This window comes from Vipera ursinii (assembly GCF_947247035.1).
Source record: "Vipera ursinii genome assembly, chromosome: 1".
NCBI lineage: Eukaryota > Metazoa > Chordata > Lepidosauria > Squamata > Viperidae > Vipera > Vipera ursinii.
This window is the reverse complement of record NC_139512.1, coordinates 267178559-267250647: the sequence shown is the minus strand read 5'-3', so window position 1 is coordinate 267250647 and position 72089 is coordinate 267178559. Positions and strand designations below refer to the sequence as shown.

At 39.7% G+C, this 72089-nt stretch overlaps 1 protein-coding gene across 1 annotated transcript; it reads left to right on the top strand.

Annotated features, from left to right (window-relative positions):
- Positions 1 to 52626: 52626 nt before the first annotated feature.
- On the top strand, positions 52627 to 69435 carry IFNGR1 (interferon gamma receptor 1). Its single transcript, XM_083348697.1, has 7 exons — positions 52627 to 52854; positions 60922 to 61036; positions 61221 to 61387; positions 61931 to 62076; positions 62503 to 62677; positions 64647 to 64759; positions 67835 to 69435. Exons 1-7 carry the CDS (start codon positions 52767 to 52769, stop codon positions 68276 to 68278), a joined length of 1248 nt encoding a protein of 415 aa, XP_083204823.1. The 5' UTR covers positions 52627 to 52766; the 3' UTR covers positions 68279 to 69435.
- Positions 69436 to 72089: the final 2654 nt, after the last annotated feature.

Genomic DNA, 72089 nt, shown 5'->3' with positions numbered 1-72089 from the left:
TAATATAACATCATTAAACAAAGTGTTTAGAGCACTTTTTAGCCGAGCCAGAACATGAACAACAAAACCTGCCAATTACACTGTCATTTTTTGGTAGTTGTTAAGGTTCTGAATGTCTCCAACTTTCTGTGGCAGGCCATATTGAGCATGTCAGAGTGAACATCTGAGAGAACGATTTGCTAGGCAATGGGCTCTTCTCCCCCTCCCACCCTGCTCTTTTTTTTTTAATATCAGAGAAGAAAGAGTTCTTTATAATAATTTGGCTCAAATGTCTACACACATTGCTCCAGCGTCTGTAGCAGCATGTGTTTCTAGGATTGTTCTGGAAGAGAAAATGCAGAAACAGCAGGGAGCAGAAGATAAACAGGCAATTCGTGACTCATTAAAACCAGCATTGGTAGCCAACATTGTGGAGTGTGTGAAGGCCCCAGATCCAGCTCGCCTATAAACTTTTCTTTACCAGCTGGACTTAGCATCTGTCAGAGATTGGAAGGAGAGATAATCTGGTACAAATGATTTCAGTGTGTCGCATTTATTAACCTGCCACCTTACATAACACTGCCACTGATTGGGAACTCAGGGAACTGTTTGAACAATGACACAGCTTGTTGTTGAAATGTTACGACTTTGCTGTTAAAGATGCCTTTCTTTTCTTTCTTTTCTTTAAAAATTGCAACAAAGACAATTGAAAAATTGTAATGGTGCTGACTTGAAGCATAGCACCACTAAGAAACATATGTGCCAAAGGATTCTTCCAAGCTGATATATTAAATTTCCTGTTTTTTACTTTGGGTCAAAGAAAATTCTCAAAGTGATGTTTCATTACTTAGGAGAAATGACTGAATAGATCCAAAAGCTCACAGAGCTTTAGAACCAAATTCTCTCCCACCTTTTCTTTTCTCCATATTTAATACAACTAAGACATACTAAAAGAGCTGGAATCCCACACAAACTCACTTGGAAGGCAAACTAAATGTAATTTAGAATTATTTGGGGGCACTCACTGCAATCTTCTGAGCTGCACAAATGGCTACCAGATATTTGCCTCAATACTACATAAAATATTTTGCAACAGAACTGGAGGTTACAATTCCAGTAGGACATTTCAAATAAATCCACAAATTTCACTTTTTTGTTTTATTTTTATTAGCTTATCAAAATATAAAATACAGAAGTACAAATAAAAATAAAAATAATTTTGCCAGATGCAAACCACATCAATCACCAGGACCAGAGGTTTAGTCTTCCGAGCTTTTGGATAGATGCTGGAGCCCATTCTTTCGGGAACTCAGTGATACACTCCAGCAGAGAGAAGTTCCCTGAGAAAGGGCTCCAGCATGTGTCCAGAATCTATAAACTAAACCTCTGGTCCCAGTGACCGATCTGGATTGGATCCTGGGACACATATATTTGCCTTCATTCATGAAAATAACTTCTCCACAAAGAGGATGGAAAGAACATAAAACCAAAAGCAGGGTAGAGGGTCTGAATGTGGGGGGGGGGAAATGACACTGGTGTAACCATTTATTCTGGCAATGAAAAGCAAATATTTTCAACAGTATTGATGGTGCTGAGTGAGAATGGCCACCTCTGTTTTAAAAAAAGTCTCTTTATCTTTAATATTACACAGCTACCAAGAAATAAGATACAAACAATTTGTTAAATCTACTAAGCGTGGCCACCCGAAGAAGGACAAAATGGAAAAATATATTTAGTACAATTCATATACTTCTGAGATGTCCTGCCTTTTTCTTCACTGAAATGTACACACACACACACACACACACACACACACACACACACACACACAGACACACACACTATACCAGGCATGTCAAACTTGCAACATCATGTGATGTCACACGATGTATTGGGATTTTTTCCCCCATTGCCGGCAATGAGCTGGGCGCAGTTTGACATGCCTGCACTATACCATATACAAAGATTATAAAGCAGGGGTGTCAAACTCAATTTCATTGAGGGCCGCATCAGCATTGCGGTTGCCCTCAGGGGGCCGGGTGGGTATGGCCAGGGTGGGCGTGGCCTACTGGGTGGGTGTGGCTAGAGTGCGTATGGCCTACTGGGTGGGCATGGCCAGCTCTACATCGTTCGCATCAAGGGTGCCTATGGGGGCCTGGGCAGGAGTGGGACAGATCTGAGGGTCTCTGGAAGAAGGAGGGTCTCTGGGCCAGGGCCAGGGCAGTGGGGGCCGTTCCCTCACTGTTTCCAGGATGGCTTCGCGGGCCGCATGAAACCACTTCGCGAGCCGGATCCGGCCCCCGGGCCTTGTGTTTGACATGTCTGTTATAAAGTGTATTACATACTTTCTCACATCATTACTGCATTCATCAAAACAAGTTTCCTTTTTTAAAAGGGTAAATCCTATGTTAAATTAACCCTGGAAACTGAAATGGCACTTTATCTTAAAGGGCTGTTTGAACATCATGCACTTATATTTGCAGATTTTATTTATTTATTTATTCAGTTTGTATAACCATTCATCTCATGGGTGGCGAACAAAGCTACCAAAGAAAGAATTTTAAAGCTTCATTGTTTTTGTAGTTGGGCTTAGCTTTGGGGGCTGGTTGCTGAAGTGTGGAACAAACAATTATATAGACATCTGCACTGATGTTGCCACCTAAACACACACTTTTTAGAGGTTGCTGAACGGAGCAAATTTGCAAAGCAAAGCAAATTTGTCTCTGTTCCAGATCAGTTGCCAGCAATTTCAAATTAATGGGGATGTTTATTCTTTATTACAAAGCCTGCACATATTAACTTATAAAATATGGATAAGCTGCTTTCCTGAAGCAAAAAATGCAGGCTTGCCATTTAAAAACAAAGAAACACTGCAGAGGCTTTGGGAAGTGAGGGGCAAGGAGGGGGGAAAGACAGGCAAAGAATACCTCACATTTCATAACGGTTAGCCTATTATTTGTAGTTTTGAAAGTTTATTGGTCCCCGATCTAATCTTTTCTGAGTATAAAAACATTAACATATGGTTTAACGCAGCACAGGGCTGGAAAGTCCATATCCCAAATGCGCATTGTATGCAGGGTGACATTCACACTAAATATCATCCCACAGGGTCTGTACTCCATTTTACCTGGGATCGGAGAGCCATGAAATCTCTGAAAAAGTTGTTCATGAGTCTGAACCAAATGGTGCGCGGTGTACCGAGATAGTAACAGTGTATGCTTCTGCCAAAGGTTGTGGCTCAAATGTCTCTCTAAGTAACATTAAAAATCTGCTGCTTCATGCCTATGAATTTCGATATTTATAGTGTTCAATAAAATGGTCCACTGTCAGAGAGAGATGCGCCACTGTGCACTCTCTGAGCAGATGGGCTGCAATATGGCACATTTACATGGACCAGCTGTGGAGTGCAGAAATGAATGCTGGTCATAGGCAAGGTACAGGCACCACATCTGGAATGCTAACAGACTGGCCTCAGTACCCACTGTAAAGTTTCCTATAGCAGGATGCGTTCTGATTTAAAACCACTCACTAGTGTACCTTAAAGTGCATCAAGAGTCCTCATTAACACGAGAGACTACAGTCAGGGTTAGGGCCTGGAAATTCTCTGCTGAGCATCTGTTAGAACACAAGAATGGTACTCTGTAGCCTATTGGAGAACACTCCGGGGAGAAATTCTTTCATAGATGGGATTCCGCTGCGTTCTAAATTTATCTCCGCTTTTCCTTTCTCCCAGATTGGATGAGAGTTTAGCAGAACCGGAAAACAGCAAACGTTTTCACAGCTTCACTGAACTGCTTGGGGTGTGTGTGTGTGTGTGTGTGTGTGTGTGTGCATATTTCTATTCAGGTAACATTTAACATGCCTGACATGTATTTCCCACTTTAAAAAAAAGGTTACTACCTAATACTCTTTAGACCACTGTCTATATATCACAATTCAGCTTTACCAGCACTCAGTACAAGTTGCACCACCCCCTAGAAGAATTCTTCAATTATATTTCTGTGTACTGTATTTCATTTGATTCATAATTTCCTCATTTACTTTTGCATTTAAAACATCCACCTAGTATTCAAACAGATGGGGAAATTACAATGTCTCATTGAGTTCAAGGAGGCTTAACTGAAAATAAGTGGATTTAAAAGGGCTGCCTCAATTTTTCTATCCTGCTATTCCCGCTGAACTCAGTGAATTTACTTCATAGTGGGTAAGTTATCTGTGTATATAGGTAGTCCTCGACTTACGATTGCAGTTGAGCCTAAAATTTATGTTGCTAAGTGAGACATTTGTTAAGTGAATTTTGCCCCATTTTAAGACCTTTCTTGCCACATTTGTTAAGTGAACCATGGCAGTTGATTAGTTATGAACATGGATGTTAAGTGAATCTGACTTCCCAATTGAATTTGCTTGTCAGAAGGTCACAAAAGATGGTCACATGACCCCAGGACACCGCACCCATCATAAATATGAGTCAGTTGTCAAGCATCCAGATTTTGACCCTGTGACCATGGGGATGTGGCAACAGTCTTAAGTGTGAAAAATGGTCATAAGTCACTTTTTCCAATGCTGTTGTAATTGTTGAACTGCTGTAAGTCAAGGACTACCTGTACTTTTAAGAAAGCACTACCAAAATGGCACCATTTAAAGCATTCTATTCTTTCATTTAAAATTTAGTGTAAATATATCTTACCAAATATATCTTACCAAGCTGCCTCTCTTAACTTAACTTCTAATAGGTATCAGCCTTCCCAGGTACTCCAGATAGGAAGTACGATCTGATGAGCTAATCCTACATTAACAAAATCTTGCAAATCTGAAAGCACAAATTCTCCCCACAACTCTTTTGACAGCCTGATAAGTTAGGGAGAATCCTTTCTGAGTTTCTTTCTCTGCCCATTATGCAGCTGTAGGTTTCCCCTCTCTTCTCTGATTATTCCCTAGACCAGGGGTAGGCAACCTTGGCTCTTTTATGACTCGTGGACTTCAGCTCCCAGAATTCCTGAGCCAGCTGGCTCAGGAATTCTGGGAGTTGAAGACCACGAGTCATAAAAGAGCCAAGGTTGCCTACCCCTGCCCTAGACTGTGCCTTTCCCCCACACTGATATACACAAGGCCAGTATAAGTTATGACACAAGTGAAAGCTCTGGATTCCAGAAGACAAAAGTAGAACCAATTAATGGAAATAACAGGGAAGTAAAATTGGCTTAGCATTGGAAGAAACGTCATAATTATTTATCAGTGGAGAAGATTGTCTCTGGACACCTTGGGTTCCTCATGTACTGGAGATACCTAAGCAGCTGTGAATGCCTATCTCTCCGCATTATTCTAGCTGCGGGCTACATTCTACATCCTGAACTAAGCAGCAGATTGGAACAGATGATCTTGAGATCTATTCTGAATCTATGCTCCTGCGATTGTTCTATTTTTGCAAATATATAAAGTACATTATCTGGATTCCATCACTATTTGTACTATAAGCTTGAATGAGGAGGAAAAGCTCAACTCTTATTTTTGAAGCTGTGTTCAAATGGACCTAGGTAGAACAACTGACAAAAAAAAATGACAGTGACAATCCAACATCATTGGGGTTAGTTACAGAATACCTGGCTACCACGTTATGTCTTTGGGTCCAAATTAGCTGTATTCAAGAATCTTAAAAAAGTCAATAAAGTCCATCTCCGAGCCCCTGAAAAAAAGAGTCAGGCAATTACTGTGTAGACATCTCAGCTGAAATCAATGCAACTTGGAAAATCAATTTTCTTTTCAAATCTGAACAAAATAGCCCCCCCCCTGGAATATTCAGACCACTCGAACATGGCTTGTGGGACAGAACAAAAGTTCTCAAAACAGTTGATGGTTAGACGAGTTCTATAGAAACAGATGCTCCTTATGGGAGCCCTTTGACAGTCCGTTCCAGGGAAGGCTAATTGAAAGGAATTCCATTCAGTTATACAGGGGTCTCCAACCTTGGCAACTTTACGACTTGTGAACTTCAAATCCCAGAATTCTGGGAGTTGAGGTCCACAAGTCATAATGTTGCCAAGGTTGGAGACACCTGATCTACAAGGCAAGTTTTTTTTTTATAGTCAGTCAGATATAAAATCTTAGTTAAAAGAAATGCACTGAGTTTCTTTCCATTTTTTAAAAAAATAATATTTCTTCCCTCTTTTATTATCGGTTGGGTAGCAGGTGTCAGTGAAGAAACTCCTAACTTCTAAGAAACTGTCTGGGTACTTGAATGTCCATTCACTGATGGAACTAGAAGAACATTAGTCTTTCACAGATTGTAAGCCACCCAGAGTTATGCCACAGTAAGATGGGAGGCCAATAATCTTTTGCAAATAAATAAATTAGTCAAAGGGAAGAAGGAAAGATTTCTGTGTATACTTTGGCTATATGACAGAAGACTAACATTCAGCAACTGCCAACAAGCAAAACTAACAACAGCAAATGCCGCATGGACTGCATTATTGCATTAATGTGCATGATAAGCATGCACAACCGCTGAAGTTCAACAAATCAACCAAAACTAGCTCAGAGTATTTGCATTTTAAATGCACTCCCAAGGTTCAGGGTCAAAGAGAATGCATGAAATGCAATGAACAAACCCATGGTCCACCAAAGCAACATACATTCTCTGCATTTTTCAGCGCACTCTTAATAGTAGGCTTAGATACCCTGAGGAAAATCCCATGGAAGAACTGAGCCCTGATTGCTGCTAAGATAAAGTGCCAATTGAAAACTACAACTTTTGTTTTCCTTCTGGATCTGGCAAATTCTTCAAGCAAGCACCCCCAGATGGTAGCCTGTGGATTCAAGCTTCTTGAGGATATAAGGAAAGGAATGACTATTAAGAGCGGGTTGTCAGATCTCTTGGGTCTGAGGCACCACGGTGGCTACCTCCTCTGCCTATTTTGATGCTACTGTGCAGACACTGTCGTGCAGTAGCAGACAAAGCAAACACGACCACATCCTATATTAAATTAAGTTGTTAGTTGGCACATTTGTTCATTCGCATGTATCCGGATCATGTTTTTCTTAAACTGTACCTTTGAGTATTGCAATGAGGGGTCTTCTATTCTTCACAGGATTTCTCTGCATGGACAGTTTTGATCTCATAGGTCCGTGGTCGCAAACCCATGGCACCCATGCCACTGATGGCATGCAGAGCCCTCTCTGTGGGCATGCGCGCCATTGCCCCAGTCCTAGGCTTTCAGCTGGGTTTTATAAAATGTTTTCGTTTTAAGCCTTCGCTTCCATGTGCAAAAATAAAAAGAATCAATCAATCAATTTCAACTTCTCTTGGGGAAAAAAAGATCTTGCAAAGTTGGAATTGATTGATTGAACTTTTTAGTCCCACCCAGTCTGCTGTTACCACTGCAGCCATGCCCACCTAATGGGCCATGCCCACCTAATGGGCCACTACAACTTTTGTAATTCTGTCTTTTTATTCTTGCCCTGTTCACCGCCCTGAGTCCTTCGGGAGAAGGGCGGTATAGAAATATTAATAAATTATAAAACTAAAATTATAAATTATTTGACTACTGTGGAAAATGGCAAAAGTAGATAAGGGGAAGGGACTTCCCAGGCTAATTAAATGAGTCTCTGGGTTAAGAGAAAAAGAGAACTTCTCTTATCCTTTTCCCTTCTCAACATAGTTTATTGATTTATTATAGCAATGTATATAGCAGGGCTTTTCAACCAGTGGTACGGGTACCACCTGCGGTACATTGGCACTTGGCAGGTGCTACGCGACCATCCTAGAAAAGTGGTAGCAGGGGAAAGGAATGAGCTGAACCGGTGGCAGCAGCGCACAGGCCTGAGCGAGAGATGGCTGGAAGTGCAGGGCTGTCAGGGCTCAGTGGAAGCGCCAGGATCAGCACCAGGCTCCAGCTGGAGTTTGGTGCTGATCCTGGCGCTTCTGCTGAGCCCAGAAGAAGCGCCAGTCAGCTGGAATGTTGCAGCATCTCCAGGGTCTTGTGATTTACATTCAGATGCTTGGCAACTGATTCATATTTATGACGGTCACAGTGTCCCAAGGTCATGTGAAGTGACCAAAACCTGATGCAACCATGCAGCAGACAGTGGGAAATAAAAACCAAACACCCCCCCACCCCACCCCCCCTTGCCAATCCTCAACAGAAATGCTCACAACAATGAAAACCTCGGACAGGAGGAAGAGTGCAGCCGGGCGGCCAGGCAGGTGTCTTGCTCGGCTGTGGCTTGGGGGCCACTTTTTTCAGTGCCATTGTAACTTTGAACAGTCACTAAGCAAACTGTTGTAAGTCGAGGAGTACCTGTACTTCATCATTTTTTCCCTTTTTTTTTTTTTGGTCATCAAGTTTTTGACACCTTGCAAGGTGACTGGTGGTACTCGGATGTTGCCATATCCTAAAAGTGGTACAATGGGTGAAAAGGTTGAAAAGCCCTGGTATATAGCACTTATCTCAGTAAATGACTGTGGTGGCTCACAACTTTAAAACAATACAAATATACAAATAAAACCAAATATAAAGCACCGCAGCCAGAAAAATCATTCAAAAGTCCTCAGCAGAGCCAAGAAATAAGCTAGTGTCCCAGACTCAAGGCCAGAACCTCAGACTCAAGTCCAAAAGCCAATGCTCCTTGGTCAATGGTACCTGTAGGATGCCCCTCACACCAGATCTGATAGAATAGGTAGAAACAACTGGGAAGAGACTGTCCCATAGATAACCTGGCCTGAGCCACGTCAGCAGCTTAAACTGTACCCAGAAGCAAACAGCCAGCCAGTGCAACTTGCTGAGCAGTGATGTCACATGTGCCAAATAACTGGCACCACTGACTACTGCATTTTACACCAGCTGGAGCTTCCAAGTGGTCCTCAAAGGCAGCCCCATGTAGAGAGTGTTGCTGTCCTTTGCTAAAAAAGAAGGGTTCATATCCTCATATATTTCTGTGCTTCAAACACAATAAATGCCTGTTAACATTTATTGATAGCTGGGCTAAGCCCATAAATTGCACTCGTGACAATTATGTAGTAATTCTTCCTTCAATGGGACATTCTGCTATTTACTTGTTCATCTTTCACGGAGGTGGCCCTCCATTTATATTCAGGAGTAGATCTTCTCAAAAGGACTCCTTCAACACAAATCCCTTCAAAATTGCTAAAGGGATGTATGAGGCAAAACTGTGGTTATTTGCATTAATGTTGATCTCAAAGCCCTGAGAAGACTTTAACCAATGGATTCTTCTTCCTAGCTGGAATGTAGGTAAAGTAAGGTCCTGTTAATAGGAAAACAGTCACAAGTCCTACAGAGCTTTGGGCTGTAAATTTTATACATTGTAAAAGGAAATATGTCCTTTTGGCCAGTTCTACATATTGTAGTTGAGCCAGAATTAAATTGGCTCAGCTGCTGAAGACAGATAACAGCATGAGAACATCCAAGCGTGAAACTGTTTCTGGAGTGGTGCAAAGAGCTCAGGTGGAAGTGCCTTTAGTCCCAGATAATAAATGCACATTTGTATTCTACACTAGCTGAACCTGCAGATAGTTTTCAGGAACTTCTTCTCATATGATGAGATATTTAACAGTGGTCTAGATCAGGGGTCCTCAACCTTGGCAACTTGAAGACTTGTGATATTTAACAGTGGTCTAGATCAGGGGTCCTCAACCTTGGCAACTTGAAGACTTGTGGACTTCAATTCCAGAATTGCTTTGCTGGCTGAGGAATTCTGGGAGCTGAAGTCCACAGGTCTTCAGGTTACCAAGGCTGAGGACCCCTGGTCTAGATCAGAGTTAACTGAGGCAAGGATGGCTCTAGTAAGGCCATAAGAAGACAGTGATTAAAAAACATTACTATCTACTATCGCTTGCCTTTTTAAAGGTAGTGACAAATTTCATACTTTACATCTTTCCTTCAGGATAGCATAAGCCCATCCAGTACTGTATTTATTGGAAGCTGCTTCCCAATTGACCTGGTGCTATCCGAAAGAAAAGTTGAGCAGAGTTGTGTCATTTACAGCATGCTGATGACTATTAAGTTCAGTAGTGATGTATAAATTGAGAACGGGAAATAAGACACATCATAAAACCCAGCAATGGCACAACAGAAATGGTTTTGTAACTTCTCAAAGACAAAGTTCTGATAAACCTGTAGGAAATCCTAGAACATCTGCAATACAATTTGGGGGCAGGGGGCGGGAACCAACTAATAATTTTCTATGTAAGAATGGAAGTGTGGTGGATTTAGCCATAGAGGTGTCTGGTTTGAGTTAAGAGACTGAGTAGCTTGGAATCCCTGCAGGGGAGAAAACAACGGAGAACTGACATTCCCCGCACCCACCCATCCCACATTCTTGATGTCCTTAGCTGGTTGTTCTCAAGAGAGTGCAGTTATTCTCGTGAGATTCTCGTAAACAGGCAAGAAGCAATACACTTCTCTGATCAGTTCAAAATGTTGTTCTGGCTCCTGGCACCTGACAGGAAGGGAATATTAATACTACAGCTCCACTGCTAGTTTAGTTTTGCTTATGCTGTATTGTCAAAGGATAATGATACTGAAAACTTCCAAGTGCCCAGCAAATGGTAAAATCCATTTTTAAAAAACATGTAACAGATGTCAGAAGTGTGTACCTGCATTACAAGATGGCATTAGGATTGGATTTAATTTAATTAAATAATTTAATTAATTAATTAAACCTTCTCTCTGGATATTCTTGTCTTCTCTTCTTTTAGAAGTACAGCTCCCAGCATGTCACTCAAAGTCAAAGAGTGACGACCAAATTTAAAACATTGCATATCTATGCACGTTACCTTGATTCTTAGCTGGCATGCTGTGTTCTGAATTGATTGTTTAATGAATCTGTAAGCCACCTGTCTATGGATGCATGATGCTCATAACAACCATAGATACTTTATGCTATATAGTCCTTTTGTTTTACATACTTTATTTTCTTTTTTCACTATCCTCTTCTTTTCCAGTCCACTGACAAATATCAAACTCCTGACAGAAAACAAGATTCTCACAAAGGCTGCACTAATTAGATTTTTTTTAAAGATAACGTAGAATTTGGTGACCGAAATTGCAAAAGTTTTATTTTTATTTTTAGAAGCCAGCTTATCCTAGAAGAACAGAAGGGCTAATTATTCAGTTTCTGACAATGGAAGAATGAATGTGCAGATGTTTTCAAGTGCAATTTTTTCCAGACTACTTTCCTTCCTTCCCTACGCATTGAGAAGACCAAACCTCAAAGGTATGTAGCGTATTATTGCATCTGAATAATTCCAATGTTTTTCCATCCATCCTTGCCCTATAGGCCAAAACCCCTCTAGAATTATAAACCATGACATTTTAAAAATGTTTTTATATAATGTTCACATCTTTTGATCTTCTTGTTGGACCTAGACAACTAGACTAATAAAAGAAAGTACTTTACACAAAACAGAGATTAAACTGCAGAATTTGTAGCCGTGATGACCACTAATACAGAAGTCTTTGGGGCGGGGGGGGGGCTGTCCCCATGAACAATCAAGCCAGTAATGTCTCATTGGCTGGCTGTTAGTTCCACTGGATCATACAGTAAGTGGCATGTTTTGAATATCTGCTCCTATGGACTCACGGTAGCAATGTGTATGTGTTATGGGGCTCCTGAATATGTTTATGACATTTCTGAATGCAGCTGGCTGACCATTATGTAGTACAGATTGTTATATGTGCCTCTGCGTGATCCAGTAGAGCTTTTTCTTATATAATGTGGTAATTTTCAAAGGAGGCAGCTGTCATATTACTTGAAAGTCATCATATACTGAACAAGTAAGAGATAAAAAATCAAGGAATGTCTATAGTTGTTTATGTTATCGCTCGCATATTTTAAATTAGATTTTTGTCTACTGCCTAAGGTTGAATACTTTTGAGGCTCTCTTGAGACATTTCCACATGCAGCTCAACCCGCTTTTGTGTAAAGAGAGCCTAGATGTCAGTGCTGAAGTCTCCAAAAGACAAGCAGCATAGTCTCATAAATTCCTGCGGGTGCTTGGATTTATCTTGGAAATATAAATAAACAACAAATATGCTGTGATAAAACACTCAAGGGGGGGAAATGAGGGAGGCTAGCTGCCATGCTATTAAATTCTTGCTAATATCTATCAAGCTATCTTCTGACTAAGCTGGGACAGCTGGTAAAGCAGTACAACTGTCAAGTATCAGTAATATGAGAAACAAGAGTGTGCAGGAGATCATGGGTGATGGATACATTTGCATCAAAGTTTGCCCTGTAAAGACCAAGCATTAAAATGCTATTTGGTAACTTAGTAATAGGGAAGAATGGCAAGGCCATCTTCTCCATCTTTCAAAAGTCCAGCTCTTTTAAGGATCTCCTTAAGAGAGCGCAGTAGGATGTGTCAATATTGCTCCCCATGGTAATCATATGGTTTGCCTATGCAGACACCGAATTGTTTTGTGGCTGTGAAATATTGTGTGTTACCCTGTGAGCAGTGGAGCCAGTGAATCTGGACGCCGTTGCCGAGAGTGACGGTTCCATTGTGCCTCTGAATAGCGCAAAGGCAGAATCAAAACCTCAAGTGGACCCGACAGAAAGTCCTGACCTTTAAGAAAAAGGCTGATTGGTTATGGTATATAAGCCCTCTTCATCTATCAACATCATCCATTACACCTTTCTTAGTTAACGCTAGTAATTTATGAGAAGGCATAGATACGTTTCCCATAGATTCTGTACACATTCATCAAGGAAACAAATCCATGCCTCATATAATATTTCATGTACAATAATGTTAAACGTTTGGCGCTCACATTCTTTCTTGCCTGAAGTTTCAGCATCTTAACACTGATGTACTTTCACAGTAACATTCTAAAATAAATCAGCAAACTCTGCATATGACGACCTTGATAAATAATTAGTTCAGTGGAACATTTCTGCACCCCAAAGCCAGCAAGCAAGAAATATTCAAAACTACCACTCTAAGCACAGTTAAAAAAACAAAGCAAAACCAAGTCAAGTCAGCAAAACAGTTGCAAGTTGCTTTTACATTATAAATATAATTATTGTCCAAAGAGGAAGAGTTAGGCATACAGGAAATCTATTTACAAGTTATCTTGATATTCCATAACTGTAAACACTAGATATATGATTTGTGGGCCTGTGCTAATTCATATTGGGTATGTCTAGTCTAATGAAGAGAAGGACAAGGGGTGACACAATAGCAGTGTTCCAATATCTCAGGGGTTGCCACAAAGAAGAGGGAGTCAAACTATTCTCCAAAGCACCTGGAGGCAGGACAAGAAGCAATGGATGAAAACTAATCAAGGAGAGAAGCAACTTAGAACTCAGGAGAAATTTCCTGACAGTTAGAACAATTAATCAGTGGAACAACCTGCCTCCAGAAGTTGTGAATGTTCCAACACTGGACGTTTTTAAGAAGAGACTGGACAACCATTTGTCTGAAATGGTGTAGGGTTTCCTGCCTGAGCAGAGGGTTGGACTAGAAGACCTCCAAGGTCCCTTCCAACTCTATTATTATTGTTGTTGTTGTTGTTATTGTTGTTGTTGTTATATCTCTGTAAAAGCTGATGGTATAGAGAGCAAAGGGAAGGAAACTATGAATCACTTAATATGCCCTTCGCTTCTTCTTGTGCCTTGCCATACTTGTGTTCTAGAATATGAGGGAATCTTGCAAGAATTGAGCATTTTGGTTGTTCCTAACCTGCAAGTTAGGCAGTGCAAGTGGCAGCTACTTTGACTATGTTACACAAATAATCCCAATAGATATTCATCATTGGCTGCATCTAAGCAAGGAAAGACTTAACAGGGGTGTCAAACTGCCAGCTGCCGCCGGATGTGTCACGTGGAAGCCACGCCCACCCCATTGCCGGCAATGGCAAAACCAACCCAATACATTGCACGAGGTCATGTGACGTCGCGGGTTTGACATGTCTGCCAGGATGTCATTGATAATGGATTTAGCTTATTAAGATACATTTTTTAAAAAATTAGAACAGATGAGATTAGCAATGATGGTGGTGACACTTCTCTACTCTGCAAACAATTCTCCAGAAAGATATCCTATATCCCCTAGGCCTAGGAGCTGCAAAAGGGCTTCTGAAAGAATGATTTCCTGAAAGACTGAATTGTCAAATGATCTGTCAAAAAATGGAAACTAACAAAATTCTGTCAACATTCTGTGGAGTTCCTATGAACAGGAGTAATGGCTTGTGGTTTTGTAATGTAGGAAAGACTAAAGGTATACAGGGACCCCTCTAAAACTAATTATAAAAGTCAGCCCGATGTAGTAGTAGTGTAGTAGTAGTGTACTAGGGTAATGAGAACCAGATTCAGATCCAGCATTACTTGTGGAAACTTTCTGAACTACTTTGGACCAGTCATTCCCTCTTTGTCCAATTTACATAACAGGACTGTTACTGGGATAAAATGGAGAGAAATCTTTGGAGAAGTAAGATGCCTTGAATTCCTAAAGTAAAGGCAGGATACACTTCTAATAAATACATTTTCCTTTATAATTAGTCTTCAAAATGTAGCAGGATAATGCCAATAAACAAAAAATGATGTTTAGTTTGAGGAGTCTATATGAAGACAGCTTAAACAAAACAATTTATTTAATCAAAATTGTAATATTCAGTCATGGAACATACTGTAGGTTGAGTTTGAATTAAATTCAAATTGTGCTACATTTCCAAAGTATTATTTACTTCTTTTATAGATGTTGATGTCTAAATAAACAGTGATCTCTTCAGTATTTTTTAAATTGTATTTTAAGGCATGGCTTTGTTATCCCTTGGGTAGAAGAGAATCTACCGCATAAGTTAATTACCTTGATTTCTGGAATGTTTGAATATGAAAGCTTAAGAAACAAGCCATCTGGTGAATTTATACAATAGTATTTTCCCACATAAACCTAAATTTACATTATCCTGGATGTTGCACTTATCCAGTCCCACCAGTTATTCCTTGATTATGGCAATAGTAAATTTGCATCCTTGCTGTCTGATAAGCCTATTTTAAAAATCCAACTCAATTAACATTCTGAAGAATAGTTCCAAGTTTCTGTTCCATTAAAGTCATTGAAATTGATGCCCTGCGTGTCTTTATTTCAGAAATGAAGCTGAACAATTAAAGCCCATGTCTCTTTGCTCGGCTTTTGATTCTTAACAAAGCTTTCCCACTTGCTGCCTTTGGATGTAAATGTTAACAAAGTCAGTTACCATCAAGAGCCGTGATAACAAGCATGGCAAAATTCCTTGTTTTTGCTCAATCAGTCTGTGTTCAAACTATCCAATTGATTTATTTGTCCTGGCTGACCTTTATTCATCACTTAATTATCCTTGCATAATGTTCCAAGAGTCTGCTGACATCAGGAGAAAGACAATTGCTGATGTTCTGGGAAGCAACTGTTGACCTGATGGCCAAAATAATGTTTACAGGTCGAAGGTTGGTCTCATTTTGGAAAGCATGCTCTATTTCTGATGAGGTGTGATTGGAGATACCTTTTGAGGTGCTATTCCAACATAGTTAAGCTGTCAATCAGGTCCTAAATACATTACTCCAGGTACACTAAATGAAGTGTTACCATAGGAAGAAAATCATCCAACCGGTTTGAACTAATATAGCTTTTTATTGTACTTTTTTTTTAGTAAACCCATGGATTTAGTATTTACTGTTGTCTGCTTTTAAGTACTAGGTCTACTGTGATCTCATATATTAGAGAGAAGGTTCAGGAAATTAAGAGAAGATACTAATAGATAGGTCTACCCCTTACTATTCTGCTGAAACTCCTCTAAGATAAAATCCACTGGTTCAGAATATGGTCTTCTATTAAAAAGTGCAATTAGCACTGAAGTCTCTTCTCCTAAAATTTCAGTATGTGAGTGCTTGTATGTTAGCTCAGGCCATAGGAACAAGCTGAGTATCCTACTTGTGTACTAGCAACCCTGCTACCTGATGGCATCTGTATTTGGGCTTCAAGTTGTCATCTCATGCCTTGTGGTTACAGTACCTTTGTTTCTTAATGTGACTCAGTCTTAACACTGAGCTCCACACACAAGCAAGGTCTTGTCTCAAATTTTAATTTGTCTTGGAACAATTGCTAAATGACCTGGATGTGAGGGCATCTCTTGGAGCCCTTTGCTGTGATCAGGTCATTTCATGGTTTATGTGAGATCTCTGGATTCCAGTAAGCACTTGAGAGAATTCTGGCAAACTGGTAGGCATTTCCATTAAGAGCCGGATGAACAGCTGGCAACAGGAGACAATCTAGCTTTTTATATGATTGCTTCCAAGTGATGTTTCACTGTATGCATGTCTTGGCTGGCTCTCTTTAGACACCAGATTAACCCCAACTTTGGTGGCCTTCTAGAAAATAATAAAGATTCAGCTGTTTCAGAGGGCCTTTAAGAGCAGAATAACATCTTGCATCTAACTGTCAAGATGCTGCTATTAATATTAATGAAGGATTGTGAAGTCCTTGGATTCTCTGAGCTTGGTTGTTTTCTTGCAGATGTTTCATTAGCCAACTAGGTAACATCTGCAAGAAAACCGAGCTCAGACAGCACCAATCCTGAGATACAAATATTTTCCTCTATTGGTAGCAAGGATTATTTACAGAGTAATAATATTGTTAGATAATAATTATACAGTAATGCTACTGTACATATTAATTGTCAGTATTTGCTTTTTAAATGTGTGTTGCTTATTGCAGATATTTTGTTTATGCCTGCTGTATCACAGATTTGTACTGTTTTTTTATTTTTAGTTGTGCTGTGCACAACATTCACAATATAACATTTTATGTTATATTGTGAATGTTTTAATTGTGATTCAGTAAGCTATTGTGAATCAAATTTACATTCAAATCAATAGAAGAATAAATCAAACAATAAATAAATAAATAAATAATAAAAAAGAAATTACAGCAGAATTATATGCTAAAGTTGACAGAGTCTGCAAAAATGCTTACAATACGAGCAGCAGCATTCTTCTTTTAAAAAAAAGTTATTAGTTTTTATAGGGTTAAAAGGGAAGGTAGGGAAATGGGGATTTGGGATAGGGTAGAGGAAGGGTTAAGGGTAAGGGTTGGGGTTTTCCCCCAATAACATTCGATATTTGGCAAACAGCATGTTGTCTGGGTAAGTATATATAAATAAAGATAATGAGGCTAACAATAACACTGATAGATATAATAAATTATCCAAAACATACTAAAATTTCAATGTATCTTAACATTCTTATTCAAATAAATTCAAAGTTGCATATCACATTCCTTTCTCTCTAACTCGTTTATCTAGCCATTGATAAAATTTATTCCAGGTTCTGTAATAAACTGAGTGCTCTTTCTCTTTAATCTCTAAGGTTAATCTATCCATTTTGGTAGAATCCAATATTTTCTTAATTAATACTTCTTCAGTCGGTGACATTTCATTTTTCCAATATTGGGCATACATCTTTGTATAAGCAAAGACCAGGTACTTATTATCATATCTGGTGGACATGTCCTAAAGCAAAAAGGTTTTAGCTTAAGATACATTTATGGTTAGAGAAGATGATTAAAAAACAAATAGAATTTAAACCAGAATTGTTTCTCTTAGGAATGATAGGCCCTAACTATGATAAGGAGAGCGGATACTTAATGTTACATGTATTGACAGCAGCGAGAATTATGTTTATGCTTCATCTTTGGCAATAACACATACCTACAAATCAATGACAGAGTTATAGGTATGTACGAGACGCCACTATATGTTAACATCTTGTGAAATCTTGGCTGATGTGGGATGCTTTCACAAGTCTTACTTCCTGAAACCCCACCTTTACCTAAGATTCATTGATGACATTGATGACAAGAATCTCTTATCAACTTTTCTCAACAACTTCCATCCTACTATTAGCCTGACCTGTTTACAGAACAAGGCTACTTCCTTGATATCACAGTGAAACTTACACCATGTACCTTATGGGTCGCCATGCGTATCAACTTGTTATCAGCTTCCATCCAGAACATACCATCAAATCTATCCTCTATTTCTTTACATTACAACCACATCTGTTCTGACTCAAATGACAGTGGTGGTTAACTGATGGGATTAAGCCAGACATTCAGGATGCTGACCTATCTACCCAACAAAATTAATAAACAATTCAATCAAGTGGTAGACTGATGCCAGAAGGCACTTATTAAAAAACAGACCACAAAAACAGAACAACAAAACATTGCTGGCTATAACCTACAGCTCACAGCTCAAGCCACTCAAAGGCATTATTAATAAGCTACAACCCATATTTGACAATGACACTGCATTTTTGAGGTACTGCAAGGCAGGCCCATATTTACATGCAGACAACCTGAAATAGAGAATAAGGAAAACAAGAAAAAAAAAACCACAGATGTTTATTTTGTTCCCACATTTATACTGAAGTTGCCATGACATGCCATAACAAATTCATGGACAATATTAGAGGCTTCTTCACATGGCCTTCTGTAATGTGAAACATGCCATCATCATCTGTTAGAAATTGCCTCTGGATTCTGCATAGAATGAACAGGACACATTAATTGATTAGTGGACACAAGTTTGACATCAGGACTGCAAATGAGGACAAAGTAACTTGAGAGCATTTAAATGTTTGAGGACACTCCTTTACAGCCCTCAGAATAGCAGTCTTGGGGAAAAAGAAACTTCACTAGCACAAGAGATTATTGAATTCTTATACAATAAAGGGCTTCATGCTATCTCTGAAAGTTTGAACAAATAAAATGGTTTTTTTTAATGTTGGGGAAGTAAAATACAGAACTAGCATTTGGAAATATTAAATTTTAACCATCTGGATTGACAGTAATTTCAAACAAGTATTCAGATAAGCTCTTCAACGCAGACCTCCCTATGAAATCCACAGAGTTCCAGAGCTGCTTTTGACCCAGAGAGTCTGCTTCAGTAGGGTAATCGATAGCTCAGAGAACTGAGCTCATATTCAGACAAAATAAATATTGATTTAAGCTCCCAGATTAATGTGGAAAGATTGGGAAGAGGAAGGATCAGAGTTGTAAGGAGAAAACATCTAGATGTAGGGCATGAACTGGCATATGAGCCCCATCCTCTGTCTTTGTCAAAATCTTTGGTATTCAAAAAACGTAAACAGAAATTAGGAAGTCCCTGCTTCATCTTTCACCACAAAGTAACTAGGTTTCAGCAAATTACTAGGGCATGTGGGATACATAGCACCTTTCAAAGGTATTCAACGCATGGCAAAATTTCTCAGTAATATTCTTTCCTTATTTTATTTAGCACCAACAGACTGTTTACTTGGACTCTGATGATCAGAGCAAATGTGTCCAAATGTCCATTGTTCTTATCTTCCCAGTAATCAAAATGTGTGAATTATTGGACCCACATTTCATTTATTTCAAAGTAGTCCCCAAAAGCCAGGAATTTCCTTAAAATGGCTATGGTTTATTTAATTTGTCTGATGCTGATCTGATTTGATTTTAGAAAAATGCATCAAATCTTTCTAAAGGCAAGCTGAACAAAGTTTTGAATGAATAATAATAATAAAAAAAATTCCCAAGCACCCTTGTCGGAGGGATGGAAAATTTATGACTGCAAAGGGCAATGTTCTATCAAAGAGTTTGGCCAAGGCCAATCCACCTACTGGGTGATTCGAGGACCCAGCAAGATGAAAGCAAAGTTAGTCCAGCTCTTCCCATCACAACAAAAAGGTTGATGAAGAATATACTTGATGTCCTGCTGTCCTCAGTTACCTGGGAGTCCGGAGCCTGCCGTTTGAATAATGTTTCCCTGTACAATAGAAATGACAGCAGAAGTGTGGAGAGACTGATGGGACTTCCTACAGACTCAGCTTTTATAGTTCAAACTCATTCTTTACCATCAGAATAGAACAGATAATAAATGTGTAAATAAATAGTTAGCAATCTTTGGATACAGCAGAGTTAGTCCTTTTTATTTTTTTTGAAAACTACTCATGGAAACTATAGCAACTTCTCCTAAAGCTTTATCTTTTAATTTTTGAGTTTGGTTATAACAAAATTGTATAATGTACTCTTTGTGGTGGATTATGAATAATGCAATATTAAACCTTAATGAATTATTAAGCAGGGCTTACATTTAAATGACAAGTCTTGATCTTTGTATGAAGATTTCGAAGGCAGGCAACAATTTCATATATGTGTAGAAAGCCTGTGGGCACATAGGAATGCAGACATGTACTAGAGCTGCCAAAGAACGTCAACACTGGCAGATGTTTCCCTCCTGCATTGACACTGTATAGCAGGAAATACCCACCGCTGAAGTGAAACCAACTCATGTTATCTCAAATCAACAAACATATACATCTGAATTCCCCAGAGCTTGGTATCACAAACAAGATACAACACATTTTCTAATTTGAAATATACAGCACTATGTTCATATGGTCCAATAAAAATTAGTGCTGAATGTTCAACCGTGGATTTAGTCATACCAATTTCCATGGAACCTTAAATACAAATTATAAATTACATAAAGTGACAAGTTCTGAGCTTTGATACTCTCCAAACTCACATACTGTAAGAAATAATTCCTGAAGAGATGTAACAATGGTTTCCAGCTTTCTCTTCATAATGCTAATCTGAATATGATACATATTATTTAGCTACTTTCACAACCTGTTTCCAAGAAGTGGCACCTGTAAATGTAAGACTGTTGTGTTCCCATGCAAATAAACTTGCAGTAAAGCAGTTCACTCACAGATTCCAAGTAATTCAACATAAAGAAGGGCATAGATCAAACCATCTCAAGATTCTACATATCTGACCTACGTATTATTTATATTTATATTTATAAATTAAGAATTATTTTATGCCACCCATCTCCCATACAAGGGGACTCTGGGCAGCTTACAGGCAAAAAAAATAGGGCTTACAAGTAAAAATTTAAAATTAAATTAAATTAAATTTAAAGATTAAAACAATGCAGAGTTAAAATATTAAGAACTACACTAAAACCGAACTAAGAGCACTAAAAGCCAGATGGAACAGGGATGAGGTCTTCTTCTATATAGTTCCTAATTGACCTTGGTTGATCTCAAAAAAGCTAAAAATGGTCAGGTTGGCCAGTATTCATATGGGAGCCCATAGGAAATCCCAGAAGTTGAAAAAAACCATCCTGGAAAAGAAGGCTGCCTTCTTAAATGAGCAGTGCAAAGAAATAGAAGAAAACAATAGAATAGGGAGGGGCAGAGGTCTCTTCAAGAAAATTGGAGAAATGAAGGGAACGTTTCATGCAGAGACATCACCCTGCCAACAAAAGTGCGTATAGTCAAGGCTATGGTCTTCCCAGTTGCAATGTATGGCTGTGAAAGTTGGATCATAAGAAAGGCTGAGAACCCAAGAATTGAGGCCTTTGAACTATGGTGCTGGAGAAGACTCCTGTGAGTCCCTTGGACTGCAAGGCGATCAAACCGGTCAGTCCTAGAGGAGATCAACCCTGATTGCTCTTTAGAAGGCCAGATCCTGAAGTTGAAACTCAAATACTTTGGCCACCTAATGAGAAGGAAGGACTCAATGGAGAAGAGCCTAATGCTGGGGAAGATTGAGGACAATAGAAGAAGGGGACGACAGAGAATGAGGTGGCTGGATGGAGTCACTGAAGCAGTAGCTGTGGGCTTAAATGGACTCCAGAAGATGGTAGAGGACAGGAAGGCCTAATGTTGTCCATGGAGTCGTGATGGGTCGGACATGACTTCGCAACTAACAACAACTAAGAGTTGAGTTCAACTTGAAGAAGGCAATATATTTGGGACTGACATATATTTCAAATCTACACACCTTCTTCTGTACAGTATGAGTTCCTTCATCAAGGGGGCATTTGAAGAAATGCTTGTCTTTCTTTAGGTATTAGGCCTGTGTCCAATTCAATGTAATCTCAGACCCAGAATAGGAATGATTTGGCATGATTTTCAATTAACAACTTTTCCCAATTTTCTATTCCTGTCCTATATATATGCAATATATTCTTTTTTTTAAAAAAAGGTTTTTATTGGTTTTTTCATACAATTCAACAGTACTTGTTCAACGTGTTGTCTGAGTTTATTACTCACTAATACAGATTTAATTCCTAATCCCAATTCTTTTCTTCAGCCATTGATAAAATAAGTCCCAAGTTTGAAAGTATTCTATTTCTTTTTCTTTCAACCTCAGAGTAAGTCTGCCCATTTCCATACAATCTAGTATTTTTTAAATTATTTCTTCCTCTGGTGGTATTTCTTCATTTTTCCAATTTTGTGCAAATATGATTCTTGCCACTGTTATCAAATGTAAAATCAAGTATATACTTTATCAATCTTTTCTGGAATTATACCTAATAAAAAAAAGTTCAGGTTTAAAATCTACATGTTTTCCCAACATCTTTTCTAGACAAGTATGTATTTTTGTCCAATATCTCTTTGCTTTAACACATGTCCACCATACATGATAATAATACCTGAATTGTGTTTACATTTCCAACATCTATCTGACATATTTTTAAACATTTTTGCTAATCTTGCTGATGGCAAATGCCATCTATGAAATATTTTATATAGGTTTTCTTTGTAAGAGCTTGACATTGTCAATTTATAATTTCTTTCCCACACGTTTTGCCACTTCTCTAAATCTATATTATATCCAAAATTCTTTGCCCATGTTATCATTGTTTCTTTTACTTGTTCATTTTCCATTTTCAAATTCAATAAAGTTATACATTTTCTTAATTAATTTTTCATCAGAGGTTAATAATGTCTGATCAAACAAGGTCTGCTCTTTATAAAATCTGTACAATTTGACATCTTTATCGTATCTCACTTGCATTTATAAATATGCCAACCATGATAGATCAATATCCTGATTTTCCATTTCTTGTTTAAATTTTAAATTCCCTTCAGAATTTAGAATATTTTTATGTGTCCATATTTTCTCGAAACTGACTAAATTTGGATGTACAAATGCTTCTATTGTTGAAAGCCATCCTGGAATTTTCAAGTATATTTTACATTTTGTTTTTTTCCCATGTTAGTAATAATGCATTTCTAATATAGTGGTTTTGAAAATATTTATGAATTTTATTTTTCCCATGCCAACCAAGTTGTAAATCATGTCCCTTTGAATACAACAACCTTTTATTTCTAAGCGTTATCCATTCTTTTACCCATGTTAGTATAGATGCTTGATAATATAAAACCCACTCTGGTAGGCCAAAACCTCCATTTTCCTTAGCTTCTTGTAACATATTCAATTTAATTTTAGCTTTCTTTCCTTGCCAAATAAATTTCAAGTCTTAAAAAAAAATTTATCTAGTTTTATAGGTATCATTTGGAATAAAAACAATATTTTTGGTAATATATTCATTTTCACACTAGCAATTCTTCCTAATATTGACAGTTGCAAGTTTTTCCATTTTTCCAATTCAAGTTTTATTTGATTCAGTAATTCTATATAGTTATCTTCTTTTATCATGGAACATCTTGCTGTTAGATATATTCCCAAGTATTTAACCTTTTTGACTATTTGCAATTCTACTTTTTCTGAGTGTTTTTGTTTATCTGTAAGATTTTTAACTATCATTTTAGTTTTTTCTCTTTTATCTTCAGTCCTGCTATCTCTCCAAACTGTTCCATCTTTTCCAATAATTTAGGAATCATCTCTAAAGGTTCCTCTAGGTCTAGGATGAATACCAGATCATCTGCAAATGCTTACAATTTATAAGTTTCACCTTTTATTTCTAGTCCTTTAATTTCTGGGTCTTGTCTAATATTTCTATTTAAAACTTCCAAAATTAAGATAAATAACAATGAAGATAATGGACATCCTTGTCTTGTGTCTTTTCTTATGTTGAAGTTTTCTGTATAATCTCCATTTACAATCACTTTTGCTGTTTGTTTGTGATATATTGTTTCAATCATATTTATAAAATTTTGTCCAAAGTCCATTGTTTTTAGTTGTTGAGTCATAAATTGCCAGGAAACATTATCAAATGCCTTTTGAGCATCTAGAAATACTAATGCCAATTGTTTCCCTGGATGCATTTCATAATATTCCAATATGTCCTTTCCATCAATACTTGTACATCCTAAAATTTAAATGAACATTCTGACAAGGTACAAATATTCACCTCCTTTCTTTAGTTTTCCATTATTATATATGATAATTTTTCAGCTCAATTTCCCCATGAATTGCAGCTATAAACTATGGTTTTAATATATTAGTTTTAAGATCCATATTCATTATTGCATCATACAGTTCTAATACTTGCTGAAAATTTCTCAAACAATGCCAACATGTCTATCATGCATGTATTTACATTCCCATCTAGCACATACAGTATATAAAATGTCATCACAAGCATTCCTCCCAGATTTATTTAAGGTTTAGATTTACATTAATCAAGTATGGATACATCTCACATCCTTTTATCATATTTAAACTTTTAACTCCACATTAATGTAAAACATCCAAAATTCAAGCCCAATCCACTTTATTAGATGCTTTTTCCAAATAAACAAATAGGCAGAAATCTTTCTTCATACATATTTTAGTGATTTGCTGAAGTGGAAAAATCTGGTCTGCACATCCCTTGCCTAGTGTAAAGCCACACTGCACTTCCCAAATTTCAACTGTAGTTCCTCCAAACAGTTTCACAAACATACTTAACAAATTGCCCTATACTTTTTCTAATCACACTTCTTACCTTTTCTTTGTACGAGGAAACAGTGTGAATTCTTTTAACTGATTTTTTTTCCCTTTGGGCATTAATGTCATAGCATTTGTTTCAATCCCACTCTTTGAAATATTCTAGAATTCCCATACTAATCCATAATTCTAACACTGCCCCACCTCAATTTCATCCTAAGACCTTTCTTCATTTTCAGTGCATTACTAGGGGCTCCTTTCACTTTTTTTTCACTTGTGTTACATTAATGGAATGAGAAGAACGGCTCGAATCAGTACAGTGCACATTTGCTACTCAATCCATTCAAAATGTTCCAGGGTGCAGTTGAAGTACAAAGTTGGTGCACATACTGAGAGCCCCATTAAGACTTTGCTTTTCTCTGGTTTTCTAGATGAAAAACATGGAAAGAACTCTCTTTACTCCACGGAGTTACCTTTTTCTTCAGCACTAAATTAATTTCATCCTTTTTATGTTCCACAGCTTCTGTCTCTAAACAACCACCCTCTTCTTGGGCCATGCAACCTCTGCTCAGCTGCACAACCAAGATACTAGCCCACAGCTTTAGGGCCGGTCCTCGAACTCACAACAGTTTGTTTAGTGATCATTTCAAATTACAAGGGCACTGAAAAAAGTGACTTTTTTCACACACATGACCGCTGCATCGATCCCCGTGGTCATGTGATCAAAATTTGGATGCTTGGCAAGCGATATATATTTACGACCGTTGCAGGGTCCCCGGAGTCATGTGAACAGCTTTTGTGAGCTTCTGACAAGCAAAATCAACGGGGAAGCCAGCTTCACTTAACAACCATGTTACTAACTTAACAACTGTCATTACTCTTCCAACAACTGCGGCAAGAAAGGACACAAAATGGGGGCCAAAGTCACTAAACAAACATCTTGCTTAGCAAGAGAAATGTTGGGCTCAGTTAGTGGTCGTAAGTCGAGGACAACCTATATTTACTCCCAATGTCTGCAGAAAGAATATCTTGAGCCTTGGAGGCTGCTTGTTCCATATTCTTTGAAAGTTGGGCCATCGTGTTCCTGTTTGGAAGCCCTGGCAGTCAGGCATGACATGCTCCGTCTTCCCTATTAGGCCCCCTGTGCCGCCCAGACAAAGGGAACGGCAGGCTCCCGGCCTAGCGCAGGCATTTGCAAACTGCCATCAGTCAGTTCCCAAAGCCAGAGGCTGGATGCCCCAAACAAAAGAGATGTAAACTGCTGGCTTCGCCTGTTTCATGCTCCCCGCTGTGGGAATGGCGCTTCTCAGAAACATCCAGCGGGGCAGGGTCTCTCCCCCTTGGTCATCAAGGGGCTGGCAAGATGCTGCTGCCGCTGCTGCTATTTCATATTTCAATCAAAGGCTGCTCGAATCACTCGAGTGCTCAGCATGGGAGTGGCCAAGACCAGACCCTGCAGCCAAGCCTTCTTAGACAAATCATTTGTTATTTATTCTTCGCTTCTCCCCAATAATTATATATGAATGGCAGGGCTAAAATATTTTTGAATTTCAGTTACCTACCACTTTTCCAAAGGCCAAATTTTTTGTTTGGAAAGGAACGCAGGTAAGTCCTGAAGTAGCAACAATTCGCTTAGTGACCATTCAAAGTTACAACGGCACTGAAAAACATGTGACTTGTGACCATTTTTCAAAGTTATGACCGTTGCAGCATCCCCACGGTCACGTGATTTACATTCGGATGCTTGGCAACTGTCTCACGTTTATGACGGTTGCAGTGTCCTAGGGGTCATGTGATCCTCTTTTGCGTCCTTCTGACAAGCAAAGTCAATTGGGAAGCCAGATTTACTTAACAACTGTGTCACTAATTTAACAACTGCAGTGGTTCACTTAACAAATGTGGTGAGAGAAGTCATAAAATGGGGCAAACCTCACTTAACAAATGTCTCATTTAGCATCATAAATTTTGGGCTCAACTGCGGTCGTAAGTTGACGATTTCCTGTACTGAAAGCAGTTGGTGTTAAATATCTAATGTTGCCTTCATTAGGCATGTTTCTTCTTAGGTTTCCATTTTGCTCCCTAAATCATAATTCAAAGAATCAAAAATAAATTATGGGCGCACATGTTCCCTTTCTCCTATGCTCCCTTTTTCTTATGCAACTTTTTAATACTTTCTTATTTTGCTTGATTCCCAGATGGCTACGATGTTAGAGTCCATGAATCATTTTTTTTCTCCAATGCATGATTTGAATTGGGCTTGTGATTTTGATGGCAACCTCATTAATTTAGAATGGCAAATTATGGTTAGGGCTAAATAGGAGAAGGAGGAGGATGGAAGGGCACTATTTTAAATTTTCTAAATCAAATTGATCCAACAAACCTCCATTTTATCATTAGAGTCAACTATTCCTTCTACATCCCCATCTTAACTAATGTTCATGACCGTGTATTAAACATCAGTCACAGTGTAATACACATTTAACACACTCTGGTTTCTTTTCAGATAAAAAAATATTTTGTAAACACTAATTGCATTTCTCACAAGTAATCAAGCACATGAGTGGCACTGAGACAGCGTATCCATATATCAGTTCTTGAAATTTTATTTTGTTCATGCATAAGCAACCTATCCTATAAGTTAAATTTTTCTCACTTCCAATCATCCCCAAGTCTTGTTTATCCTACTGGAGGTTTAACTGGTGAATTTTTAAATGTATTTATTTTGATCCTTTTGGATCAGTCTTGACTTCCAGAACTGCCTGGATGAGTCCCTGCAATGTTCTTGGCAAGGTTTTTCAGAAACAGTTTGCTATTGCCTCCTTCCTAGGGCTGAGAAAAAAATGACTGGATCAAGGTCACCCAGCTGGCTTTGGGCCTAAGACAAAACTAGGACTTGTGATCTTCCAATTTCTAGTGTGGTGCCACTACACCAAACTGATCCTCAAATTTCTAATACACTTTTGGAAACTAAAATAGGTTAGCAAAATCTTCAAAATGATCTCAGTGTTATTTTTTTTATTATTTATTTATTTATTTTTGGGACTTATATGCTGCCCTATCTCCCGAAGGACTCAGGGCGGCTAACAACAATAAAATACAGCAATACAAAAGTTAAAAAGAATTAAATTAACAGCCCCAATAAAATAAATTAAAATTAATAAATTAAAAATTAAAAAACATTTTAGGCCCTCCCCCTGGGGGTCGCCAGCCGACATTGTCTAGCTGACGGCACCCTGAAGAGGCCCTCTCTGTGTGAGCACACTGGGCAATGGGAAGTCGTTCCCGGCAGCAGACGGTCCTGCAAATATCCCGGGCCTAGGCCATGTAGGGCTTTAAAGGTAAGTACCAGCACCTTAAATTTTATGGAATATTTTCTACATCTCTCTGCTTTATTACAGAAAGATTCTTATAAGGGGACTGGTGTTTTGTTGCCTCCACATCTTGCCTTTGAAGTGCAAAACCAGAAGTCAGGCGCAATGCTAGTTTATGATATATGACTAGACCAGGGGTAGGCAACCTTAGCTCTTTTATGACTCATGGGCTTCAACTCCCTATGCTGGCTCAGGAATTCTGGGAGTTGAAGCCCATGAGTCATAAAAGAGCCAAGGTTGCCTATCCCTGGTCTAGACTGACCATGGTAAGGAAGACATACAATCGTGGCAGACTTACATGCCAGAATGCACCAACACATATTCACATGTCAGTGCAGCCTAGACCAGACATGTCAAACACAAGGCCTGGGGGCCGGATCCGGCCCGCTAAGTGGTTTCATGCGGCCCGCAAAGCCATCCTGGAAACAGTGAGGGAACGGCCCCCACTTCCTTGGCCCTGGCCCAGAGACCCTCCTCCTGCCAGAGACCCTCAGATCTGTCCTGCCCAGGCCCCCATAGGCACCCTTGATGCGAACGATGTAGAGCTGGCCACGCCCACCCAGTAGGCCATACGCACTCTAGCCACGCCCACCCAGTAGGCCACACCCACCCAGGCCATACCTACCCGGCCCCCTGAGGGCAACTGCAATGCTGATGCGGCCCTCAATGAAATTGAGTTTGACACCCCTGGCCTAGACAAAGGTCATACAAAAGGTATCTCAGCCCAGAGAAGGAAAGGGGAAGCATTTCAGAAGGGTTTTTACCGTGACCTGACAGTGATTTTCTCAGGATTTCACACAAGACCATCCCACAGACCTGCTGGGAAATGCCAAGAACTAAATCTAGAACTTTTTCCTACCGAGCAAGCACTATATTGCAACACTGCGGAGTACATGGGTGTGCACAGCCAGGGACTGAATCAGCCAGGGACTGATTTTTTTTCTATTTTAGAACAGATAGATATTTTACCAACACTAGTAAGAAAAAAATAGCTACTAATAACTAATAGAAATGTACTTTAGATTTTTACATGTTGGCCAGATGATATGCAAAGTTTCTATGTGGTTAAAATGCATAACTATTAATCACTCCAATAGAATGTATTCAGCATCAAGTTGTAATTGGGGATTTGCAACTAATTTCCAGAATATAAGGAACACGTTTTCATTGGCTTTGGACAACTGATATCAGATACAAAGCTTTGGTCCATATCTATTTGTTGCGAGTTCAGAAGGCTACACAGTGCCACAAGAGCACCGCATAAGCATTGCAGTTGCCCTCAGGGGGCCGGGTAGGTATGGCCTGGGTGGGTGTGGCCTACTAGGTGGGCATGGCTAGAGTGCATTTCCCGCCCCAAATCATCCAATGATCTTCTTGGAGACTGCATGTCTGGCAAATCAGCGACCATTACACAGACACCTCAACTGAGCAACTTTAAGCAGCATTCAAAAGATAGGTGAAAGCAAATCCCAATACATTACAGTTGTATACAAGGGCTAATAGATGTGCTCTAAAAGTAAGAGTAATCCTCATGATCAGACTAATTTTTGAGAAAAGGAAGAATTCTGAGGATTTAAAGAAAGTTTTAATTTACAACTTATTTCATCTCATCATTGTTCAGTTTTCCATTCCGGGCAGTTGTGCAGGTGTATTTGTTAATTGATTCTGCCTTAATTTCCTGAAACAAAACTCATTCTACTCAGAAAAAAAGGCATCATCCTCTGATCAACCCCATATTCTTTAGCACCAAATTATTTTAAGTGGAATGTACCCTTTGGCATAGTTGAGTCTCATCAAGTTACTATTGGAAACAATAAAAATGCATCATATTCTGCCACTCCCAGGCAAATACATCATATATATCCAGTCAGTTTTCTTGGCAAGATTTTGAAACTTGTTCACCCTTACCCTCTTAGGGCTGAAAGAGTGAAACTGATCCAAGGCCATCCAACTGACTTCATATTAAGGTTTACAGTCTTATAATTTTCTACCTTATGCCCTTAACTACCATACTAACCAGACTGGAACTATTATAGTGTGTAGTTATGTATGTGTGTATATATTTATATGTATGGGTGCACACACACAGACACACACACACACACACACACACATTTTAAAAGAGGGTATTGAAAAGCACTGCAATGTTATTTATGAAATATCTTGCCCTGGGAACAAAGTTAAGTATGACCCAGAGTAAGATTGTCATTTCCAAACCTGTATGGCTTTGTTTCAGAATCAAATTTATGGCCTCCACCCACTGCTAGTTAGGTTTCACCCTCCATTTCAGGTATTTAAGGAAGCCTAAAAATTACAGAAAGATGTATGAGGAGCAAGCTGTCTTTTTTTTAAAAGAATTGATTTGCACTGAGCAGCTGTTTCCGTAAGTGAAGATAGGAAAAATAAACTTTGGAGAGAACAATAAGAAATAGGATTCAAGGCCATGCATCCAAACAGAGGTGGTTTCATTTTCCATTTTCTAATTCCATGTCAATGGTTTCTTGTCTTCATCTGTATAAGAATAAATGGCGCTTTAGTTCCTAACAGTACAAGCAAAAGAAATGTCCATGTGAATACTACTCAGCAACAAGAGAATGGACTCTAGAATTGTATTAGCATTGACCTTCTCTGTCATTATTAGATTGTTATGATCAGCCCTAGATGACAAACTTTTCAAGGTAAAAACAGCTGTACACCCAGACTTTGTTGGAAGAAGCCAAGCCCATCTAATACCTACTCAGTTTCTCAGAATGTCCCTAGACTCAACAAATGTTCAAAAGTGTTCCCTGCTAATTTGTGAATTGCTTGATCTCATGCCAGGGGATAACAATACATCAGGGAAGCAAAGAACAAAGGACTGACCATTCTCGTTTGCTCTTATTAGAATACAGAAGTTATGTTACAGTTCTTGCATTTATTGAGCTAGGAGAAAAATTCAATAAGGAGCACAGATGCAAATGCAGATTTTTATGAGCAATAACATTTACCAGCAAGAAACATTTATAGTTTCCTTTAATTTATAGGTTTTAAATGCAAAGATATAATGCAAATAAGTTTTCTCTTCTCCACGGCTCAGATCATGCATAGGGCTGAAAGGAGCTTGGGCTCAGAGAGAGCCAGGAAGAGGAGACTGACAATGAATGAGCTTGCTTTCGCTTTCCCCTCCTCTCTGTCCGTAAGTTAAAATGTCACCAACTACCATGGGATCACTCACGGTCCAGCATGAAAATTGAGTGCATGGCTATCTTTCATGATAGCATTATCCTCCCATATGAGGCTTTGAAACGAGAGTGTGGCTTTGCCTCTTGTATAATCAAAATGGATGAAATGTGAGACAAGCTTCCTGGACTTGGCCAGCAAAAGGCAGGGTGCTTACTTTGCGGGTGAAGCTTTGCCTCTAATTAAACTACTGTTGCCCTGACAATAATTACCTAAATATTTGTGCCAAGCTGTCTGCCTTTGGTATCAGAACAGCCTCCTAACGTGCTGGCTTAATATCAGTTTTATGACAGTTCAACAGCACAGGTTTGATTGTCTGTGATACCATTTTTGCATAATAAAAAAATAAAAAAAATTCAGAAAAACATTATTTTGTCCTATAGTGGTGATATAGAAACAAAAAAAAGAACAATGGAAAGTGTTTGTGAAATTGCTAATTACAAATTACAAGTCTATTACACTTGAAGTAAATCAGCTTGCAAGTTTGCTATAGCATAGTTAATTTAATTTTCAGAACTCAGAATAGGTATGTTTAACTTGACATGGATGGAAATAAGTATTAAGAAAATATTTGATGAAGTATTGCTAATATTACCATCCTACAAAAGAAAAGAAATGGGAAGGGTAAGGTGCATAGGGGAAGAGCAGAGAAAGAGTGGTCAGTACAGGCGTGTGTGTGCCCCTGTACATTTCGGCACCACTATAAATTCTTTTTCCCAATCAACTTTTTTTGTTCAGCAATGCAGTCGGTCTTCCAGTCAGAAACTGTTTCACTCTGTTATTTTCATGTTATTGCTAGCAAAATGAGAAAATACAGGGATAATATTCTTCAAACACCTCAGACCTTAAGAATCTGTGTTTCGAGATTCTCATTTCAAATGTCTCAGAATGAGAAACCCTTTCTTGCAAAGCAGACGTTAAAAGAAATTTTCTGACCACCTTGCTATTGTGCCAAGTATGATCAACTGAGCAATTGGTCAACTGCTCCTGAAGTATTTTTTCAAGGAAGGTTTTCTTAGGTAATAGTTACATTTGCCTTTCTCAGGATAGCAAGAACTGACTACTGAAGCAATGAACTATCGCTGTTTGGAATAGAGAAAAGAATTATAAGATTTATAGTGGATACTAGTTCACTTGGGCCCATCACGTGACTATGGTAAAGATTATTTTCCTGCCAGTCATTTCATCCAGCAAACACTTTCAATTATTTTGCTCTTTGTTTGGTTCAGGTAGACAATGACTCAGAGTGGTTCACAACGAAAAGAGTTTATTCAATACACATAAGTCAACTGACAACTGTCAAATGTTTCAGGCTTTTATACTAGAACTGTTTAAACTGTATCCAATCATCAGTCACTATTTTCCCGCTTCTTTACACGTTAACCAATAGTTGCACCAGAATCTCCCGCTTCAAAGAACCTTCTTTGCAACCTGCTATTTGCATGTTTGCAACTATCTACTGACATAACACCCCTTACCCCCCAGTTGTTGTTATTTATTGACATAGTCTCTTAAGTATTTGGGTGGCCTGTGGACCCTTGAAGGATATCTACAGCTTTGAATACCTACGTCATTGCTATCAGATTGTCTGCTTGGCTGGCTTACACTGGTGGGTCTGGACTCTAGAATTGTTGGCTCAGATGCTTCTCTGCTAACAAGTTGTGACTGTTGTTGTGATTGATGTTGAAGTTCAGCTAATGCGGGCCTGCTTAAAGGGGGCAGCTCCCAGTCAATTTGACTGTGTTGTTGGTTAGCTGTGGACGCACTGGTTTGAATTTCTGCTTCCCCACTACCTGGCAGGTTGTTATAATTAAACAGTGATGCAATGTTCCCCCCGTGTATACTTTGATCCCCCTCAACTGGCATGCTGGCAATAGTTCTCTTCCTTAGCTGATCTATATGTCTTTTGCTTACCCTATTCCCTTCCCCCTCAATAGTGTAAGACAAAGGCCCCATTATATCAGTGACCACCCCTGGGACCCATTTGTCCCCCTGTGCATAATTCCTGGCCCAGACTAGATCTCCGATTTTGAATGATCTGCTGGGAATGTCTGGTTCAGCACTTGATGGTAGTCTGTCAGGATGTAACCTGTCCAGTTTGGTGGTTAGCCTTTTTCCCCACCTCATCTCCGCCGGGCTTTTTCCGGTAGCCGTGCAAGGGGTCGTATGTTGGGTCAGCAAGAATTCTGCCAGTCTTTGGTGCCAATCGCCACGGATGATTCTCTTTAATGCATCTTTGGTGGTTCTCACATTTCGTTCAGCCAAGCCATTGGTGGACGGGTGGAAGGGTGCTGATGTTGCGTGCCTAATCGAGTTGGCCCTGAGGAAATCCTGGAATTCAACAGAGGTGAATTGGGGCCCATTATCTGACACAATTACATCAGGTAACCCGTGAGTGGCAAAGAGGCCCCTTAAGACTTGTATTGTTTTACCTGAAGTCATTGAACTGACAGGAATTACCTCTAGCCATCTAGAGAAACTGTCCACCACTACTAGAAAGGTTAACCCTTGGAAGGGTCCCGCAAAATCAATATGAATCCTAGACCAAGGATTCCTGGCCAATTCCCACTTATGAGTATGTGTGTGTTGCAGCTCAGGTCTAGAACGCTGACACAAATAACATCCAGAAACACATTCTTCTATGTCCTTGTCAAGTCCAGGCCACCATAAGTGACTTCTAGCCAATGCCTTCATACGTACTATTCCAGGGTGGCCCTCATGTAACTCTAATAAAATTGTAGATCTGTGGATTTCAGGAATGACAACACGGTTGCCCCAGAGAATACATCCCAAATGGGATGATAGTTCATCCTTCCTTCTAAAATATGGAACGTACTTGGCATCTGGGTTAGTACTTGGCCACCCACTAAGGACCCAGTCCATGATTCTTTTTAGGATATTGTCTTTATTGGTGGCCTCAGCTATCTCTTTAGCAGTTAAGGGGCATTCAGGAATGTCTTGTAAAGACATGATTTGTCCCACAGGAGCAGGGTCTTCCTCAGTGTAGTTTAATGGCAGTCTGCTAAGGGCATCTGCATGCCCCATTTCCTTGCCAGGTCTGTGTTGAAGGGAAAATGAATATGCTGAGAGGAAAATTGACCACCTCAGCATTCTGGGCGACATTATTTGGGGTGTCTGTTTATCAGTGGTAAACAGTCCCAATAATGGTTTATGGTCAGTGAGTATGGTAAAGTTCCTACCATAAAGGTAATCATGGAACTTTTTTACTCCTGCCACGATTGCTAATGCTTCCCTATCGATCTGTGCATAATTCCGCTCTGCTTTAGTAAGCGTCCTGGAATAATATGCAATTGGCCTTTGACTGTCCAAGTGGCTGATAACAGCCCCCACACCATAAGGTGAAGCATCGCATGCTAAAAAAATTGGTTTATTCTCAATAAAATGGGTTACTGTTGATTGGCTAGAAAGAATATTTTTTAATGTTTGGAAACTAACTCTATGTTTGTCAAGCCACTGCCACGGGGTTTTTTTTATCTAAAAGTCTATGTAGTGGTTCTGCTATAGCAGCTTTGTGTGGCACGAATGTGTGGTAAAAATTAACTAATCCAAGGAAGGCTTGTAATTCAGCCTTGTTTTTTGGTTCTGGTGCCAATTTAATTGCCTTGATTTTATCAGGGGTAGGATGAATTCCATTCTTGTCTATCCTAAATCCTAAAAATTCAGTAGATTTAACCCCAATACAGCATTTCTCCTTTTTTAATTTTAGTCCAGCCCTCCTAAACCTTTCCAATACCTGTTCCAGACTCTCAGCTAATATTTCTTCATTTCTTCCAGCTATAAGAACATCATCAAAATAAGGGCATACACCAGGTATGCCCTTTAAGGTCCTCTCCATCACCTCTTGGAAGATGCCTGGAGCTGCTGCAATACCAAATTGCAGTCTGTGGACTCGGAACGCCCCCTTGTGGGTAACTATAGTCTGAGCTTCAGCAGCCTCTTCAGAAACAGTTAATTGCAAATACGCCTGCGCCAAGTCTAACTTGGCAAATATGGCGCCGTCCTGTATCGTGGCGAGGACCTGCTTCACCGTCGGGACCGGGTAAGCGTGACGATCGGCGTTTCCCACAACCCACCCTCGACTGGTTCTAGGACGCCTTGGCCTACAAGCTTATCGAGCTCGGCCTCGATTTTTTGCTTAAGGGCGAAAGGCACCCTTCGGGCCTTAAGCCTGATGGGTTTAACCAATGGATCTAAATTAAATTTAATTGGGGGCCCTTTATATTTACCTAAAGACCCATCGAATACGTCTGCGAATTCATTGCAGACTGATTCGAGGGTCTTTTTTTTAATAACTGTGTTTATTCCCCCTATCCAAATTCCCAGGGCAGGGAACCAGTTAAGGCCTATTAAACTTGTCCTATGGCCTTCAGTAACTATTAAATCTAATGCTCCCTTAAACCCCTTATATTTAACACTAAGGGTAATTTTCCCTTTAATTTTTATTGGGGTTTTTTGGAAGTCGGTCAATTGGATTTTGGTTGAACTAAGTGGAATCTTTCTGCCACTTTTTTGTTCAATTTTTTTAAGGGTTTCACTAGATATTATGGACACTGAGGCCCCAGAATCTATTTCCATTTTGCAAGGAATCCCTTGCAACTGGACTATAATTTTTAATTTTTCACCCGGGAAATTGTTAATTTTTTCCTTCCTAGTATGATTGACTCGCGCCACCACCCCGCGGTTCAGGAAATTAACCCTAGGTGTGGGGGTCTCTTTGCCACTATAGTAAGGGGTTACCTTACCTTCGGGCCAAACGTCGACTTCATGTAAGCGATTGTCACGTGCACGACCCCTGCATATGGCTTGAATGTGGCCGGTCTTCCCACACAATCTGCATCTGGCGGTACGGAATCTGCAAGTTGCACGGGGATGATTGCCCCCACAGCTGCCACATCGGTTGTCGTTGTCGCGCGGTCTCGTTGCAGTGTCTCTCAGTTGTCGTTGGGTTGCGGTTGCTTGTCGCTGCGGTGTTGTGGTTTGGAATCGGCGGTTCGGTTCAGGGCCATCGCTTCGGGATGGTTTTGCCGCCATTTTTCCAAACCGTCTGGTGACTTCGGCGATGTCAGCTTCCCATTGCTGGTCCACCTCCCCGCAGTCCACAAGGCCTTCTTGATTAATTTCGGCAGACGCAGCCATGCTATTGCGGGGGGGGGTCACGATACCCGGTGGATTCATAAGTCAAGAGTTCGTCCAGTACTTCTTGCAAATCGCCGGTGGGCTTGGCGATAATTCTATTTTGTAGTTGCTCATCTCGCAAGCCTAGTACCACTCGGTCCCTGATTCTTATTTCCAAGTTGTCATATTTGCATCGTACTGCGGCTTCTCTGACTGCAGCGACGAATCTTTGGATCGATTCGCCTGGTCTCTGATTCCTTTTTTCGAAAATGCGACGCCAAAAGAGTTCTGATCTCCTGGGCGTGAAATGCACTTTTAATTTGGCTAACAGATCGGCATATGGAACGCTTGAGACCGGCTGTGGTTGACAAAGTCCTACAGCGATCCGATACACCGGTGTGCCGCATATGGTCAGTAAAGCTGCCGCCTTTTTTCGGTCATCTGTTATCCCATTAACAAGCAGGAACCCTTCGACCTGTCCAACATATTCTTCCCAGTCCTCTGGGAAGTTTGGGTCGAATTCTTTCAAGGACCCGATTTGCGCCATTCGGAGGATTGTTGATTCCGCCGCGGCCGCTTGTGGTTGACTGTGACTTCTTTTCAAATTTGCCGCCTACGTGCAGCTGTTCTGCCGAACCTTCTCTGGTCCTCCGTCTATCCCACCTTCGTCGCCAGTTGTTTGGTTCAGGTAGACAATGACTCAGAGTGGTTCACAACGAAAAGAGTTTATTCAATACACATAAGTCAACTGACAACTGTCAAATGTTTCAGGCTTTTATACTAGAACTGTTTAAACTGTATCCAATCATCAGTCACTATTTTCCCGCTTCTTTACACGTTAACCAATAGTTGCACCAGAATCTCCCGCTTCAAAGAACCTTCTTTGCAACCTGCTATTTGCATGTTTGCAACTATCTACTGACATAACACCCTTTGTGAGACTTATTTCTAGAATCTGTACACTCTTCCCACAAAAGTCACAGAGTTTTGTTATTTGTTAATTATTATTCCTTCACAGAAAACTGGCTTGCCCAGGCCCCATCAACAGAGAAATTATGTAAAACAGGGGTGTCAAATTCAATTTCATTGAGGGCCGCATCAGCATTGCGGTTGCCCTTAGGGGGCCGGTGGGTATGGGCAGGGTGGGTGTGGCCTACTGGGTGGGCGTGGCTAGAGTGTGTATGGCCTACTGGGTGGGCATGGCCAGCTCTAAATCCTTCGGATCAAGGGTGCCTATGGGGGCCTGGGCAGGAGTGGGACAGATCTGAGGGTCTTTGGCAGAAGGAGGGTCTCTGGGCCAGGGCCAAGGCAGTGGGGGCCGTTCCCTCACTGTTTCCAGGATGGCTTCGCGGGCCTCATGAAACCACTTCGTGGGCCGGATCTGGGCCCAGGGCCTTGTGTTTGACATGTCTGATGTAAAGCGAATGGATTGAGCTAATAATTACCTAATTTGTTACAGGGAAATTCCAGTAGCACAACAGTTTGAGAAAATTTCCCTCTTACTGGTGAAATAAAATAAACAGCCACCTCTTTTTTTTTTAGTTTCTATTTCTAATTTTTGTTTATTTAATTAGATTTATGCCTCACCTCGCTAATTCACAGAAGTCAGGGCAGGCTTACCACAATGAAAAGAACGCTGAAGTTTCAAATAAAAATATTAAAATATTAAATTGCTGTTTAAAATATAACAATCGTAAAAAATATTTAAAATCAAATCTGAAAGGGCTCCATTCAAATTTCAGGAAAAGCCCAGTTACAAGGTGGCCTTTCATCTGTTTTCTCAAGTAAGGAGGCTGCCTAAGTTCCATTGGAAGTTTATTAAAAAGGTCAGGTGCTGTTGTGAAGAGGACTTAGGGAACATGATGTAACATGAGGACTGAATATAGACTTACATGTTTTAATTACAGGTCGTTCTCGACCTACAACCATAACTGAGCTCAAAATTTCCATTGCTGAGCAAGGCAGTTGTTAAGTAACTCACATCTGATTTTACAATCTTGTTTGCCACGGTTGTTAAGTGATAGACTTCAGTTAAATAATGCAGAGAAGAGCAACAAAGATGATTGGGGAACTGGAAGCTAAAACATATGAAGAACGGTTGCTGGAATTGGGTATGTCTAGTTTAATGAAAAGAAGGACGAGGAGGTGACATGATAGCAGTGTTCCAATATCTCGGGGGCTGCCACAAAGAAGAGGGAGTCAAGCTATTCTCCAAAGCACCTGAAAGCAGGACAAGAAGCAACGGATGGAAACTAGTAAAGGAGAGAAGCAACCTAGAACTAAGGAGAAATTGCCTGACAGTTAGAACAATTAATCAGTAGAACGACCTGTCTCCAGAAGTTGTAAATGCTCCAACACTGGAAGTTTTTAAGAGATTGGACAACCATTTGTCTGAAATGGTATAGTTTTTCCTACCTGAGCAGGGGGTTGGACTAGAGGACCTCCAAGGTCCTTTTCATCTCTGTTATTCTGTTCTAAATGAATCACACAGTTATTAAGTGAATTCAGATACCCCCATTGACTCTGCTTGTCAGAAGTTCCCTAGGAAGGTTGCAAATGACAATCCCAGGACTCTGCAACCATTGTAAATACATGTTGGTTGCCAAGCACTCGAAGTTTGATCACATGACCGTGGGGATGCCGCAGTGGTCATAAGTAACTGTGAGAATTGGTCATATGTCATTTTTTTCAGTGCCAATGTAATGCATGTTCATGAAACAAATGGGTGTAAATTGAGGGCTATCTTTTTTATAAATATTTTATTAATTTTCTAATTTTACAATCATGAGTACTTAAACAACGTGTTGTCTGGGTCCATTGGTAATTCAGTGGTACATATTGACTTTCTCAGTCTAGTTCCAATGCTACACCATCCAGTGCTTCCTTGGTCCTCCCTTCTTCCAGTGGTATGCATTTTTCCACACTGGGCAAATACAATTCTTGTTATTGTTAATATATATATACAATTAAATATACACATCTTCATCACCTTTTCTGGTTTTATACATAATATTGAAAGTGTCAGTTTATAATATCTTTTCTAGCGAACATATCTGATAAATTGAGGACTATCTTTATGTCATCCATTTTATTTACTGATCCCTCTTCAATGCCACCATAGAAAGGAATGGTTTTCATTAGGTTATTTAGGTAAACATTTTATGTTGAACATTTTTTTTAAAAAAATACCTTTCCGATCCTTTTATCCCTGGTTTCAACCAACTGAATAACTCAAGGAATGATAGCTTTCTTCACTGAAGTGATGGAGATCCTATTCTCCACAGGGAAGGCAACCTGTTTATTATCAAATATTTTAAAGTAGATGTTTTCAAAATTTTTCAGAACTGATTTGCTTAAAAAAAAATCCCCAAAACTTGCTCTGTTCAAGTGAAGGTGTTTTTTTTAAAAAAAATATTTTATGGATGAGATGGAAGTTTTGCCCTTAGGGAAGCCACCAAGTCCTCACAGCAGCTTGTGATTCCACTGAACACAAACGGAAATACCCTATTTTAGTCCCAATTCCCTGATCTCTCTCCCCCACACCCATACATGCTGGTAGTTTTCATGGGAATTGAAGTCCAGCTACTTAATCTGAACCGCACATTGATTTTTGCGTTGCTTGTCTTGGATGTCATATTGTCAAAACGTGCTGCATTCTAAAGCTGGCCAAGTTACCTGCTTTGCCACTTTAAGAAATACATTCAGAGTCACTTGTTGATATTGGCAGCTATCGAAATCAAATAAATAAATAAATTTCATGGAAATGAAGGTTGCACAAGATTCTGCTATAAATCAATTAATTTCTACAATGTCACAAACTTGTTTGAATCCTATTATCTTTTTTAAAACATTCCAAAATAATACAGTTCATCAGAGAAAATAAATAAACCACAATTTGTTCGGCTAGCAAAATGTCCTCTAGAATAAAATTTTGTAATATGGACACAATAACCCAAATAATTCCTGGTTACCTATGGCTAGTGTAAATTGCATTAATAAATTCTGAAGTTTGAATAAAACAACACAATAATCTATAATTAATTTATGTTAATGTATCATGGATTAAAATTATGTTAATATATCATGGTATCAAAAATCATGGGAAACTTACTATTATAAAAAGAAGAAAAGAAGAAAAAAAACCCATACAGATATGCCTTTTGAGTTATTTATTAACATAGTTTGGTTTTATTGCTATTAGTTAAAAGCATAAAGTGCTCTTCTTTTCTTGTGTAATTTCCAGCTGAACATTCTCCAAAATGTAATCAATTCTACAGATTTGGGGGGAAATTTGAAATTATCATTATTAACATTAAGAAAACACTTCTGATTTCTCTCTTTATTATTTAATATTTCTGATTGATATAGTATCTTGGTAGTACTTCGTTAGTTCCTGTATTACACTGACTCCAAGTGGATTTACAACGTAAGTACAATTTTGTATAAAGTGACTTGAATTGTTAAATAAACCCTATTCCAGCATTCTTCTGCCTATTGTCCACCAGAAGCAGAACACTTCCGTTCTCTTGAGCATTTACTCACTTGTCTTTTATAATGTCAGTCTTGCTTCACTCTGTGGCAAAACCTTTGCATTCTTCGTCTGTGGAATCTATTGTGACTCCATGCCAAGTCACATCCTCAGGAGAGTCAAACATGTTGTTTCAGCTGTGGGGGCTGTTTCCCATTTCTACTTTGTTGCCTACAATTGTACATCATTAGCAAGAATGAATTAAACATGTGTCAGAACCGTTTTACGTATAGGGCACAGCTCTGGTTTGCTTGCCGAGCTTTGAAAATGTGCAATTCAAATCCTAGAACAGTCTGAAGGATTTGCTAAAATAGCAGATATTTAAATCATTTCTCCCCTATGTATGCATTGATTCAACAGCAAGCTACAATGTTCTGTCCTTCACTATCTATTCATAATAATTATCAGTCACTTCCTCTTCCTTGACTCCCTTTCCTTCGTGAAATGAAAAGCATTTTGTGGTAAGAACCTGCCAATCCTTTTTACTAGCCCCCCCCCCCAAATTACAAGAATAAAGCTCAGGAAAAGAAATACAGAAGCACTGTTTCACTCGTGAAACCCCTAGCTATTGCGAAAAGCAGAATTATTGAATCAGGCCTGTTGATTCACAAAGAGAGCTCAATGGATTAAAGATCTGTCAGTTGGTCAACTATCCCAGAACCACATGCTGCTCCTGGTTCTGCTCATCAATAAAGAGACCATCTTTCAAAAGCAGCCTCCATTTTATTCCCAGCTTGGAACTGGAAATGATTTTTCTTCCCACAATTTCTTAATTTCTTTCCCTCATGATTCATCCCATGCTGGACCAAGTCTTGTTTTCTGCTTTGTCGCTGCCTGTTTCATTAGATTTTTTTTCTCTTTTATTGTGCACTCATGGGAATAACCATGATAAAACACAGATGGGAGATATCAGCAAGCTCAAGGCAACATTTGCACAAAGAAAACCTCTCTTTGAAATAAAATCCCCTACAAGGGAAGAACCAAAAGAACCCTCGGAGAACTGTGCAAGTTCACCCTACAGTGCTAAGCCTCTATTTGGAGACAAAGAAACATAAAAATAGGTGTGACAATATTGTGATGAGTATCATGAAAAATGTATGGCTGGAACTCTAAATAGGAGTCTATTTTCTCCCTCTCTCCCTTCCTTTCCTTTCCTTTCCTTCCTTCCTTCCTTTCTTCTGCAACTCTATGTGAATATTTTATTATTTAAGAAAATGTTTATCATACATAACATGTTTATAGTAAAACTTAAAACATTTACTTTGCCTTGTTTCAAATGGTTTCTGGGTATTAAGAAATTAACTGAGATATAGTTATGGATACATTTTTTAAATATTATAATTTAACACAGGCAGTCAGCTTCATTCTGACTAAACAGTTCTGGGAAATTTCCTTAGGCATTGAGCAATATGTAAGATATAAACAAATCAAGCTAATAACTTGGGCCTGTATAAGCAATGCACTTTTGTTCAAATAAGGCCACACCTGTACCAGGAAAGAGCTATTGGCCCATAGACACTCAGGGCTGATTTGACTGATTTCTTATAAGATATCTATTCTCTACTGAGCTGGATAAGATACCTCTCTTCATTGGTATTATGAATAGTGGCCATATTAGGTGCCAATATGAGATGAGACTAAAGAAAGCAATGACTGGAGTGACATCTGTGTAAAATTTTTCACCCTCCTGTCTGTCTGCCTGCCTGCCTACGTATGCCTTCCCTTCCTCCTAATGCTAGCCATTGGGTAGCAAGAATCACTTGCTTACAAAGGCTTTTTGAAGGCCACATGAAACTAGACTGAGGTCTACATAAACTCCAAGGGTCTCCAACTGCCTTCTCCTGCTCCATGGCTTCGAAGAAGAAGAAGCATCTCAAAATCTGATCTACAATTTCTGCAAGGAAACCTTCCATTCTGTAATGTTGGGCAGTCTACTGGTGCACATGAAAAACTAATGCCTGCTCTTTTCTTGTGGAATTGGGGTCTGTTAACATTTTTTTGCTCTATTTTTGGACAAAAAAGCTTGGTGTGATCATTTCACTGAATTTCTCTAAAGAGATGAGAAATTCACATTTTTCCCTTCTTCATCCATTTACAATGGCAGTAGCAACACTATGCCATAATCATTTAGCAGTGCCTCAGTCTCAAATAATTATCAGCAGTGTGGCTGAAGTGAAGTAAGATAGGAAATAAGAGCTTCCAAGACAATAAGATAAAAAATGCTGTGGAAAAGTCCTTTAGATGGTGAAAATTTGGCACTTCCATAGTGCAGCTGAATGGTTAGATCTCTTACCCACTAGACTGATGTTAAGTAAACTTTGGTGACAAATGTTAATTACCTATTTCTTCACACTGTTAGGTTTTGTCACCATTGAGCCAAAACAACTGACTGTAATGACTTGAAACAGAGGCAACAGAGACAAGATAGAGATTATCAATGTGATAGAAAACATGCAGTGGGGTGGGATGAAGTGGAGTGAGATTATAAAAGTAGTGGGAGGCAGGCAAAGAGATGTACTTTCAGACTTGCAAGGTTTATATTAGCCCTTCAAGGCAGTCCAGACAAGAAGAACCTATCATAAGTCTAACAATAATTTTGTTGTTTTTCTTTTTCCACCCCTTTAATCTTTTTATTCGGGGTAGACCTGGGGCAAATGAATGGAGTTGAGCATTTACTGGCCAGATGCCCTTCCTGATGCCTATGCAGAGTTCACAGCAGATATTTTCTTTTGTGCCCTGATAGAGAAACATCTGCTACTGCCAAGATTGAACTCTCAACTCTCAACTTTCTGAGTGGGACCTTCACCTCCAGCCATTATGCCACTCTGTAAGATTACAGTAACAGAATCTTGCAAGTCTGAAAGTAAATTCACACACACACACACACACACACACACACACACACACACAACTTTACCAAAAACAATTAGGGAAAGTCCCTTCTGAGACATTTGCCACACTCCCATTGCTTCTTGGGGCTAAGCGGTCTCTTATCTGACCAGTGCCTAAGCTGCAGCTGCTCTTTCTTTTCCTCTTGTCTCTTAAGACATTCTCACAGATTTCAGGCTTGATCCCATATAGAAATCAGCTGCAAAAAAAAACCCAATGTAAGAAATTCCTTTTTGGATTTTACACCCTTTTGGTTCTGGCCAGGATGATGACTTGGTATTCTATCTGACTGCTCTTACCATGACCTGATTGGTGGCTTCCCTTGCTTCTTTTTTCTATCCATGCCAGGAAAACAACCACCAATTGCTTTTATTTCCATGGGCAGTTTCCCACTGACAGATCCCTTCTATGAGTTCCATTCCATTATGTCCTGCTCATAGCTAACACCTTCTTGTCTGGCATATCCAATGGCAGACCAATAACAAAGAAGGAAGGAAAACACCATAGTTTTAGCATTCTTCTTTGATTTAGGCTAGAAAGTGTAACTGGCAGAAAATCTCTGAGAAAGGAAAGAGGGAAGGAAGATCCATTGTTTCACCGCTCAGAACTTTTAAAGAAGATTCAGGCATTCACTATTCTACCAAGGAACTTGTGTTAAAATAATTCCCAGCTTTTCATCATTCCACCATTTATTTTTTAAAAAAAAATGTCTAGCATTTCATTGGTTCAACATCTGAGGAACAAATACAGGGCTGAGGCATTCAGTCAGCCTTCCCAAATAGATCAGATGGGAAACACAACCAGATATGCTAATTCTTTCTGTGATATCTTCTTAGAGTTCCTTGGACATGCATCTGGGTAAGATCATCCGTGGTTTCGGAGTAAGGTACCATCAATATGCTGATGATACCCAGCTTTTCATCTCTACCCCGAACCAACCCAGTGATGCCCTCAAGGTGATGTCCCATTGCCTGAAAGCAGTACGGGTCTGGATGGGGAAGAACAGGCTCCAACTCAACCCGGCCAAGACCGAGTGGCTATACGTACCAGCATCTTGGGTAATCCAGGATATTCCATCTTTGGTTATGGGGGGAGAGGTGTTACCCCCTGTTGAAAGGGTGCGCAACTTAGGCGTCCTACTGGATGCATGACTCAGTTTAGAAGATCATATAGGAGCCGTGGCCAGGGGGGCATTTGCCCAGGTTCGCCTGGTCCGCCAGTTGCGCCCCTATCTGGACTGAGATGCCCTACGTATGGTCACTCATGCGCTCGTTACCTCCCTGCAATGCTCTCTACATGGGACTGCCCTTGAAGTCCACCTAAAGGCTTCAACTGGTGCAGAATGCGGCTGCGCAGGTTGTGATGGGAGTGTCCCGATACTCCCACATTACACCCCTCCTGCATGAGCTACATTGGTTACCGGTTGTCCTCCGGGTGAGATTTAAGGTGCTGGTTCTTACCTATAAAGCCCTACATGGCTTAGGTCCGGGATATTTGCAGGACCATCTGCTGCCAGGAATGACTGCCCATCGCCCTGTGCGTTCACACAGGGAGGGCCTTCTCTGTGGGGGTACCTGCCCTTTGGAATCAACTCCCCTTGGAGCTCTGGATGGCCCTGGATCTCCGTTCCTTTCGTCGCGACCTTAAAACATGGCTTTTTCAACAGGCCGACCTGGACTGATGGAAGGGAGGTTTTCTTAATTTTGTTTTATTGTGTTTTTAATTGGACTATTTATGGGATAATTTGATTTAATATCTTTTAATGTTTGTATTTTGTGTTTTTATTGTTGTTAGCCGCCCTGAGTCCTTTGGGAGATAGGGCGGCATACAAATCCCATAAATAAATAAATAAATAAATAAATAAATAAATAAATAAATAAATAAATAAATAAATATCAATATACAGAACATGATTAGGATTCTTCCTTTAGTTTTATATACTATTTATAAAATAGTATCCTTGAACTACTCTCTATCCTGCCAAAACACAAAGCTAGCAAATGTGCTTCCTTATTTACAGTGCACCGGACATGTTAAAAACAATGTTTGGTGGGTTCCTTTTGTTTCCTTCCTCTCCCACTGTATTACCTGTTGTTGGGGAAATTCCCATCAATCTCTTTTCTTACTGTGGATGGGGCTGGGGAGGACAAGTATTTCGTCAGTCAGACTGGCAAGGTTTGCTTAGGTGATACTGATGGTCTCCTTTGGGGCACAAATTATCACACTTCTGCACAGCCCAGTGGGCAGAAGGAAGTGGACATGCCCTAATGGGCTTTAAAAACCAACAGATGCCAGGCTGAACTTATCCTCCATGCAGCCGCATGACTATGGTGACTAAAGACAGTTTGGTAAAATGAATCAGACTGCATACATGGCAAAATGTGTGTTGAACAAGGGTGGAATCTATAAAGGGTGAAGTTGGCAAGATAAAAAGCAAAGTGCCTCAGATCAAACAAGAGCATTATGCAGATAAGATGAAGGTCCCCACCATCTTCCAGGATAAGAAAAGAGTAGCAAGAGACCTAGAATCTAATTTAGGGCGAGGGGGGAGGGGGAAGAGAAGGAACATAGGTAAATAAGTAGTAAATAAGTAGGTAATAGGTAGATACTGAGTTCTTAAAAGATTTTGCTTCTAGCCAGTGCCTAAAAAGTTATGAACTAAATTGTACCTACCTGAGGTCTGCTAAATACAGAGCTATAGCACCAGTACCCCTGAAGATGATTTAAAACTGATTCAGATTTTGACAACGGATCAGGTGAAATATAATGACGTTACTAAGCAATTTTGTGTCACAGCTAAGAGGCAAATGAGGAAAAGTCCATGGCGTGTTTAGTGTCACTTGCAATGTATAAGATTAATTAACTAATTAATGAAAGTTATTAACTAATAGCATAAGATGCATATGTGACCTCAGAGCATTTAAGGTACTTAATAGTATACAGTGTGTGTAGTCTTATTTATTGTCAAAGCTTTTGCACTTTGCCACTGAAAATTTTCAAAACACAAAAAAAATCAAACCACAAGTTTAAATTTAATCTACTAAATGCCTTTGTTGCACTGGAAGATATGTTATATAATATATCATCAGGGGTTTTATTCTACCATTAGAATGAGTATCTGTTTTACTGTTCAAACCACCAAGAAAATACCATACATTCAGGTTTAACACTTTTTGGTTATACTTTCACTATGAGGTAAACGTTTCCTGTGCTGTGGTAAATCTGTAAAAATGCAATGAATGTATTTCATAATCTGTTTAATATGCATGACTAAATACGTAAAAACTTTGCCTTAGCATTCTTAATACAGAACTAAAACTGTATGTAAATATTACTATATACAGTATATTCCTACTGCTAGTATACTATCATCCTTCCTACCATTACCGCTTGCCTAAAATATTGTCCAGACCTTGCCCTTTACTTGCAGCGTACTGTAATGTTTATTTCTCAAGGATGCCTATGCAGCCAATATAGATCCCAAAGGTAAGATAAAAAATAATAATAATAAAGGAGTCCCTGCAGATTTTACTCTGTTAATCATTGCCTACTAAAGGGGGTGGTGCTCATTTCCATTTTGAGGTCATTGGGCCAGCACTGTCCAAAGACGTTTCTGCAGTCATGTGGTCAGCATGACGTCACAGAATGCTGTTACCTTCCCACCAAAGTGGTACCTATTTATCTACTGTACTTGCATTTGCTTTCCAGCTGCTAGCTTGGCAGGAACTGGGGCAGCAACAGGTGTTTGTCCTGTCATGTGGAGCTTGCATCTTGAACCTGGAAACCTGCCAGCTTTCAAACCGACAAGCCCAGCATCTTAATCACTTAGTCACTGCACTGCCCAATACAGGCATTCCTTTAAATAAAGATGAGTCGATAGGTATTTTGCAAAAAGTTATTTAATGGTCAGGTGGTTAAAGCCCTACTTCCCTTTTTTGTCATTATGAAAGTATCATACAGTCAAATAGGACATTCGAGAGTGGTGAACTCCAAGGGAAGGTATATTGTGTAATGTGTTACTATTCCTGAGCGTTTAGCAGGGCTGGGCTTCAAAGCTGCCCTTTGCTTTGTCCTAGTATGTATATACGTCATATATTTATTTAGTTACCATATTTACGTGCCACCCGTTTCACCCAACGTGCCTCACTGAAAGGACTCCCTTATTCTGCCACGCTACATTTCTTCAATATGTAAATCTAGGAGTCCCGCCGTACTCCGAAATGTTACTTTGCAATACTGTAAAGTTCAGTTTGCTTCCTGAGAAGGCTGCTCAAGATTGCATCAAAAGGGTTTGCTGAAGGTCTGTTTTCATACAGTATTGCAGACTGTGCCTCCCGGCAGTGTGTTGTGCATTTCCTCAGAATATGATAAGATAAATTACTGTTTAAGGTGTGGTGCTTGAATTGCAGTGCTTGAACGCAACAAATCACTTTGCCATATCTTGAAAAGAAACATTCTGCTGGACAGAAACTGCTACAGGTTGTCCTATAGATTGGAACTATGAAATCAATAAATGGACATAATTAATCCTAAGAGAAGGCCAGCTCTCAAAAGAAACCAGCATGGCTGCATAAAGAACTCTCTGATAAATTGAAAGATAAAAAGGACAAGTATAAGAATTGGAAAGAGGGGCACATAACTAAATCAGAATATCAGCAAATAGCCTAAGCCTGCAAAGATGAAGTGAGGAAAGCTAAGGCTCAAAATGAACTAAGGCTTGCGACCAAAGTCAAAAATAATAAAAAAGCTTCTTTCAACATATAAAAAACAAGAAAAAAGTTAAGGAAATGATTGGTCCATTAGTGGGGGAAAGTGGCAAGAAGGTGACAAGCAATAGGGAGAAAGAAGAACTATTTAATTCGTTTTTTGCATCTGTCTTTACACAAAGGGAAAAAACAGTCCAACCTACTCAAACCAGTGCCATAAAAAACAGAATAGAAACGCAAGTTAAGATAGGCAAAAAAATGGTAAGTGAACACCTGTCCAGCCTAGACAAGTTCAAATCACCAGGACCAGATGGATTACACCCCAAGGTTCTCAAGGAACTGGCAGACGTGATCTCAGAACCACTGAACTATATTTTTCAAAGATCCTGGAGCACTGGGGAACTACCAGAGGACTGGAAGAGAGCTGATATAGTTCCCATCTTCAAAAAAGGGGAAAAAATAGATCCAGGAAACTACAGACCTATCAACCTGACCTCAATACCTGGAAAGATTCTGGAAAAGATAATCAAACAACAAATCAGCGAACACCTTGATGCAAACAAAGTCATCACTAAAAGTCAACATGGGTTTGTCAAAAACAGATCATGCCAGACAAATCTTATTACATTCTTTGACCAAGTGACAAAATTAGTGGACCAGAGGAATGCTGTAGATATAATTTACTTGGACTTCAGTAAGGCATTTGATAAAGTAGATCACAACCTACTACTTGATAAGATAGAAAAATGTGGGTTAGATAGCATTACCACCAGATGGATTCGTAGCTGGCTGACAGGCCGTACTCAGCGTGTGGTCCTCAATGGAACCGCATCTACATGGAAGGAAGTGTGTAGTGGGGTGCCCCAGGGCTCTGTTCTGGGCCCAGTGCTCTTCAACATCTTCATCAACGATTTGGATGAGGGGATAGATGGGGAACTCATCAAATTTGCAGACGACACCAAGCTGGCAGGAAGATAGGCTTAAAATACAGGAGGATCTGGTCAGACTCGAACACTGGGCACTATCTAACAAAATGAAATTCAATGGTGAAAAAAGTAAGGTTCTACATTTAGGCAGGAAAAATCAAATGTACAGGCATAGTATAGGTGGTACCTTGCTCAATAGTAGTAACTGTGAGAGGGATCTCGGAGTCTTAGTAGACAATCACTTCAATATGAGCCAGCAGTGTGCTGCAGCTGCCAAAAAAGCCAACACAGTGCTAGGCTGCATTAACAGAGGGATAGAATCAAGATCAAGTGAAGTACTAATACCACTTTACAATGCTTTGGTAAGGCCACACCTGGAATACTGCATCCAGTTTTGGTCACTACGATGTAAAAAAGATGTCGAGACTCTAGAAAGGGTACAGAGAAGAGCAACCAAGATGATTAGGGGGCTGGAGGCTAAAACATATAGGGAACGGTTGCTGGAATTGGGTATGTGTAGTTTAATGAAGAGAAGGGTGAGGGGTGACATGATAGCAGTGTTCCAATATCTCAGGGGCTACCACAAAGAAGAGGGAGTCAAGCTATTCTCCAAAGCACCTGAAAGCAGGACAAGAAGCAATGGATGGAAACTAGTCAAGGAGAGAAGCAACCTAGAACTAAGGAGAAACTTCCTGACAGTTAGAACAATTAACCAGTGGAACAACCTGCCTCCAGAGGTGGTGAATGCTCCAACACTGGAGGTTTTTAAGAAGAAAACAGCCATTTGCCTGAAATGGTATAGGGTTTCCTGCCTGAGCAGGGGGTTGGACTAGATGACCTCCAAGGTCCCTTCCAACTTTATATTATTATTATTATTATTATTATTATTATTATTATTATTATTATTATTATTATATTTCAAACATTCATTTGAAATACTTTTATACATTCTGGATAACTTTGCCACAATTATTAAGCAAAACACTGCAGTTGTTGAGTGAATCATGGGCTTGTTAAGTGAATACAGCTTCCCCCATTGACTTTGCTTGTTGGAAGCTGGCTGGGAAGGTTGCAAATGGCGATCACGTGACACACATACACCCCAGTGCTGCAATCATCCTAAATACATGACAGTTGCCAAGCACCTGAATTCTGATCACATAACCGTGGGGATACTATGAGTCTTGTAACTTTGGACAGCCACTGAATGAATGGTTGTAAATGTAGGCAAGGAAAATGAAAAGTACACATATAGATTGGGTGAAACCAGGCTTAATAGCAGTAACTTTGAGAGGGATCTTGGAGTCTTAGTGGACAATCAATTAAATATGAGCCAACAGTGTGAGGCAGCAGCCAGAAAAGCCAATGGAATCCTAAATTGTATTAAGAGGGATTCAATCAAGATCACATGAGGTACCAATACCACTCTATAAAGCCTTAGTAAGACCACTCCTAGAATACTGCAACCAGTTTTGGCCACACTATAAAAAAAGATGTTGAGACTTTAGAAAAAGTGCATAAAAGAGCAACAAAGATGATTAGGGGACTGGAGATTAGAACAGACATGTCAAACTCGCAATGTCATGTGACATTGTGCAACGTATCGGAATCTTTTTTGCCATTGCCAGCAATGGAGTAAGCGTGGCTTCTGGATGACATGTCCGACCCAAGGGCTGGCAGTTTGACACCCCTGGACTAAAACATATGAAGGATGGTTACAGGAACTAGGCATGGCTAGTCTAGTGAAGAGAAGGACCAGGGGAGACACGATAGCAGTGTTCCAATATCTGAGGCGCTGTCACAGAGATGAGGGGATCAGCCTATTTTTTAAAGCATCTGGTTGGAAACTGATCAAGGAGAGATTCAATCTAGAAATAAGGAGAAATTTTCTGAGAGTTTGGAAGAGTTTGCCTTCAGATGTTGTGGGAGCTTCATCACTGGAAGCTTTCAAGAAGAGACCTGACTGCCATGTCAGAAATGGTGTAGGGTCTCCTGCTTGGGCAGGGGGTTGGACTAGATGACATACAGGATCCCTTTCAACTCTGTTGTTCTATTCTAAATCTAGGATTATCTGAATTAGCAGAATGGTCTGGCCTTCTCTTAGGATTAATTATGTCCATTTATTGATTTCATAGTTCCAATCTATAGGACGACCTGTAGCAGTTTCTGTCCAGCAGAATGTTTCTTTTCAAGATATGGCAAAGTGATTTGTTGCATTCAAGCACTGCAATTCAAGCACCACACCTTAAACAGTAATTTGTCTTATCATATTCTGAGGAAATGCACAACACACTGCCGGGAGGCACATTCTGCAATACTGTATGAAAACAGACCTTCAGCAAACCCTTTTGATGCAATCTTGAGCAGCCTTCTCAGGAAGCAAACTGAACTTTACAGTATTGCAAAGTAACATTTCAGAGTACGGCGGGACTCCTAGATTTACTTATTGAAGAAATAAATGCAGCGTGGCAGAAGAAAGGAGGCCTTTCAGTGAGGCACGTTTATTTTTCCTGTGTTTGGGGAGGTGGGTGACAATCCTTTCAAGCGTGCAAAAAAAATCACCATCTCGTTCAGTCTGAACCGATAAAAACCGGGTCTCCTTTAAATCGGTTTGGTTCCGGGTGACACCACAGGCCCATCCCTTCAGTGTTCTTGACAGTAGGAGAAATGGTGGCTTGCCGTTGATTTCTATTTTTCGTTTGCCCAGTTTGGCCTCCGGACTTCTACTTCTCTCCTGCGCAAAGAATAAGGAACTGCAAAAAAAATCCGGATGACTTCGAGTTTTAGGTTTCCCTTTGCTGCCCCCACAGCGGCCGTCCGGATTTTTTGCAACCCAGACATGGTAACGAAAAAGGGGATGGGAGGGGGAGGAGAGACGACCCCCCCCCCCAGGCTTGGTGCGGAGAAAGGCTTTCCTCCAAAGAAAATTGTGCCCTTGAAACATAGCTAAATAAGAAAACTCAAAGCAGGCCACACCTAGGCGCAACTTACAAAGCTTTACGGCAGGGAACCCTAAATAAACAGAAACCCTGATTCACAACTCCTTCGTTACCCAACCAATAAATACCAGCCAACTTTCCTCCGCCCTCCCTTTTCCCGTAGCCAGTACCAATTAGCGGGGATTCTCCTGCAAAAAAAAAAATGTCCAGCAATTGTCCCACCCCTTCTTGGAAAGGCACCGGCTAGGTGGAGCTTGTCTAGGGGGAAGCGACTTCCAGGCCGCGGAAGCTGCCGCCGTCCGTCCGTCCGTCCCGTTCCCCCCTTCCCTTGCCTCCCCCTGCTAGCGCCCTCTTCTCGCTCTTCAAGCCCTAGACCCAAATCGGGGCGCGCCCCGAGCGAGGCGTCCAGAAAATGAGGGTTGCCGGGCCCTGGCTCGTCCTGGCGCTCTTAGGCTGGAGCCTCTGCAGCGGCTTGAACGCCCGGGAACCGCAGACGGAAGGTAAGCCGGAGACCAAGAGTTACGAGGAGGTGAAAGCGGGCAGGGCTGGCGCCTGCGCTTCATGTCTTACAAGAGGGGGGGAGTGTCAGCCAAATATGGCCTAGGACAGGGGTCTTCAAACTTGGCCCTTTTATGACTTGTGGACTTCAACTCCCAGAATTCCTCAGCCAGCAAAGCTGGCTGAGGAATTCTGGGAGTTGAAGTCCACAAGTCATAAAAGGGCCAAGTTTGAAGACCCCTGGCCTAGGATGGTGGCTTTCGGGAGGGAGGGAGGGATTTGGGGGGGGGAGAGAAGAAAGACCCTGCCTGCCAGAAGAAGCCTACATTAAATCGGGATTGTCCGGTCCGTGCCTAGATTCTTGTTTTGAACCCTTTTCCTGTTTCTTCCCGTCATGCGCTCTTTTTTCTGTCTGCTCCCACCTCCGCGTATGATGATAACTTTATTGTCACTTTGAATGTACAGCAATCGGCATACATCAAAATGAAATTTCCTTGCATACAGCTCTCAAAGGGTCACCACCTCCGATATATCTACTCCTTGTTCGGGGCCCGCTCAAATTTCACATTGTCCATTTTAGTCTCTAGGGCAGGGGTCTTCAAACTCGGCCCTTTTATGACTCGTGGACTTCAACTCCCAGAATTCCTCAGCCAGGCATGCTGGCTGAGGAATTCTGGGAGCTGAAGTCCACGAGTCATAAAAGGGCCGAGTTTGAAGACCTCTGCTCTAGGGAGTGAACGATGGCAAACAGGACAGATGGAAATGGGGCTCCATGTGGATTAGCCCTCAAATTCGCTTGTATTCTGACAACCTCGCCTTCTTTCCTTTTTCTGATCCTGACTCTTCCACCTTTTCCTTAAAGAGGCCTTGCTTCTTTTCACCCCTGGAGTACGCTGCTGCCACCTGCCACCGCCACCAACTCCTCCAAAAGCCTCTCTCTCTTCCTCTGGGCCTGCCGACAGCCTCATCCAGTTCCTTCGCTCCATAAGCTCCAGGTCCTCTCCTCCTCTGCCTCCTATCAAACGTCTCGAGGGAAGAAAGGGTGAATTTTCGTCTTTTTATTTTAGATTCTCGAATCTAATCAAGGCGTTAAGAATTAACAACATCAACGAAAAGAGGCTGCACCCGCTTGCTCACAATTTCGAGGGGTGAGATCTCTTCCCCCCCCCTTTCTTGGCAAAGAGTTCTTCCGGTTTTCCCTGGCAATTTGCTTTAGCTTTTGTCGACTTTCCTTTATTTCTTCCTGCCGTAAGGGACGAGCATTGATTTCCCTCTTGATTTATTTTTAACTCCTAAAACATGATCCAACGCAGGGGTTAATTCCATTTTCTTTTTTTTACTCCTGTTCATTATTTATATACGAATATTAATCAAAAAGCCAAAACTGAGAGGCTTACAAACACAGAGTACAATAAACTATATGTACAAAATTATAAAAATCATAACTATGACTTCATTAGTATAATGTCCACATGCAGCCCGCCTCAAACAGGTGCTTTAAATAAACCAGATTTTCCTAACACACATAGTGGCTGTTAACACATCTAGGAGATAGTGAATAAACTAGTGGAGCATTGTTTTATTCATGCCAGGTTGATTTATCTGAACATATCCTGGTGTTAGGCTCACATCAACCTTGTCTTGTCATTTCCCAGATTTGTACTAGAGTGAAGATGAATCACAGTTCACCGAAACTCACTTAACATGTTTGTCATGGTTGATCTTGACTGGTTTCTAAAAAGCTAAGAAACTTTTGTTGTGGTTAATACTTAAATGGAAGACTATGTATAGAAGATCCCAAGGCTGTAGATTACACAGGAAAATTTTAAAAAATCTTAGAAGAAAACATGAGCAAATCATTTCCTCAGTGTTGTCACAAAAACAACATGGACATGTCCAGAAGTCACCATGAGTTGTGCTCAGCTTTATGACATCTTTTTACTAGGTTCAACTTTGAGCACAAATAAAACTTGATTAATCAGGAGTAGACAAAGGAATCCTTGTATATTCACACTCGTGGCATCTGCCTACATTTCTGTCCTGCCCCTTCTGTCCTGCTACCTTTTCAAGGGGCTTTTATTTAATGTTAAGTAAAGATGAAGCTGGCCTGATATTATAATAACCCTATATAAAATTGTTCTTTAAGAAAAAAAATGATGCTTATTGTTTCAAAGTGGAACTGTAATGGAAAGTACTTTCTGTAATTGTCATGTTTTTGTTGTTGTTGTTTGGCAATGGCAACTCTGGTGGGGAGGCAAATTCTGCTTATCATGAGAAGCCCTTAACGTGCAAAATAGACTTGTCACTAAAAAGGGACTTATCAATGAAATAGAGCCACTTTTCCAGTGTAATACCCTGATGGCTGGGATGTATGGGAGTTGAAAACCAGTTCAAGACAAAGCACTAGGCTGGGGAAGCTGCAAGAAATGCCTTTTGAAGTTTTAGATTTTTTTTTCACCAGAAAAGTTGCATAGGAAAAAAAACTTTTAATCTTTTTTCAACTTGTTGAAAACTTTTAATTGTGCATTAGTTCTTTTTAAAAACATCTGAAAGATACTCCTTTTGTAAGCTATTCCTGAGTGAAGCACTTTGCCAATTTATTTATCTGTATCCCACCTTTAGTATTTTTACAAATAATTCAAGGTGGCGAACTTACACCTTCCTCCTCCTACTTTCCCAACAACCACTCTGTGAGGTGGGCTGGGCTGAGAGAGTCTAGCTCAGGGGTAGGCAACCTTGGCTCTTTTATGACTCGTGGACTTCAACTCCCAGTTGGAGTTGAAGTCCACGAGTCATAAAAGAGCCAAGGTTGCCTACCCCTGGTCTAGTTCAAAGTCACCCAACTGGCTTTCATGGGTAAGGTGGGATTTAGCTTTTCTCCTTCATCATAGTACAGCAGTGTTAGTGGGGTTTTTTTCCTTCTTCAAATAAGAAAGTAGAGAACAGATAAAATCATTTTATTGTGCAGGGTGGTTTTTATTATTTATCGGCAAGCAGCTCCTTGCTGTTATAAATAAGGTATTTCTGAAGTTAAGTAAGTTTTCAGTCATTCCTGCTTTCCTTTTAAAGAGCATGCCGTGCCAAGTGCAGCCAGCCACAGGAATGAGAATCATGCTTAAGTGGTTAAGACCTTAGTTACAAAAGTCCCAGCATAAGTGTTGTCAGTGCATACAAACACAGAAAGTTGGGGATAGCCTCGCTTATACTGCTGTGTATCTGATGACACTCTGTAAATGGAGGCAAGATGATTTTGTGTTGTACCAAAGATGTTTTTTTCACGAGGCAACTGGGGTTTCTTGCTTTTTTTGAAGACATTTTGCTTCTCATCCAAGAAGCTTCTTCAGCTCTGTCTGGAGAGGAATGGAAGGATTTATACTCCTTGCGACAGCTGGTCATTTGCATTCTTTTAGAGCATAATTGATGCCATCTGGAAGTTTTATCTGTGTCGTCAGAGACACTTGAGTAGTACAGATGGGTGTGGAGCCTTCTTGGAACTGTGAGAGAACTGTGTTGAGAGAACTGTGTTGTAGACCAGAGGTTCCCAACCTTTTGAGCACCAGGGACCAGTTCTGTAGAGAGAGGCTTTTCCACAGACCGGAGGGGGCGTGGTTTCATGTACTGCCTGCATCCCATGGATGGGGCTTTACTTGTTTGCGTGGATTGGTTACAGGCATGCCACGGCCCGGTACCGGTCCAGGGGTTGGGGACCCCTATTGTAGACTGTAGATGATGTCATATCCCTCCCCCTCTGCTGAGAGAGGACTGTTCAATTTTGACATAGGCCTCTTTGACCTCTGTTTCAAACCAGCAGTCCTCTCTGTCCAAAATATGGACTTTGCTGTCTTCGAAAGAGTGGCCTTTGTCTTTTAAATGCAGATCGACTGCTGAATCTTGTCCTGATGGGTTCGTTCTCCTATGTTGTGCTATATGTTTATGAAGTGGTTGTGTTTTCCCCAATGTACAGATCTGCACATGGCTCACTGCATTTTAGTGAATATACTACACTGCTCCATTTGCATCTGGGTGTTTTACCCTTGGGATGGACAAGCTTCTGCCTTAGTGTATTCTTGGGTTTGAAGTGTGCATGTATGTTGTGTTGGCTGAAGGTGACCCTGACGACACAGATAAACTTCCAGATGGCATCAACAACTCTCTAAAAGAATGCAAATGACCAGCTGTCTGCAAGGAGTATAAATCCTTCCATTTCCCACCATCCAGTCAGAGCTGAAGAAGCTTCTTGAATGAGAAGCAAAATACCTTCAAAGAAAAACAAGAAACTCCAGTTGCTTCGTGAAAAAGCATCTTTGGGACAACGATGACCTGGATGACTGAGAATCTCCACAGACATTGTGTTAATGCTGAGGTGCATTTTTGTCTAAAGACAATTATGTGCATTGCAGTAGGATACCTCTCTTCATAAAAAGAAATGGTGTAAGGGAATTCCATTTATAGACATATTGACTGGATTGCTTGTATACATTTTATAAAATACTGCATATTTTTATGCTCTGGACAGTTTGTCTTCCCTTGAATGACATACAGGTAATCCTTTATGTACGACTACATTTGAACGCAAAATTTCTGTTGTGAAGCAAGACGGTTGTTACGTGGGTTTTGCCCCATTTTATGACTTTTCTTGCCACAGTTGCTAAGCGAATCACTGCAGTGGTTAAGTTAGTAACACCGTTGTTAAGTGAATCTGGCTTCCCCATTGACTTTGTTTGTCAGAAGGTTGTAAAAGGGGATCACGTAACCGTGGGACACTGCAACCGTCATAAATACGTGCCAGTTGCCAAGCGTCTGGATTTTGATTGTGTGACCACGGGGATGCTGCAACAGTCATAAGTGTGAAAAAGGTCATAAGTCACTTTTTTCAGTGCCGTTGTAACGTTGAACAGTCACTAAATGAATGGTTGTAAGTTGAGGACTACAAGTACTTGATTCCCTCAGCTAGAGCAAATTGGAGGAAGAATTTAAAAGGGGAGGGCTAGTGATGGGTGACTTACGAGTTAGCTAACTAGCACAGGTCATTTGGGCCCCAGATATAATGGTGTTTGCCCAAAGAAGGTAGGTTTATTCTAGACCAGCAGGCTCTCTAAAGCATGTCAACAATGCCTGGGTCTTATTTCCCAGAGCAAACGTGTTCAGCAAAGAAGTGCTCAGCTCTCCTCTCTTTGCTTCCTCTGCTTCAAAGCAAGATAGTTGGGTGTTTGCTAGTATCTTTCAATATCTCAGCAGCAGAGCAGCCAAACGAAACCCCAGTTTGAACTTTTGAAGAAGTTGAAGAGAGCTGCAGAAATGTAGAGTAGAAATTGCTGACCTCCACAATCTCAAGGCCTCGCCACAGTGAGCATAATTTACTGAAGCCTGCCTTCAGAACAACCACCATTTTTTAAGAGGCAGGGTTCCCCCCCCCTTCTCCAACGGCATTTCATTGTGACTTTATCAGATGATCTTCTGCATCTAGGAGGCCTACAATTGTGGCCTAGACTGTACGAGTGAAATACCTCTTGTTCATTGTGGATTGATTTTAAGCTAGGATATAAAATGAGTTTCTCCATGCCAATTAGTTAACGTTGTCCGGTGCAGAATATACCACATGAGTTTAATCTCTTTCTTGCCATGGTTTTTTTCCGGTTTATTTACACTAAGATTTCTGCCCAGGCTACTTGGTAGTAGAAGAGACAGACTTGGAAGCACTCACTATCGGATTGGAATTTTAATGAAATACATACACATTTCTATATATTTTAGCAGTTCTTTATTTTAGTAGTCGTTGTAATAACCAGTATTAACTAACAAGGCATGTAGGCTCTTCCGAAAAGTAACAGGATCACTCCCCAATTTCCAGTAACACGTACCATGACCAATAATTCAAACATGTTGATGCTATTTTGAAAAATGGGGAGCAGAAGGGAAAATAGGAAGGTTGCAACATCAAAATGAATTAAATTGATTGTTTTAATCAAGAACATCTTTGCTGAAACACAGACTTTTGGCATTGTTAGGCATATATCTATGACCAAATGGCTTGTTCAATGCTGGCATGATCAACAGACCAGTCCTTTTTTTAGTGTCAGTTCTAGAAACCTCTTTTAAAAGGGAGCCATCTTGATATTTAATCTTATGAAATGTAATATTTTCAATGCACAAATCTGGTCTTGCTATTCCCCCTCCCTTTTTTTTTCCTTTGTCTTAAGAATGAGGAACCTGCAGTGCTTTACTGAATGACAACATTTAGCAACTTTGGTTAGCATTGCTAACAGTGAGGAACACTAACTAATGTTGTAGTTCAGCAGTAGCTGGAAGGGCTGCAGGTTCTCCTCTCCTGAAAACAACGAGCAAAAAGAAGATCTCTTGTTTGCAACCGTGCAAAATAAACTTATTTGATAGCCCAAACGTTATTCCACAGAGTTAGAATGTTTTTGATGTATTTATCTTATGCATGCTTAAGATAGAATACAAGGTAGCACTTTCAAAATACGTTCCAGTGGGAGAAGCTCAATTTGGACCGTTTCCCCCCTAGATCAGGGGGAGGCAACCTTGGCTCTTTTATGTCTCGTGGACTTCAACTCCCAGAATTCCTGAGCCAGCATGGCTCATCTTGGAAACCTCTCCCTTTCCTCTCAGCATGGCTGGCTTAGGAATTCTGGGAGTTGAAGTCCACGAATCATAAAAGAGCCGAGGTTGCCTACCCCTGGCCTAGATCCATTAGTGAAGATGTTTGCTAGCTGAAAAGCAGTGTGTGCTGAACAAAGAAGCAAGGAGAGTGGCAACTTTATTAAACAACATGAGTAAAAACATAACTTGTGGATTCCAATACAAGAGGAAGTTTCTCTTTAATGTCAAAGAAATTTGGAGAGTTCCTTTCTCTAGTTCCCACTCAGTAGGCACGGTGACCACTTCAGATGGCTATGTTCTCTGCATGCTTCAGAACTCTGTTAATCAAAGAACGGACTTTGGAATTCAGAATTATGTATCTTCCAATTAGATGGGAAGCTGCAGTAATAAATATAGTTTAATTGTATAATACTTCTGCAGTTAACAACTAACCCTTTGCAACATAGTTACTTACGTGTTTATAACAGTGTTTTCTTATCACCCCGCTTGGAAGCAAATGAAGTAAGGACTGTATGTACTTTTCTTAACTATCCTGGCATTGTCAATTTAACTTTGGATATTTTAAATATTCGAATACCAATTCTCTTGTGCTGGTTGATGACCACAATGAAGTTAAGTAAGTAAGTAAATGGAGGCCAAGCCATACAGAGTGCTGAAAATTGAAAACCAGTTACTGGAACTGACTATGGAAGCTTATTAATCAACAATGCGGCACATTCAGCAGCTGCCAAGTCATCTTCAAAGGCAATTCCATTGAAAGCACATTGCAGTAGTCTTAACTTTTTGACAAATGAGTGTGAGTCAGTTTTGCAAGGGCCTCCCGGTCTCACAAAATGTGTTGCTTCAAAGGGAACGTAATCCTGATTCAGAATCAGCTTGGGGAATAGGATCGTGCCCGTTCAATCTCTGCATGTTTGCACCCACACAGCCCCTCATAGCCTCCAGATACTGGGTCAGAACCATTACAACATCCTTGGTGTGGTCTGGCCTGAAATGGCAGCATACAGTTGAGCATTATTAGCAAACTGATGATGTATCGCCAAAATAATAAATAGCTTCTCGCTGTTATCTGTTTATGAGAGAGCTTTATTACTGGAAGAGCCATGTGTGCTTGACAATTCTTCCCCCGCACATTCATATTGATTGGTACTGTATGCTCAGAAAGGAGCAGAATTATTGTAAAACAGTGGCCCTAAACAGCTATGGTCAGCGGTATCAAACACTGCTGAAAGATCCAGGAAGAAGCACATTTTACCCCACATCCAGGTCCCAGCAGAGGTCATTAATCAAAGTCCTACATGTTTCTCTCCTATACTTAATTCCTGCATCTGTTTCTTCTAGGATAAATCTCAAAACCTTCCCTAGTAAAAGAAGATAGTTATACTGATAGCATCTTTATAGCTGTTTTGCTAAACTTCATTAAAATCTGTATTTTTTTTTGTTTTTAGTTCCTTCCCCAAAAAACGTTACTGTAAAATTATATAACAACAATATCTCTGTATACTGGGATAATGGAAGTCCATCCTTAGAACCTTTATTTACAGTGCAGATGAAGTGCTACAGGTAAGACTATTTTCATTTCAAACTCTGCATTTTGTTTTATAATGCTTTTCTCAATTTTTGTCACTGATTTTGTTGCCCAGTAAATCAGCAAAAACCAATAGACACAAATTTTCTTTTTTTTTACTTTTTAAAAATAGTTTGACTATAAACTGAACCCTTTTTTTTTCTTCCCCATTTTCGGTAGCCCTGCTGTTTACAAGGAAATTGATACTTGCATAAACATAAAGCAACGTTATTGTGATCTTACCAACAAAACTGATAACTGTGAAACTTTCTGGGTAGGAGTGAAAGCTCTTTCTGGACAACACCAATCTGAATACGTTGAAAAAAAATTTGACGTTCTCAGGGATGGTAAGTGATCATTCATATATACAGTTTAGATCAAAGGTCTTTACCACTTTTTAGAAGTTGATTATTAATGATGCCACCTAGTGTGGTAATGAAAGGTCTGCAAGGAAACAACCAAGCTCAAAGAGCCCCAAGCACCCCACAGTCCTTCAAGTTAGGAGAGGTTCTCTTCTCCTGAGAAAGGGGTGCATATCGGCTCTTTCAATGCTTTGTTACTTTCATTTTCCTCCAAGATGGGGTACAGACAGCAACAGGACAGGATTAACTAGAATGGATCAGAAGCACGTCATCCCCAAAATATTCTTGCGCTCTCCAAATTTTATAAGGCAGATGGGATTTTGAGTTTTGACAATATGCATCACTTTGTAAAAGTAGTCCCTTGATTGCGTTTCCTACATGATTGTTCCCAGAAAGTGACTTATACCATTGCATTCTATTTCTATATAAATGAGCATCTTATTATTTTTTATTATTATTTATTTATTTAGAATGTTGTGTTTTGTTGTCAAAATTTGATACTAACAAGAAATTTTGCAACTCTTTCAGGCCAAATAGGACCTCCAAAGTTCAGTCTTTCCATTGATGGTCAGGATATTGTAGTCGATATTGAACCACCTTTATTTCCATATGGTAACCTAATTGAGGAGTTCACCTACAAATTGTTCATTTGGGAAAAGGGAAACCCAGAAGAGGTATATTTTAAGACTCTATTTTTTCTTCCTAATATTTGTGCCTTTGATGCTGTATTCAAAAAAAGTCATTAAGCCTTGTGAACTTAGGCATGGCTGCTCCTGCCGTCTCTGACACTGGTGGAAGCAGAATAGAGAACGGCAAGTGAAGCTGAATGTCACCAATAATCTCTTCTTTGGCAGGATACCTCCTGCCAGTGTCCACTTGATCAGCCCTTCAAGGTGGACCACACTAGGAAACCAAAATCCTGCAGTTCAATATTATTTTTATTATAAAGATATAGTAGCAGAATCTGGCAAGATTGAATGTGACTCTTGGGAAATTCAAAACTCACAGGTTTGGAAACAACGTTCCAGAAAACTTTCTGCTCATTATGTTTACATTTCTTATAGGAAGTTCTAACTGCAATATATCTCATTTTTTAATAGCGACAAGAGGTTGTCTCAGATGACTGGTATCTTGAACCATCATCCACTTTACCTCTGTCTGTTCCTTTGGATACCACTTACTGTATTTCCGCTCAAGTCTTTTCATCGGCACTAACAAAGGTTGGTGAAGAATCAGAAGAAAAATGCATCTCACCAACTCCCACGTCCCGCCTAGGTAAAGATTTTAAATCTTCAGCAAATAGATAATTGTACAAAATATTCCGTCCTAAAGCTCAACACATTTCTGTCAGCATCTCATTTTCACATGTCTGTGGGAAAGGGTTTTCTCTCAGTGTGTTGCAAAGTATTATTTATTGAAAAATCCCGAGGGGCAGAAGAGAGCAAAAAAAGCATAAGTTGGATTCTCCTCTCCTCTCCTTCCCCTCCCCTCCTCCATTTTTCTTTTCTCTTTGTTTATAAATTCCATCTAGTAATATTAATTTTAATTTTAAATTTTAACTTTGTCTTAATCCTGTGGGCTAGTATTAATTTAATTCTATTTTATCTTTCCTTTTTGTATTGTTTTAACTTGCCCTGTGAACCGCCCTGAGTCCTTCGGGAATAGGGCAGTATATAAAATCAATTAATAAATAAATAATAATAAATATTGAGAGCAAAGAGCCATTATTTTGAGATGATAAATTTACTATATCTGATTTTAAAACACTGAAATTTGCATTTCAGCTTGCAGAATGTCATGGTAAAAGTAACATACAGTATAGTGTATGTCTAGGTTGAACCTCTTTGTGTACTTTGAATTAAGCATCATTTTGTTCAGCGGAGCTTCTTCCCTACCAAATTTTACAAAAGATTTTGTGCTTTTAAAAGAATGAGCTATAGAGAATCAAAATGTATGGTTTGGAATAGTGAGAAATTAGGTGGAGTTTCTAATTGGATTGTAGCATATTTCTCTTCCCCATTTTTTAATCAAAAAAGAGGAAGGCTATTCAAATTTTAACTCTTGAAAAATAATGCAAATTCTATACCTTTCCAAATTATTGGTTTTCTCAATAAAGTGATATCTTTTTATGAAAGATGAACATATTATATGATTTATCATACTGACAGTTGAAGCTGCAACTAATGAATATCCATTTCAGGGGTCCTAAATGTAGGTAGTTCTGACCATTCATAAATTTAGGAATTAGATTTTTTAGAAAAAAAATATGTCTAATCTTTCTAACTATTGGATCAAGAGCTTCAGGCTGGAAAAATTGCACATGGAAAGTAAATTCTAACTTATAAACAACTGCATTATAGGAATTAGTGTCACAGTTTCATTGAAAACTCTTGAAGGATATATTAACATTTTGAGACAGTATGGATTTATTGGTATAGTCATAGCAGGAATTATTACCAAAGTGCATCTGTAGCTGACACTGCAATTAAAGTTATTCAGAAACAACTAATTCCTACCAACTAATTAAAATCAGTAAATGAGAGAAGAGATAGTCCATCCTATTAAGGAAAAGAAGTGTTGGAGTCCTGAATCTGTTTTATAGGACTTGGCAATTCTATTCTGAGCTGTCTTTTTTTAAGTAGCATATTTTTTAGCAAAATATTTATATTTTTATACATTTGTACACAGTTTAACATCCAAGCACTAATGCAAGGTTTAAGGCTGAGTGAAATATTTCTACCAATATTATTTCTACTGTGGTGTGTACTTGTTCTATTTTTCTAACTGCTTCTGTCGTCTTTGCTTTCCATGAAGCTTTTTTTCTCATTATCTCTGCCCTGGAAACTATTTATATCTGTATAATTGTACTATAGTCCAAAGTTGGAGCTCCCCTAGTTGTACAAAATATTATTGTGGAAGTATTTCAATCTGTTGGTGTTCCCTGCCCCTAATTTCCTATAATATCAAGCTAGCTGGCTACCTCAGTATGAAATGATTTTATAATTGGATTCATTTAAATACAGTGGATTACCGGTATGCTTTTTTTTGGACAATGGCTGCATACATTTGTGTGATTAGGGAGTTGCATAAGTTCATTAGGCTTTATTAAAGAAGGACCAGTTAACTGCTGGATAACTATATATCTTCTTTTTTTTTTGAGGTGTATAGAAAATGTACATCATGTGGTGATAATAGACATTCAGCATTAATTTTTATATAATGTGTGTCTTTTTTAATTTTGTAGGTTTTACACTAACGTTATGTTTTGGAATTATTGCCTTGGTTACTCTGGTAATCATTCTCGCCGTAGTCTTTATAAAACTTCAGGAGAGAAGAATTAAGCTTCCAAAATCTCTGGTAAGGTACCCCAATATCTTTTATTCCGTCTGAGCTACCAGCTTTATGTTTATTGCAAGGTTATTTTAACATAATCTTGCAAATCTGAAAGTACCCCACCTATCCTCCCCTTTTCCTCTCCCAAAAACTAGGGAGGGTCTCTTCTGAGATGCTTTTGCCACTGATTCTCCTTCACACTCAGTTTCCGTTTTATCAGATCATTGTCTAGGGCAGGGGTAGGCAACCTTGGCTCGTTTATGACTCGTGGACTTCAACTCCCAGAATTCCTGAGCCAGCCACGCTGAGGGGAAAGGGAGAGGTTTCCATGCTGAGCCATGCTGGCTCAGGAATTCTGGGAGTTGAAGTCCACGAGTCATAAAAGAGCCAAGGTTGCCTCCCCCTGGTCTAGGGCCTAGGCTGCAGCTTTTCCTCTCCGAAGGTCATTCCCCCAGAACATTACAGTGGGTTTGTGAGTTCAACATTTCTGTCATTAGAAGTGCTCTCTAGTAAGCCTTATGTTGCTGCAATGAGGCTTCGCTTTGCGGAGCAAAATATATCGAGGACACCTCACTACCCGCAGAACCCATAGAAGGCTAGTGCCAATCTCAGTATTTATTCAGCCATGATAACATTGTAAATAAGATCAGAAGGCCATAGTAAAAAGGGATCCTAGTGAAAACTCCTTGTTCTTGGTTCAGCCAAATTATTTGTCCTTAAGGTGGACATTAATAACCAGTGTTTTTGGATGCTTAAGGATACCATTCATTTGGTCTTCTGATAATTCCTTGTAGTAATTTCAGCATAATAAATGGACGAATTACGGAGGTTGTTTTCCATTAACTTCCTTAGTGCTGCTGTGAGATTTTTCAGGAAAGGGTGTAACAGTTTGGCAGTATGTTTTTGTATTCAAATACAAAACAAAATCAAACAGAAGCAAAGGAATATTTATTAAGCAATACTAATTTCAGAACTCTGTTACATACTAGTTGCAACCAAATCCAGCTAGTATTATCTGTATTCATGCAGAAATACCCCCAATCAAAGCAACCAATGTTGACAATAATAGCACAGCATGATTTTTTTTTAAATCCCATTTATATCCCGCCCTTCTCCGAAGACTCAGGGCGGCTTACAATCTAAAGCAGAAATCAATGTGCTTAGCAATAGCCTTCATTCTATGTATATGCCTGCTTATTAGGGCTTTCGCGCGCGCCCCCCCCAAGCGGCATTATTACAAAGTCAGCTTATTGCCCCCAACAATCTGGGTCCTCATTTTACCTACCTCGGAAGGATGGAAGGCTGAGTCAACCTTGAGCCTGGTGGGACTCGAACCTGCACTAATTGCAGGCAGCTGGTGTTACTTAAGGAGGCATTAGCCCACTACACCACCATTTATTATGCTGAAATTACTACAAGGAATTATCAGAAGACCAAATGAATGGTATCCCTAAGCATCCAATAAGCATCCAAAAACTAAAGTAATATGCATTCCCATCAATCTTATAGTGTGGCTCTCAGTGCAGATCTTTATATTTGTTATCTTACTGGATACATTTAACTGTTGCATCATCATCATTATTAGTACAATTAATATTATGGTTTGTTGCAGTCAGCCAGATGTTCAGACTGGGATTGGCATTTTTGTCTACCTATCGAGTCCTTCCCAAGGACCTGGGATAGGCAGATCTGGATGTTTTATGGGTGTTACAGATAGCATTGCAGGATGAAAGCTGTTCCCAGTAAAGCTGCCTTTTGCAATTGACTGATGGTGACATAGTCAATGCCGATGGTGTTCAAGTTGTGCTCTAATTGTTCATTATTATTACTATTATTTTAGTTGGTTGAACAATCAGACAACTGTTTAGACTGGATTTTTATTTTTATCTACATATTAAATCTTTCTCAAGGCCCTGTGTTGCGATGTTAAAGGTATATTATTGCTACTTGTTTTCATGTGGAAAGCAATAATATAAAGTTTTATTAATTGGATGAATGTAACATCAGTATTGTCCAGAATGTTAATTGTTGGTCTTCCAGTATCTTTCCTCTTAGTTTTATTTCAGTTTCCATTAAAACTGTAAACCAAATGTCTTGTGAATCACGGACTACACATGTTTTGGTCACATTCCCTGACCAAGTTTATGAATTTTAGAATCCACAAATGATAGTGTATCATCAAATAAAATGTTTAACTTTAGAATGCACGCTGTATTATAAAGATATTTCATCTAAATTCACTACTCAGTAGGTGAGGAAAAATTTCAACATATTCCAGTGATCTGGAGTTTGAATTTATTATGTGCTATCAGGTTGTTGACTCATAGCAATCACATAGTTTTTCTCCATGATCCTGATCTGTTAGGATCATTGATTAATTAACTGATTGCCTATCACATTTATATGGTACCACAATCACACAAAGACTCTCAGTGTCTTAGCTGATTATGTCAAAATAACAGATACCCCTTAAAATATATAGTCACATATATTAATTTGGCCTGTGTTCCCCTTTGCTCAGTATTCATTCAGTAAACTTTCAATGTAAGGTTATGTTGCATGAACAGTGCCAGGTAATCCTTGATTTATAATCACAATAGAGACTTCTGCAACTTTTTCCCCCCACAGTCCTTAAGTGAGAGACCATGATTTGTAACCTCTTGCTGGCTTCTCCATTGACTTATCAGAAGCCATTTGGGAAGGTCAGAAGCCATTTGGGAAGGTCACAAATGGCAATCATATGAATGCAGGACACTGCAGCTGTTGTAAGTGCAAGCTGATGGCCAGGCACTTGGATTGCAGTCATGTGACGGCAGGGACATAAGTAGGAGAACTGATCACAAGTCACATTTTTTAGCGCTGTTTTAACTTAGATAGCTAAAGGAAGGGTCCTAAATCAAGGACCAATTGTACAGAGGGAGAGAGAATTTGTTCAATCTCAACTAGGAAAAACCTAGACAGATCAAGATCTCTCTGTCCTAGTTTCACCTGCCAGATTTGGGATAGTTTAGCCCTCTGCTATAATTCCTATTTCATCCCTTTCTGCAGTTCTAAAAATGGAATGGATGGCTGACTTCTTGTTGTTACATTTTTTTGAAGGTGACTGTGGTAAGAAACCAAGTCAGCAATACCGAATATAAGCCAGAATGCAAATATGACATTATAACATCAACATCCTACAAGCCAATGGTAACATGTGAAGATGAAAAACCAGTAGAGAAATCAGATGTCACTGAGAAGGTAAAAATCGTTGATCCCAATTATAGCAAAGAAGTGGATATAGATGATTCCCAAGGAATCCAAAGTGCAAGGAGCGTCCAAGAGGACATGGTTGTAGAAATCTCTGAAAATGAACAGATTTATGAAGACAATGTCACAGATTACTCTAAATCAATCACTGGCCAAGACACATGTCCTGATCTTCAAAATCTGGATCTTCCCAGAGCAGATGTCCAAAAACCCACGGTCCTAAGGTGCTCAATAAAACCATCTGGGTATGACAAACCCCACTGGGTAGACGTAAATTCTGGAGAAGAATTCTGATGACCCTCCGAAAATTGGAAAAGCCGTTTTTCCTATGAAAGAGCATTATTGGAAACTTCATCAGAAGCATCCACAGCCATGCTTGTGAGCACTTTAACCCTTGTAGCACAGTGGGACTTCATATAGCTTGATGGTATAAAACCTGAGATGAGCACTTGTAGATGTCAAAGAACAGAATTGAAGCTACACTCCTATAGATACTTGGTAAAAATAAGTCTTACTGCATTCACTCCATTTTGAATACATATTCGTAAGATTCTAACAGAATGATTTCATGATATGCTGACTTGATATCCTTTTATTGAAAAGCTGGTATTTTCTAAATATGTTAGACTATAAATCCTATAATTCTTTCCTAGTGGCCTTGATTGTGTGCTGGAATATCTGGAGAGCACTGTTCTGCCCTTTTGTTCTCAGAGGAATTATTTTTCTCCTGACAAAAGTATAAAGATGGTTAAAGATAGAGGGATTAATTGACAAGAGGCTTCTGTCCATATTGATTATTAGAAGAGACCGGGGATATTACAAATGTAGTTTACTATATGTAGTAAGGGCAGTTTGTGCAGTTGGCTTTTTGCTGATGGGAGAAAAATCCAAAGAATCCAACTTTTAAAGAAATACTAGAAAAGCATACGTTTCAGCTAAGGCATTTCCATGGAAGAATTTGGGAAGACCATAGTAAGTAAATGGAGCTATGTTGTAGTCAAGGACTTTCACTTTATGTAAAAAGGCTTACTGGTTTCCACATGCATTAGATCTGTACACTATATATGACTCATAAGCATATGAACATATGTTATCTTTGCAGATATGGGAAATACTTGCAAGTATTGGGGCATGGTAAATACTTGGGCCATTTGTTTAGTGCCTATATTTACAGTATATATTTTGCCAGGTGATTATTAATCTTCACTCTGCATTGGAAAGTGTTAAACAAGTAGTTTACAGCTGTGACACGTGAAATGGCCCGCCAGCATTAAGGCTCTTGTTTCTACATACAGTCCATAAACTCAGGGAGATATAATCACCTCCCCAAAACCTGGTACCTCCAAAAGTGCAGTTCCCAGAATCCTCAGGAAACATAAAAATCTGGGACTTGTACTCCCGATAGTATTGAAAGTACCAGATTAGTGAAGCTAGACCAGGGGTAGGCAACCTCGGCTCTTTTATGACTCATGGACTTCAACTCCCAGAATTCCTGAGCTGGTATTCCTGCTGGCTCAGGAATTCTGGGAGCTGAAGTCCATGAGTCATAAAAGAGCCGAGGTTGCCTACCCCTGAGCTAGACTAATCCATTGTACTTTACAAACAAAGGTTTCATCTTCCTTGACTCTAACTAGTTTGGTAACACTACAATTTATTTGAGAGGTAACGGACTGTAGTGGTGAAGATATTGGACTAGGACCATAGAGACCCAGGTTCAAGTCTACCATTAGCCACAGAAGTTCACTAGGTGACTGGCCCAGTCATTCCAGTCAGCCCAGTGTTCCCACAAAGTTGTTGGGAGGGGAAATGGAGGAGTAACTGGTATCTACACGGCCTTGATCTTCTGAGGAAAGGCAAGATATAAATCAGTAATACTTCGATCTGGACACCAATAGATGTTAAACGTTGAGATGACTATCATTTTATTACAGCATAGCTTTCCTTGACAGCATGTATCTTGCAGCAACTATATCAAAATAAAGAATGCAAGGGGAAAAAATACAGGTAGTCCTTGCTTAACATCTGCCCGGTGTAACAATCATTCATAGGTTACAATGATACTGAAAAAGTAATGTTTAGAGCCAGTCCTCAAACAACCATTTCAGCATCCCTGTGGTCACAAGTTTGAGATTCCGTACTTTACACCTAGCAGGTGTTCATGACTCACAGCGTTTGCAATTATGTGATCATCATTTGCACACTTCTCACTTGACTTCCACAAGCAGAATCAATGGATATGCTGGCAGTAAAATCGTAAGTCACGATCACACAATGTCTTGTTTAACAACCGCAGGTGTTTCACTTAATGAGGTTGTAAGTCTACCAGGGCCACGGGATGTCCCACTTAACGACCACATTGCTTAGCAACTGTGTTGCCAGTTTCAATCATTAAGTGAGCACTACTTGTAAAGTTAACGGGGCGCAGTGGCTCAGTGGGTTAGGACGCTGAGCTTGTCGATCAGAAGGTCGGCAGTTTGGCGGGTCGAATCCCGAGTGCCGCGTAACGGAGTGAGCGCCTGTTACTCATCCCAGCTTCTGCCAACCTAGCAGTTCTAAAGCACATAAAAATGCAAGCAGAAAAATAGGGACCACTACGGTGGGAAGGTAACAGCGTTCCATGCGCCTTTGGCATCTAGTCATGCCGGCCACATGACCACGGAGTCGTCCTCGGACAAGCGCTGGCTCTTCGGCTGTGAAACGGAGATGAGCACCGGCCCCTAGAGTCGGAAACGACTAACACACATGTGCGGGGGAACCTTTACCTTTACCTTTACTTGTAAAGTTATCTGTATCTCCACTCTTACCGTTTCTTTTGTTAGCAAAAAGCAAACTGAAATTTGCTGAATTAGCAGACTGGAAACATTTTATAGACTTACTCATAAGGTTATATTCATAGATTTTTTTATTTTTTTATTTTTTATTTTATTTTAATTCCATTTATATCCCGCCCTTCTCCGAAGACTCAGGGCGGCTTACAAGCTTAGCAGTAGATTCTCTTGTCTCCGATTCTCCTTGTATATCTTCTTGACCTTATGATTGTCAATGCCTCGATTCAGGTACAGTCACACTATGTATTGTGGATTTGTTGTGATCCAATACACTTTAACCTTCCTTTTTGGATTGTTTTAGCACATAGAGACAACCTAGTTTCCTTTACAGTTGGAAAGGCTATGGCAACAATTCAGTAAACAAACTATCGATTAAACAACAGCTATACAAATTAGGAACACAACTTCTGAAATCGTATCCTTACAGCTTACAAGATACTGCAGGCAACAGCTTAGGAATAAAGTATCTCCCAATTACGTTGTCATTTAGTTGACTGGGAGGGTAGCTTTTTAAAATTTGATACACAAAAGATATGCTTGCTTGGGAGGAAAGATTCAGATCTCATGACAGCAACACACCAGATGCTGCAGCCTCATAAATTAGGAGAAGATTATGCATAGCCAGCTGCACCATATAAATGCCCAGTTTTTTATACTACACCATGACTCTTTGTATTTGTCATATGGTCTAGCATCTGGTCAGCCTAGTCCACCTCCTATATATCTGCTGGAGTCAGACAATATATTTATTTTGGTGTTATTTATGTTCAGAGTTTCTTCCTATATTGGACTGTTGTTTTGGTCTTGATGGTGAGGAGAACATACTCTATCAAAAATGGTCAAGAAAATGAAGAAAGAAGCAAACTATAAATTGGTACTAGGAGAAAATACTGAGCAAGGCAAAGGCAGCTTATAAAACAAATTTCTTATCTACAGGATTAAGGCATTCTGTCTCCCTGTAGATACATTGTAGTCTGACCTCATGGCATTCAAGATCTGTTTACAAGTATTAAAAAGAAAGTAAACATGCTTTGGTATTTAAAAATGGCTGAAAGGTGTTTATTTCTATTGCTGTTCCCATTTGCAGAGAAGCATTCAACATAGGAACTATTGTTTCCTATTCTGAATTGGCCTTGGGTGTCTTTAATAACAAAACATAAATCAGAATGTCTGGTGAACATTTGTAGCAATTACTTTAATAGACTGAAATTCGTTAAGAACCCATTCCAATGACTAAATAAAATAGTAAGTTTGAGGAAACCTCTCAGACAATAACC

Coding starts and splice junctions, on each gene's coding strand:
- IFNGR1 (XM_083348697.1), top strand. CDS start 52,767: ATGAGGGTTGCCGGGCCCTGGCTCGTCCTGGCGCTCTTAGGCTGGAGC. Junction 61,388..61,930: donor ATTTGACGTTCTCAGGGATG/GTAAGTGATCAT, acceptor CAACTCTTTCAG/GCCAAATAGGACCTCCAAAG. Junction 62,678..64,646: donor AACTCCCACGTCCCGCCTAG/GTAAAGATTTTA, acceptor TTAATTTTGTAG/GTTTTACACTAACGTTATGT.